At 43.9% G+C, this 71,384-nt stretch overlaps 2 protein-coding genes across 3 annotated transcripts in view; both read left to right on the top strand.

Moving 5' to 3' along the window:
• The first annotated feature begins 21,088 nt into the window (after positions 1–21,088).
• Positions 21,089–50,229, top strand: KCNJ16 (potassium inwardly rectifying channel subfamily J member 16). Of its 2 annotated transcripts, none has more exons than XM_030462056.1 (2): positions 21,089–21,151; positions 47,930–50,229. In XM_030462056.1, the coding sequence occupies exon 2, from the start codon at positions 48,006–48,008 to the stop codon at positions 49,293–49,295; it is 1,290 nt and encodes a 429-aa protein (XP_030317916.1). In that variant the 5' UTR covers positions 21,089–21,151; positions 47,930–48,005; the 3' UTR covers positions 49,296–50,229. The 2 variants fall into 2 exon arrangements, with proteins under 2 accessions (XP_030317916.1, XP_008492763.2); XM_008494541.2 differs by lacking the exon at positions 21,089–21,151 and adding an exon at positions 31,968–32,054.
• A 14,993-nt stretch (positions 50,230–65,222) lies between these two features.
• Positions 65,223–71,384, top strand: part of KCNJ2 (potassium inwardly rectifying channel subfamily J member 2) — a 7,354-nt gene continuing 1,192 nt past the window's right edge. Inside the window, exons 1-2 of the mRNA XM_008494542.2 lie at positions 65,223–65,367; positions 70,161–71,384. The exon at positions 70,161–71,384 is cut by the window's right edge and continues 1,192 nt beyond it. Of these exons, the coding sequence (XP_008492764.1) occupies positions 70,377–71,384 (1,008 nt within the window). The 5' untranslated portion in view covers positions 65,223–65,367; positions 70,161–70,376. The remainder of the gene's footprint in view (positions 65,368–70,160) is intronic.

Here is a 71,384-nt window from a genome sequence, read left to right as displayed (position 1 = left end):
CACCAAACCCCATCATTATCTCATTTTGCTGCACTCTACATTTTTTCCTAAACAAGTTCCATGGAAAACTCGTGTAGGAAACTTGCTACAAATGAGAACCCACAGATCTGATTTTTTTTTTCTCAATATGTGAATGTAAGGTTAAGACTGAGAAATACATGGCATGGAAAAGAACAGAGGTAGAAAAGAAACAACTTTTACCACACCTATCAATGTCTAAACCATTTTTTTCTGGGGGAAAAGTAAAAATCAGCTATCTCCTATGCCACAGTGTCTGCAAAGATTCTTGAAATGCATGTGCTGAGCCCCCTGTTCATACCAGTGAGCAATTATTTATTGTGGCTCTTTCCATTATTTTACCTGGTCCCAGTGATGATGCTTCCTCAAACTGAATATATTTGATAATCATGAATTTACAAGCAACCTGGAAAATATACCAGTAGGATAAGCAAAGGAACCATTAAGCTGATCTCCAATACCCCCGGTCAAAGCAAAAAGCCTGAGGTTTTAATGAAACCTTTTTTCTCCAAATCAAGTTCAACTCAGGACCTAGAAATGCCTGAAGCTCAGCTTAAAAGCCTCAGGGTTCCTGTAATGCTTGGGTCAGTATATTTAATAATGGGACTTGAGTGGGACTCAAGCTCACTCCTCTATCTCTCTGTTGGTCTTCTTGTTGATGTGCACTGATTCCCTTCTCCAGTGAACTCTTCACCCCTAGCCTGAGCCAAGCCTAACAGCATGGTGTTGGACACTGTGGAAACATGGACAAGCTACAAGCCAACAACCACCACGATGCTGGCCTTACTTCAGTGGAGGGTAACAAATATAGGTCTGTTTTCTGAAGCAAATCAAGGCTTTGTCATTTTTTTGGTCTGCTCTTGTATAGGATGTCAATCGAGTTGGAAATTGCTGTATGGAAACTGTCTGAAAATGCCAATTTTCCATGTTATAATTTCCTGATTGACATCGTGCTGAAATGGGTCTGAAGTTCAAGATGACAAGTGTGGGTAGCAAGAGAAGATACACACTCCAAAACTAACCAGTTACTGGCTCCTCTCTCAGCATTCAAAATGCCACTTTTAGGCTCCTGCCATGGTCTACCCAGCTCCCACCAAGGTAGAACTGGGCTTAGGCTCAGGTTGGAGTCTTCCCAAGGTGGGTAATTCCTTGCCAGCTGTATCTCATTGAAATGGGATCAAAAAAGCATCACTATATCCCTCTCATAGAGGATCAGCAGAGGTTTCAGAGACATGGGATGCTGATTTGGTGTGTCACAGCCCTTTCCAGTGACTCCTGTGGCCTTCTGTCAGCTGCAAGCTGTATTAGAAAAGGAATTGGTTATCATTAAAAGCAGCTGAGCAAGAAAAGCAAAATGCAGAGGAGCAAGAGGTCCCTTATGAAGCTATTTGGAAAAAATATCCTCTTGTCTCAAAGTATTACCTGGCTTATTGAAACATTAATAATCACTTATTGACTGCCCAGCTCCTGTAATTTTTTTTTATATTTACAAAGGATGTTTCTTGTTCTCCCTTCTTAGGTCAAGACTGCTCCAGCTGCTGTTACTGGCATCTGCTGAGCCTGGAGTTCTGCACCAAGGTAAGAGTAAGCAATACTCCTTTGTGGCTTCTCTCTTCACCTCCCCATTTACAAACACTCACAGAGGGTTCCAGATGTTACTTCAGCCCTACCACAAAATGGCAAATCCTTGGAAACAAAAGTTTCCAGCAGAGCAGCTGGAGGCAGAAAGTCAATAGTGAGTGGAGCACCTGGATATACAGTGGAGTTTCCTGTGTGGCCACCAACATGTGGTGCTGGGGGTTGCAAACAACTTCCTCTCCTCACTTCTAATATGAATTCTTGATATGGGGTCAGAAAGAAAACAGCTTTACCAGATTTCATTCTTTGTTGTGGCTCAGGAGTTGCTTCAGGAGTGGCAATGAGCAAAATCCCACTCCCTAATGCAGTGTAAATCCATGTCTAGAAGCAGGCTAAGTCCACACACCACCTCCTTGCTGAAGTTCAGACCAGAAATCAGGGTTGATGTGGTTGTTATAAAAGGTTGGGAGCTTCAACAGCAGCTCCAGGCTCCTTCTCCCGTGCTCCTCATCAGTTCTGAGCTGTGCACAGGCTGTGATTTGCCATGGAGAGGGCAAGGATGGAGCAGGGGCTGTCTCAGTTGTCATCAAACATTGAAATCTCGTGGTGTCATTTCTATTCTATGAATCTTTTTGTCAAGCATTGTCCTTCAGCTCTGCCATGTTCATGGGAGGCAAACTCAAATATTTCTTGTTTTCTATTTAATATTTACTTAAAGAAAAGTCATCAAGAAAAGTATTTACTTAAAGAAAAGAAAAGCCTAAACTGGTTTTGGTGAGCAAACAGGTTTTTAACTTTTTTTTCTTTTTCTTGTTGATGTAAAATCAAGTGTCTGTCTCTCTGAAAAATTGGGAATTTTTATTGGAGACTTTGGGCACAAGGCAAAACTATTTTGGCCCCAAACCAAAAACTTTAAGCTTAAAATGGCAAACCTCTCATTTTCAGCCAAACATTGAAAACGTTGGTTTTGGCTGGACATCCTTGGTTTTTCAACAGAAGTGATCTTTTTCTCAGTCAAAAATTTTCCATGAGGTGAGGGATAAACATTACTGGTAAAAGGCTGGTGTGACTGGAAGGAAGGAGTAAAGAGAAAGATAAGGGATAAAAACAGCTTATCATGACCATCATGGAGCTACTGTTACCAAGGTCTGTGACAAGCTACTGCATCAACCTGGCAAAGAAACCCTGAAACCTATAGCCTGGTATATTTATAGCATGATTCATGGTCACTAAATGTTCTATAAACAAATTTACAGCACTGTTTTTCTCTTGGTTGTTTCTTTTTTTAGAATACTATCACCAGAAAAAATCCTTGCAGAATATTTCTACCTGGACAGAGTTTTCATAGCTGTCCTGATGAGCTCAGTTACTACACAGGCAATAAAAAGTCTCCAACCTTATTAATCCCTGAAAATCAGGAGTCCCATGCAGGCACCTGGCAGGCAGAGGAGATGCCTTGTGACCTCCCTCCATACACAGTCTGCAGGGATAAAGCTGGCAGGATAAACCAAACCCCCCTCTCGTGACATGGTGTGTTTCAACAGGCAGCAGATTGAGTGAGCACTGCAAAAAGGGCCAAAATGGGCAAAACTGGAGGGGGGGAGGAGATGGAATCTCCAGGTTAGGTGAGGGAGACAGCAAAGGATGCTCTACAGCCAAGAGCTCTTGGCTCTGCAGCCAAGAGGCTCTCACTGGGGTGCATACTTGGTTTATTTAATTACTTTTTAATTTTCTGCCTAATACTTGGCTGTAAAGAGCTTGTTTCAGCACAGCACAGTGTGAGTAAGCTGGGCAGTGTCCAGGGAAGAGCATTTCCCTGAGTTTCTTGTGCATGCCCTGGTACTTTCCTTTCCTTTCTCTGCGTCTACAGGAAATAATCTGTAATTCACGGGGGTGCTGCTGTCTGCATCACACATCTAAGTCTGGCTTCTTGAGAAGACAGAGGTGAATAACACTGTCAAGAATTGACAACTTCTTTCACCTGGTAGTTTTTGTGCAGAATCCATGATCAGAGACAATTTTTTAATCACTGTTATAATGTTCTCCAACCAGTCCATAAAGCAGCTTTGGGGACGTGACGCAAACCAGCAGTTTAAAGCCACAGATCTTTCCAGTTAATCTAAAAGATTAAGCACCTCAGAGCCACTGGAGAGTCCTCCTTGGAACTGCAGTATTATGGCCCTGGATAAATCTGGTTTTATAATCCTGCTTAGTCTACACTGATCTGGATAAATGGAAACCCATCGGTGGAGAATGAGGCTCAGAAAAGCCCGATTTAGGCAAAGGGAGGAAAAGAGGAGCACATATTTTTGACAGGGACAGGAAGGTGGCAGCGGGTGTTAGATCATGTTAGGGAACAAAACATAATCCTCAGTTGCCCTTTACAATGATGCTTCACTGAGAGTCACCTTATTCCTGAAGTCCCTGCAGAGAGAAAGAGCCCTTCAGCCCGGGGAGGAAGGCTGAGGAGGATGAGGAGCAGGGGATGCTCCAAGGGACCCTGGGGACAGATCCCACTTGGGATGCAGCCTGGATGCAGGGATGTGCACAAATGCTGCTGTTCTGGGAGCCTTCAGCAACCAGCAGCAGAGACTTTTGTCCTGGGGCAAAAGGCTGCCTCCTCCTTCACTCAGCACTTGTACAGGGAACAATTACAAATGTCTGTGAACACAATGAAATAACTTATTATTGAATATATCTTTAAATCCAGTCTTTCCTGTGTTTCTGAAGATGTGCACCTGAAACAGAAGTCACTAACCTGGTATGCAAACCACTGGGCAGACCCCACATGTCTGTGTTTGCAGATCATCAGAGCAGAGGGTCACAATGGCTTTTGGTTCTGCAGAAGCTGTGAACAAACAAGTTGGGTACTGGATCTGCACATTCACACAAAACATTTTGCAGTTATCCCATAGAGAAAACAGAATCTGAGTTACAGATCTCCCCAACATATATATATATATATATATATCTATGTAGCTTTTGTCTAACTTGAATCAATGCAAAATTTTTGGCATTGGAGACAGAGATGCTGGAAGTGCTGAATGCACAAGAGTTAATTCCTACCCACTTTAAGTGATAGTGTTAAAATAAGTCTCCCACAACCTTTAGGGCAGCAAAATTTAGGAACAAGGAAAGGGAGATTTTAGAAAACAAAGCATCTCATGAAACTCATTTCTCTGAGTCTGGGATACTACTGTGGTTTTTATTATCTAGTGCCTATAAGCTGCTAGGATGACTAAAGATCTTGTGCCTTGTACAAGTAAAAGGATAAGAAATCATGGACATCACAAGTTTAGTGGATTAAGAATATGGTATGTGCATCATGGGTTTCTTTAAATAGAATATTGGCACAATTTTTTTAAAGCTAGCTAGAAACCATGGTATCACACATGGCTTGTGCTGACACTAATTAGTTTATAACTGAAAAAATTATCTCCCTTACATTACTTTTTAAAAAATGTTTTTTTAAAGATGCTAATAGGGTTTGTTTTGAAAAACTGGAATGGTTCTCTAGGAGCAGCACTTCAAGCTGATCCCAGTGATACAGCAGGAGCAGTGTTGGGGTACATCAGAGGAGAGAGAAGAGGAAAAGCTCCCAGACATGCTGGAGCTTGAAGGAGAATAACACTGAGCAAGTTCCCGGCTTTCCTAGAAGCACTTTCTATAATGAACATGTGTCAATTACAAGTATAAGATCATCCCGTTGTTTTGAAAAAGATGAGATTTAAATAAACAAAGCACTATTTTTACCAGTAGAGAACTTGGCTCCCTCTCCCAAAGGAAGAAGCTATTTTCCCATTTATGTTTAGCAGAAAACAAAAAACCCCAAACCCTTACAGGCCAATAGATACTAAACCAAACAAAAGCATAAGGCCTGACTTGAAGGCAAAATGAATGTCCTGGGATTTGTTTTCCCCCAAGGTCCTGGCTACCCTTCTGGTGCCAATAACTCAACACAGGCAAGTGTTCTTCTGCATTTTACTCTTCCTAGTAAGATGCTGGATATAAAGGACACTTATCCATGGTAATGTGTTTCTGGCAATTAGCAGCATCTTGGTGCTTTTGGCTGGCACCCCAGATTGCTGTCTGTATCGTGATCACTTGAGTCTCTTTTTGGCTCACACAAACTACCCTGGGACCATGATAAAGAAAGAAAGATCCAATTCTGAGCACACTTGGCTGAAACTTGGCTGCCATGGGAAACCTGGAGGAAATTTCTGCACTGATATCTGTGCTGAAAACTTTGGGATGCAGTTTTTTTCTTTTCTTCCTTTCATTCTACAGTTTGTATCAACTGTCCAACAAAAAGTGTCCCACTAGCTCAGCAGACACCTTCCTGCCCTGACACACTTCACATTGCCTTAGAGGAGAACTGGGTCACCCTTGGTGTTAAAGGAGTGTGATCCAACTTAAGCAAAGGTTACACAAGCTAGTACAATTAGTAGGATCTCCATATTTTCCCAATAAGGAACCTCACTCTAATTCAGAAGATATGCCCTGCCTGGGAAACAATGCGAGGTTGAATGAGGACAGAGCAAAGAATGAGATGTCATAAAAGCCTGATGGTCCTGAGTGCCAGCAGAACCATTCCCTTCTGATGGGTGCTCTTGGGTAGCTAATTTGAGGCATTTGGAGCATTTGGTAGACAGCTGTTGTGCTCAGAGTGCAATGGCAAGAGTTTTCAAGCTGAAACCACAAGAATGAACCAATGATGCCATTTGGAAGCCATGTTCAGAGATCTTACCTCCTCTGACTACATCGCTGGTTTTTAGGAAACAGAAAGCAGTTTTTTTTACCCTCTCCCTTCCCTGCTGCTTTCCCTTTTGTAATTCTCCAAGCAACCAAATCTTGCCAGAGCTGCAGACACCAGAGGAGATGCAGGCTGGCTCTGAAGGAAGCCAAGAAGCAAAGCAGCTTCACCCATCTTGGGTGGTGCTACTGGTGGGGACACATGGAGGAAACAGAGATTCCATTTTGTGGGCACCTCCTTCTTTGTTTGAGAATCTGCCCCTAGGAGCAGATACAAAGGATCTTTTTTTTCTTTCCTAAGGAAAAGTTTTGTTGGCATCTCAGAGTGCCAGGCACTGGCTCCCCTGAGAATTGTCCAGCAGAAGGAACGAGTCAGCAAAGGTTCTTCCCTGGTCGATTGCTCTGGTTAACTGGTAACCTCTTTACTCCTAACTGTTCACCCACCTTCTCCTGGCAGCAGATGAAAATCTACATGAACTGCCACAAAAATAATCATGAAACTCAAAATCAAGTTTAATAGAGATGGAAGGGGAGGCTGTTTCATCCAAAGGGCAACACATGAGACAGGAATGCAGAGATGAGGCTCCTTGGGACCAGTCTTTGCACTAATCTGACTTTTAAATTTTCATCAATGATCTTGAGCATGTTAGAAAGCTGGGGTTAAAACATAGATGCTGGAGGAGGGAAATACCAAAGGGAAGAGCCAAGCTCTCCCAAGGGATGAGTAATGACAGAGGGATGGAAATTTAGTAACACAGAGTGTCAAAGTATAATTGGTAATAGGAAGAATTTTTGCTACACATGCAGAATATATTATGAAGGGAAAAAAAAAAAAAAGAAGATGTGGTTATGAACAGAGGAAAAAGATGAATCCACCCCTAAAATATATCAGGAAATATTTGCAGACAGGAAAGTATTCCTGTTGTACTACTGTAGTGGAAGACAATGTCTTTTGTTTGTTTGTTTTAGACTTTTTTGTTGGGGTTTTTTGTTTGTTTGATTTTGTTTGGTTTTTTAAACTATAATAATTATATTTAGCAATAATAATTTCTTCAATATTTTGCACATTTCTCTTTATTTGGGGAAATGGAAAAATCAAACATGAAATCTGCACCAAAAAGAGAAAAAGCCATTAGTTCATTAACTAACTCTGGGAAGTAATAACTATTGGGAAGTTTAAGGATGCACAGCTGACCTCCAAAGAAGAAACCAGGTTTTTTCCTCTCCTCTTTTTTCCTGGTATCTCTAGAATACCTTACGATTGAGCTTTATATCATTAGGTTGACGAAACCCATTTTGCATCTTTGCTTTCTTCATTTTTGTCTCTGAATATTTCTGCTGGCTTTCTCTTGTCATCCTCAGTAATTAAACTGCTTTTAGAAGTATACTGAGTTCTTCCAAAAATTATCAGGTTTTGAAGACACAAAGGGGAGACAAATTCATAAGAACTATCTGAATTTGTTGCAGACTTACTACATTTGGTCTCTTTACTGTTTGAAAAGCTGCACCTTGCTTACTCCTTGATATGTGGTACTACTGCAGCTCTTTGGAGCTCATTCTGCAGATTTTTCACTCCCTTCTTAAAAAGAAAACAAACATAAAGTGTGACCTGTCATTCAACAACAGTGCCTGAATATTGTGCTTGATGTTCTAAGTGACTCTACATGCAAACACTCAGAGAGTTGAGCATGGCCACAGCCTCCATGCAATGGGACCATTGGTCTTCTTCCTCCCCCAGATATACATTCAGTGCCCATTATTCTGTTTAATTCCCTCTGAAAGCTCACAAACCTAATTCCAATATGACCATTGTGTTTCTTTATGCTGTCAGTGTCACCATCCATGCCTGTATTTGAGGCTGAAACCCCACGACAATGATGCTCAGCATGTTCATGCTGTGTGTAGCACACTTGCTTGCCTGTTCTCCACTTCCTTTTCACATCACTCTGAATGGGCCTTTAAGGATATATCTGTATTCCTGTGGTGTTATTTATGGTTCTGACATCATCCCTCAAGGTGAAGGGGACTCTGCTGTAGAGTATTTACTCTTTTATAGTCAATCTGCCTGCTGCTTTCTATAAAAACAGGAAAACAGCTGCAACTTTTATAGGTGAGAATGAAGGCTTCTCCCTCTTCTTAACGCGCATTTCGTCACGGGGAAGTTACAAGTGATCTTGGGAGGAGAAACACAAAGCATAAGTGTGGGCTTTCACGGTTGGATTTTATCTCTATTCCTTCAGCTGACGTTAAACAAGATGCATAAAGCCACAGCAGATGGCTTTTTTATTATCAGTCACTACATACACGAATGCAAGGTGGGCAAGAAGGGAACAGAATACAGAAGAAAAACGTGTCCCTGGCTCAGGGGACCAGACCCATCTCTACAAACATCTTGTTGAATTGCTAAGTGCATGCACAATGTCTCTGGATTAATCAGTGTTGAGTGAAACCAAATCTATAAAGAAATACAGTCCAATGAAGAAATAGGCAAGTGGCTGCTCTTATTTGAAGTCCAGGAATATCCATTCTCATTTGTACTGATACCAACTTGCCTAACGAGCACTAAACTGTATTTAACTCGGGTGAAATGTAGGGACCAATATTTTGAAGTGCAAACCAGGTCCCTAACAGGTTCTTATTTTGCAAGGATGCATTCAGCTTCCTTTGAGAAATCTTGAATATGTCTTGATAGGAGAAAAAGGCCAAGGAACCTCAGCTACAGCTCTACCACTTGGGTTAAAGCTCTCTTAACTGAGATCAGTGTTTGCAGACACCAAGTGGCAGGTTCCAGAGCTCTAATGAGCATGAGAAAACTGAAGCATTTTGTAGCAAGTGCCACTACACCACACATGGGAAGTTTGGCAATATTCCAGTTGAACCAGAGCAGGGCTGAACTCTGGGTCTGAAAGTAGCTTTTCCTCTGAGCATTCTCCATCAAGCTCATGAGGATGTGTGAGCACAAATCTCTTGAAATAAAGGCAACTGGTGGAAAACTTTCCTAAGGACAATGCTGCCTCTCTGGATGAGTGGATCTTGCTGATGTGTGCAGACTGGATATTGCCACCACAGCTTCCTAAGAACTTTAGAATTTGCTCTCTCCTTTTTTCCACTGTCAACTGGCCAAATATTTCAGACATTTTCCTTTAACAAATGTGTCCTTGTGGGGGAAAGTCCATTAGTAACAGAGCAGTTGCATCTTGTCAGGACCAGACTTTAATGGCTGTTTGAATTTTAACTATTATTTGCTAACTATTCCTGTTCAAGCCAACTAAGACCATAATAAAAAGCCATTAAATACCAAGTAAGTGGCCTCAGTGTAGCTGCAGGGTATAACACTGAGTACGATCTGAATTTATCCATAGCAAGGCAAAGACTTTGACCCTTGCAGACTTTTTGGAAATGGAAACTTTTGTTTTGTTTGCAGAGGATACTGCCTACAAGAATAAAAGTACTCTTCTTTGCTCCAGGGAAGGCCACGCATACTCTGAAGGTAACACGACCCATTCCAATCCATTTTCCTATTTACAGGCTGAATGAAGACACTGTAAAATATCTGGCTCTGATTTGCTAAAATGGACGGCACAATGCACCCTGGTGTTTGAACCAGTGGAAAAGTACACTGAGTAGAAGGACAGAAAATACAAAGCATTGCCCCACTGCAAGCAGGGGAACTGCCAGAGCTCCTGGATCACCAGGGTAGGTGAACCAGGCTGAACTCTGCATCCTTTCATCCTTCTCCTCTGATTGCTGCCCTGAGCACCAGACAGCCCTCCTGGCACAGAAAGCACCACGCTGGGAACTGCTGCTTACTGAAAAAGCAGGGAACAGGCAGAGCAACAGGCAGGAGGGAGAGAAATGAAGTGGTGAAGCACTGGCTGTCAAAGAACACACAGCAAAAGGCCTCCAGAACTTCTTCCATGGGTAGAAGGAGATGGCTGCTGTCTCTGATCTCAGTAAGGAGAGCACAGACCCTTCCCAGCTGCAGCCTTGTCCTGCTGTAACCAGAGCCAGGAGGTAAGAAGGGGACATGTCACCCATCTCCTGAGCCAGTGCATCACAAACCCAGGGAAACCACAAGACAACCCCTCAAGAGATCTGTCCCCGACGTTCTTAATGGGTTTTCTGCATAGACCTGGAGACAAAAATTAATCCTGGCAACGTTTTCACTTACAAAATGTATCTGATTCTAAGCCATTTGTGGTGGTTAGAGCTAATAAAATCTGTAAAAGCTAAAGAGAGGAAAGTTAAAGGCATGAACCTTAATCTGAAGGATTCGAGTATTTAAATATAGATGTGAGGTAATCAATGCAAGTAAAATAGTCAGTGCAAGAAAGAACAGTCGAGCAAAGGTTAAAATAATTAAAATTTCCTGGTTATTTACTTATAACCCAATTAAAAAGCTATTGAAGGAAACAGAAAACCTCAGTGGGCTTTGGAATGGGCTGTTAAGACATTTGCACATCTTCGACGATCGCTGGATGTAACCAGTGTGCTGAGACTGGAGTAGAGAATGGAGAAATAAAAATAAGCAACACACTACCTCAAATGGGAGCATAGCAGGGATCTCACAAAGCAATTTTCCATGCAAAGCCCGTAACTCACAAAAACAACAACAAAAAAAGACCAGTCCAAAACAAAACCCAGCCCTCACAAGTGATGTTCAAAACAATGGCTGGCTAGAAAGAAGAGCTTTGCACCATGTTCCAAATGTGAGCAAGCTCCACAGCTGGAGACACTAATCTGAAAATGTTCCCTGCCTGGACCCATCGCTGCAGGGATCAGGAAGAAATGTATTTCCCTGAAGAACACTAAGATATTGGCAAGGTGTACCACAGAAATGGTTCACCTTTTTGAACCAGGGAGTGCTGCTGGTGGCTGGAGAGCAGAGCTGACAGACCATGAGGTATCGTCTGCCGAGGCAGAGTCACTGCAATACTGAAGGTGGCCCAGGAAAAATGTTATTTAGTTGAAAGGGATTCATCATCCTGCAGAAATAGCTTGCTGGGGCTTCACCAACCAGAAGCCCAAAGCTGAGATTTTCACTCGCTCTGTTTTGCTCACTGCCATTAAGAAAATCACAGCACAGGCTTTGTATTTAAGGTGCTTAATTAAAAGCTATCAGGGCACGGAGGAGCCAGGAAGAGTTCCCTTCCCTGAACTGGCTTGCTTGTACAGCATTAGCTCTCCCTTTCATTAAAAAGCACAATTCTGTGTAATTTCACAGGGCTGGGAAGCCCACACCAACATAGGTTAAGACTTGGATCACCTCTGTGTCTGAGTGAAATGTGGCATTTGTCACTCAGGGCTGAGAAAGCATTTAGAAAGCAGCTAATCACAGCTGTCCAGCAGTGGTTTCACAGAATGGTATTACAGTTACAAGACTAATTTGCTTCTAAATAACGTTCTTTTTTTTTATTATTATTATTATTAGAATCAGCTCAAGGGTTTGCGTGGTTTCAGTGATGTTTAATGGGGATTAGTTTGAAGTGAAAATGTGTTTTCCATTTGTCTGAGAAAGGCACAACAGGGAGCAGAGCCCTGGAGATTATTGAGAGCTTTGGGTGGTTCTGGGAGGCCAAAGGCCGAGTGACTTCAGATTTCAGTGGAGTGTAATAATCTCCTGGAAACACAGGACCTGGTTTGTCTTCTTGTGCAATTATGGGATGGAAGCTGCAAGTGCATTTCTGACCTGTGGATTAATCAGTGTGTATCAGCTATGACACGATGGTTCAGCAGCCAGGAGGGACCAGCTGGACCTGGAGGTACCTCCAGAACCATCCCCACACCCATTTCCCCTGCTCCATTAATTAGGGTGCAGTGCCTCTTACTCAGTTTAACAAGAGTTGAACTCCAGAGCAGCAAATAATGGAGCTGGTAAAGCTTATTCCCTGCTTTATGGGTAATGGTTACTCATTCTGCCCACCCCTGGGGACTTCCACAGTTAATTAGTGGCAGAAGGAATTGCTATTTCAGGGCTGGAAGAGGCTACACTGGGTATTGTTTTTCTGTTCTGTGGTGTCTGTGACATATGGTAGACTTAAATCCTTGTCCTTACTAAACGACTTGCCAACATAGGGACATGCTGGCTTGTTTCATATTACTTATTTTATTTATTCACTTAGGTTTGGTTGCTAAAACAAACATTTGCCTTGGCTCCAGAGCACTGCACTCTGTGTTGTTGGGGGTAGGTAGAGGATGCTGAGCAGCCCTGTGTTTCTGCCTGCATCCATCCTCACCACCAGCTCCAGAGTCAGCATCCAGAGTGACATCCTGGATGTCACAGAGGTGTTGGTGCATGGCAGACTTGAATTTTTCTGGAAAAACCTTCTCACTGTGACTGCCTAACACGTGGAGGTCCTGAGAGAAAGGTTTTGTGCCTACTGGGAATGCAGCATTCCTGTGATCCTTAAGCACCCCTTGACATATTGTATTTGGAGAGCCAGGTTACTTTATCTGTGGTGAGACATACACAATAATATTGTTTCTATTGATTTTTTTTTTTTCCTTCATCCCAACTATTTGCTAGCTGTTTTTCTTGAGAGAGATTTGAATGCTGTTAGTGACCTTGTGAAAACACCATCTTCATTATTAAAACCAGGTCATGAATCCCCCAGGGCACAATGAAATGCCTCACCTGCAATTCTTCAAATAGTTTCCACTGCTATTAATTCTTTGAGGTGTCTGAGGTCTCTCACATGTCTGTTCACTAAATACATATCATCTGGAGGGAGCTGAATGTAACATTTTGGCATCAAATAGCCTGTACATAGAACACCTAGAGGTATTATTCGTGGATTTATCAATGTACCAGATTCTTGATTTCCTTGGGATAGCTCATCTGGAGGGAGGAAATCCAGCATCCAAGAGGAAACTGAACTTTTCCAAAGTTCATTGGTGCTGGAGGTCAAGCTTTAGTTCAGCTCATTACTCAGACAGATGTTACATACAGATTAGGAGTTACATTTTGGGAAAGTTTAAGAGGTTTTGGGATCTGTGGTTTTGGCCTAACCCACTCTTTAATCAAAAACGACATCCCTGGGCACGAATCTTCAGCTCTCTCCTACCTCTCAGAAATCCACAAGCAAAATGCACAGAAGCCATTTCAGCCTCAGTGAGTAAACTCAGGTCAGGCTTCCTCCCATATCTCCTTCAGTTCTCAAGCAAACTTTTCCCCACCCACACTTCATTTTTTCCCTCTGACTCTTTACAGCCTTGTGGGTGTGTTATCTTTTGATAAGAAAAACAGTTTGATTCTGGTTGTCTAGCCAAACACGTTTGGTTCCAAATTAAAACTGCATTGGATGTTTCTAGTTTGTCATCTATGACTTCTTCTGAAGTGGCAGTTGCTATAAATGATGTGTTATAAATACGTTCTTTTAGACAGGATTTTTTTTTTTTTGAGGAGGGGTGTTGTTTTTAATTACTTTTATTACAAAGACAATGACTAAAGTCATGTTAAATTTAGAAAACAGCTTCTTCATGTCTCTGGAAGAAATTCTTGCCCACTAGCTCAGTGACACACAGTTTGGGTTTTATATCCCCCTCATCAAGGTCTGAAAAGTCCCTTTCTGTGCCTGACCTCCTGGCACAGAGAGCCAGGAATTCACTACAGAAAAAGGCACCCAAAAGGGGAATACTGCAGGAGGAGAATCTTGTGAAGGGATGGAAGCACTGCCTCAGGGCTGTGCTGCCCTCCAGCCACCTGCCAGTCAGAGAAAAGTTACTGAGCTGTGCTGTATCTTTGTTTAAAATAAAAACAAAACCTCTAGATAACAGTCAAGTTACAAGACCATGTTACAAGCACAGCTAAAAATCTGATTATCATAGTCTATTATGTATACAGGATTTATGAATGCTTATAAAAAGGAATTTTGCTACTAAATGTTACCTCTTCAAAGCAGGGAAATATAATTTGCATTTTTATATGTAGGTGAACACCACAGTTGGCTACAGTCACGGGAAACCTGGAACTAACCCCAGGCTTCAGGCCTGCTTGTTCAGTCTAACATTACCCTGTACAGAAAAGGATTTTACTAATATATAGCATTTTCCACCCACTGCACGTGCCAAAGAATTAGAAAAACAAGTTCAAAGAATGCAGGTTAAAGGAAAAGGAAAGAACCACTATTTGTAAAGAGATGAGAGTGCTTAGCTCTTGGTAATCTAATATAAAAATAGTATCATCAGCTTGGACAGCATTCAGAAGTGATCAACAATAATGATTTTTAGCTGGAGAAACAGATTCATACAAGTAAAAGGGTGTGTTTACATGCCATGCTTTACCAGATGTAGTATCAGCATTGAAAAGGGATGGATTAGTGGGGTATATAAAAGCCAGAGATAAATAATGAAGTCATGGAAAGTAATGCCCTTGATAGCAGGGAAAAACTTCTAAAACTGCTACTTCTTAGGCTGCAGCAGTCTGTAAAGAGAAATGATAGAGGCCACATCTCTCAGAATATTTGAAACTAACTTAGCATATCACCAGAAACTGCAGCAGGGAGAACAGTCCTGGCTTGGCAGAGGAGCCAATGGGATTAGCAAAGAGGTCTCTCCTAGGGCTGCCGAGGGGCTGCTGTAGGGGTTCAGAGCTATTTTTGTCTTTCATGACAACTGTTTGATGAACAACTCTATTATTTCCCAGTTGTCAGTGAATAAAAGGAAAGAGTTTCCTGCAGAGTAGAATCTTTCCTCCAAGGTGAAGAATCAATCGGAGACAAATACCAATGTCACATTCCAGTGCTTCGCTCCTTATTGTGCTTGGCATGTCACTTCCCCTGTCCTACACTGCAATTGGTCCATACCAGGCCAGAACCAGCCTGTTCTGTCTAATAAAATTTTATTGCATTGCTTTTCAAAATAACAATTCCTATACTGGCACTTTGAAAGCCAGGAAGGCACACAAGGCAAGACAGAAACAAGTCTACGACTCATTCAGGCTACGGGAATAGCTGCATAAAAGGATCTGACAATGCAGCTCAGTTTTATTCCCCTAATTGTTCTTTTTTTTATTTTTTATTATTTTTAATGAAGAAGTATCACCCCAAAATAGACTCTTTCCATAAGAAAGCACGAAGATCAATCTGGAAATAAAAGTAATTGAGTCTTATTATCTGTACAGTCATGCCAACTTTATTTTTCCTTCCAGTGACTTTCTCAAATTCTTTTTTTCTGTCAGCTGTGCTCTCTTGAATCCTACTGGAAAGGAAGGGAAGGGCTGAAGAAAAGTGGTCAAACCACCATGGTCCCTGGCATTGCAGTAACAGCAGGATAACCACGTTTGGAGTTATCAGAAAGTCCTGCTCAGGTTCAACCCCAGCAAAAACCATTCAGGAACTGATGGATGCTGCTTGCATTAGACCCCTTCACTCTTTGACTTCCAAAAAACCTAAAGAAAATCTGTCAGAACCTGGGCAGGAATTGGCTTTGTCTTATGATGCCAGAGCTTCCTACAGCTGCTTCAGTCTGGTGAGGGACACGGTTTCTGAAGGGAACCATCAGCCTCACATGGCTCCTTTACCACTCAGGCACCTGCCTGCGTTTGTTGTTCATTTTTCCTTGGGTTTTTTTGTTTGGTTTTTTCCTTAACGCGCATCCCCTGCCATAGGCAAAGCTAAACTTTGAATTCAGACCCAAAACCTCTTCACTTTGAGCCTGAGCTTCACACAGGGGACGGAGGTGACGCTGAGTCCTTCGCACCGACTGCGGCTCCGTGCTGAGGGGGCTCCCGGCTGCTACCTCAGGCTGCCTGGGGACCCTGCACACCCTTTACCTCCAACTTTTCTGTCAAATCTTCCCCTGCATTTCCCCTCATTGCTTCCAGAGACCCCTAGGACCCTCCTAGGACCCCACCGCCCTCAGAGGGACCCCCAGGTCCTGCCATTGTCACCACTCGTCACGTCATGGCGGGGGTGAGGTAGGGATGGGAGGACCTGGGTGGGATGGCAGCAGGGAACAGGGAATAAGGAGCCTGAGGTGAGGGTTAAGGACATGGGTGGAACGCGTGTTGTCATGGCAGAGAAGAACAAGGTGGAAAAGGTGAGGAGACTCCGTCCCTCTTATGGCGGCCGGGGTGGATCTGAAGCATTCCTCCAGTAGTATGTGAAAAGCCATTCCCTGGTAAATCCTGTGCCCATAGGCCAGCTCCTGCTCAGCCTTCAGGGCTCTGGCTGCCTTTCAGAAAGGGTTTACTGAGAGCAATCGCATTTCCCCTTGTGGGGTTTTGGTTCTGGTGGTTTTTTGTTTGTCTGCCGGGGCTGCCATGGCAGTGGGCAGAGCCCCAGTGCAGATACCGAGCGGCTGAGGGGAGAGGAGGCTCCAAAACCACAGAGGGCTTGGTAAGGTCCCATGGACACCATGGACAGTGGGAATGTCCATCAGAAGGCTCTGGGGTTTTACCTTCATGGTTTAATGCTGGCCTGGCAATTAAACCCAATAACAGGTGCTTTATATTAATCCCCCTCCCTGATAAAGGAAGGAGAGAGAATATGGGAGAATTGTGGGTTGGAAACTAAGCTACACAGCTTTAATGAAACAGTAATGGTAAGTAGGAAAAATTGCTAAATATATACAAATGTACAGGGAAATTAATACCCTGTTCTTCCCCTTTTCCCCCAATAACTCTCACGTCAGCACTGAGGCAGCAGGGCAGCCCTGGGAAAGTCCAGGCTGGAATCCTGGGGTCAGCAGTAGTTGGGAGCTGGAGGCAGAACACAGGGATTCAGGCTGGGATGGATGGAAGGGATGGAATCCTCCCAGGATGCTGAAGCAAACAGGGACAAGTGAAGAAGGGGAAGCAGGAAGGGGTTTGGCTCTTGTGATCCCTCAAATTCATCCTGAGGATGAGGTGGATGGGATGGAATACTCTGGTCAATTCTGTTCATTTCTGTTGTCTGCTCCTCCCCAGAGGAGGGTTCCAGGTGTGACCTCTTCACTCCTTTTCTCCTTTTGGAGGGCAAAATGTTCCTCAGAGCTGAGCAGTGTCCCTGGTTCTGCACACCAGTCTCCAGCTGGAACTATAACCATGGAGTTATCACTCCCAGAGCAGACACTGACTGAGAAACTTGCTGTTAAGTTCAGCAAGAGCAGCTCCTTACAAGAGGCCCAGCTGAAAGCAAAATTACAAGAAAGAAAATTACCTCTATGCTGGCCCAAACCAGGACATTACCCTAGAAGTGCTGCAAAGCAAAGGAAATTATATTTTCCAGGCTTATGAATTCACTTAAAAATAATGGAGAAATGACACCTCTTCTTTCTGATCTCCTCACTCACAACCTGCAAAGCTCAAGCAGAGATCTCTGTTTAAGAATGGGAGAAAAGGTTTCTAAGCTGCTTTCAAATTAACTCAATACAGAAAAAAGGGGGGAGGGAAGGAGAGAAAAAGGGATAGCATCTCCATTTAATTTCCTCTGTTTGCAGCAAGGTAAGTCCATCCTTCTCTTGTTACATCCTTCAACAATAAAAGTCCCAGTCTATAATTTCTTCCGTCCTTCTGCTAGGAAAGGAGGAATGAGCCTGACATGTCCTTGGCTCTTGCACAGGTTGATGAGGTGGAGTCACCCACATCAAGTTAAGAGCAATTCCAGCCCTATAAATCCCTTTAGCAATCACCACCCCAGAAGGGCTTGAAATAAAGGTGGGTCATTGCCAGGCACAGCCCATTACACACACTTAAAGGTTGGTGCACATTGATCCTCCAGGCACAAGCTCCTATTGAAGCCCCACAGCATCTGTGGTGGCAGGCAGTGACAAAGAGGGACCATCAGGCTGGTGGTATTGACTGACTGTGTAATCTCTAATTCTGTGTGCACACTTTGTTTGCCTGTCCTGTTCTGCTAATGCTGAAGAGAATTCAATTTGAAAAGGGAAAAAATGGAAAAGTGTAGTGCCATTGAGTCCTAAGAGTGCCATTGAGTCCCTAACTCGTTCCCCAGCTGTTTGCTCTGAGGCACTGGGGAGTTATAAATAGCTGGAAGCAGGAGTGCAGAACAGTGGTATATACATTGTGTAAATGGAGCTCTGAGAAATGTCCTTGTTTCAGGACCAGTGAAGTCAATAATGGCCTAGAATCTACTTCCACGTGCAGGTTATTACAACGTGGAACAATAATAAAAGTGTTCCTGGATTTTCACAAGTTCAAGCCATGAAGAGGAGGGAGATTATATATTTAATCAGCCTCACAGTCACTTTGTAATGTTTATTGTAGCTTTTTTTGAGAGAAGGAAGGAGCAATGTTGGCCATCTCTGGGTAAAGAAGAAAAGATGAAGGGGGAAAACAGAGACATGAAACTAACTTCTAACTTCAGCTCTGTTGGCATCTTTCAGGCTTAACTGTGCTGCAGACTGCAGTAAAAATCATATCAGCAAGTCAGTATCTGTTTCAGTGGCTTCCAATTAGAGGCAGCTTTGCAAATAAGGGAATCAGTGACAAAATCACCATTGATTATCGTGCTTTATTTTCCAGTGCAAGCAATGTTTCTTCATTGTTAGCAAGGAGAATTATTGTTACTCATTTTATCAGAAAACTGGAAGCATGCACAACAGCTGGTAGTAAATGTTGGGTATATTGTGGTCTAGAAATAATAATAATAATAATAATAATAATAATAATAAAAATAATAAAATCACAGTGGGGCTGCTTTATGTAGTATGGGGCAGGGTACAAGGATTCCTGGCCTGAGCAGACTGATGCTTTATCATGGCTGCAGCTAACCTTGTCACTGCCCCTGCCAAGTGTATTTGAGCAGCTGACAGTAAGCAGAAAAAGAAGGACCATCTGAACAGATCAAAGCAAAAAAGAAATGCATCATGCTACATGTTTCCTTGTCAAAATCTTGCCCACACAAGCTGCAGTCTCACATTCCACGTAGAACTGAAATAAGGGTCAACACGTTCCTTCAGAACCCCAAATATTAAACAATTTGTTTTGAACTTTGCCCATTTCAGATGAGCATAAATCAATATGTATGAAGGGGGGAAAAAAATTCCTCCCCATGCTTGAAAGTTGAAGTGGGATGCTAACTCTAAGGGACCAAAGTGGTGGCTGCAACAGAAAATGATGAAATTATTTGTTTAGCATTTATGTAATGTATAAGTGCAGCTTGTCTGTGTTAAAGCAAAGTAATAATTGGTTTTTCACCAGCAAGGGCTGTGAATTTCAGCTGTATTCCCTTCTGGGATTCTGAAGTTCTCATGTTCCGGCTTACACAACAGCAAAGCCTAAATGCAGACCAGTTTTTCATCTATGAATTTGAAGTTAAATAAGGTTTGACCAAAGTAGACAAAACAAGAAGATACCTAGACTAACTGGAAACATCAAGATTTGAAAATTACCTGATAGGAAAAGGGAGGGGAGGGGGATCAAAGAAGTCCCAAGGAATGAAAAATTCCTTCACAGCGCTTCCTGTTCTCTCTGTTATGCTAACCAAGGTAGGATTAGGTTTCAGCTGCCAAAAGAAATAACATTTGTAGATTTTTTTTTGGTCTGGGGAAGTGGGATAGAAAGATTCAAGACAGCTTTTTCCAAACTATTTGCTTTTTGACAAGCAGTCAAGTCTAGTTATTATTATTAATTTGTATTACAGAGCTACCAAACTGAGACTGGATTTCCATTGTATTAGGTGCTGTACAAATACCCAGGCAGAGGCTGCTCTTACCTCAAAGGGCCCAGAGTTTAAATAGAGCAGACAGACAAAGGGCATTTTGCCCTGAGTTGTAGAGCTGCTCAGCAGTGGAGTTAGGAATTAAACTCATCTCTCCTGAGCACCTCAGCTACTGGAGCACAGCCCTGGAGAACAGAGCTGTCATTAGAAGAAGTGGGCTTGCTGTCTTGCATCCAAACATAAGATAAGGGTGAGATTGATTCAGCATAACTGTGTGAGCTGGAGAAAACTCATACCTTGCACCAAGTAATTGTATGTTTACTCCTGGTTTGCTCTGGGTTTGGTTTTGTTACTGGGTGATTTCAAATGGAAGGTTCAGAAATGGACAGGGTCTCTGCTCAGCCTCTTCTGCTCCTGACTTTGCAAGCTACAGAACCATCCTTAGAAATTCAGTTGGCCTGAATTAAGAACCTGAACATATTGTTGTGAAAAGTGAAAAGCAGTAGCTAATAGACTTTCTGAAAGGACCCAAAGCAGCTGAGTAGGGCCCAGGGTTTCTTTCTTGCCTCCCCTTCTTCCAGGCACTGCCCAGCAGGATTGGGCAGGTAATGCTGCCTACTCTGTGACTCCCAGAGAAATGGAGATTGCCCTTCTTTTGTAAACTGGAAGTCTTTACCTTAACCTCATGCTAACAAAGAAAGAAAGACTTTCTAAACTAAACAATAGTCTGAATAAATAAAATGGAATATAAGGATAAACTTGAGCCTGTTTATTCTGAGGTGCTTTATCAGTGAGTAATTCCAACTCCAATCCCATGTGTCAATATTTGAAGTACCATTTGAATTGTGAAGGGCTTTTCTAACATGGGAGAATTTCCTGCTTCTTGTGTTTCCAACCCCAGCCTAGATGTGTACAGGTGATTTCTGCTCTCTGTGTCTGAGCTACAGGCAGGGAATTAGCTGGGCAAGCAGCAGATTGGCTCTCAGCTCTTTCTCAAGATGCCAGCAGTCAGCAAAGCAGACACTGAGTTTGCTCACAAGAACAAACTGGAGTAAATGTTTAACTTGAGTCTTTGGAGTCTAGGGTTTGTACCTTTCTTTATTATTAACCCAAGCCCTGTTTTTCTTTACAGTTGCACAGCTGCTGGCACACGAGAAACAAAGGACTCTTGAAATAACTTCCTCATGGAGGCATGAGCAAAGGTAAAGTACCTTTTGTATTGTTTCCATACCTAAACATGGGGAAAGCAGTAGCACGTTGCTGTGTTCTGCATTTCTGTCAGGGCAGAACAACCTGTCAATAAGGAGTTGTTTAATTGTGTCTTTTTAAAACTAAATCACTAGACACACCCAGATAATTTCATCCTAATTTGACACAAACTGAAAAAGTACATAGCATAGGAGGCTGCCAGGTGTAATTTGTTGAGACATTGATGCACTCACCTGTGTACACACACTGCTTTCCAGCTTTTTATGTTTGTATCCAGTGTTTTCCTCTTAACTGTTTTCTGTACTGCTCAAGTCTGGAAAGTTCTTCCTCTCCTCCCTGTGGAGAGGCATGACTGCACTGGGAAGATCTGAATTCACATCAGTCCTTTCACTAAGCTTTGCCTCCATCCTGCACCCTTGATTTGTTTCTTTGTTCTTGAGTAAGCTGTGAGTTCTAGGAGAAAGCTGCTTGGTTGAGCAGGCACCCATCAGCACAGGACAGAAATTACCAGGACACTTGTCCCACAGTTGTTCCATTTACTGTGTCAATATGGTGTAAGTTTTTCTTTTAAAACAATGGTAAATATTTGTGTGTGCTCTGTTGTGGCTCAGAATTGGTTGCAGAGAGGAGGAATCTTTTATTTTTTATTGTTTTTTTTAATTGCTGTGACATAGATTAAGTAGAAAACAATATTCCTGAACTGTAACAATAGTTATGCCTTGAAGGAAATCTGAATGAGTAAAACCAGTCCCTGTGCATTATCTTTGAGCTATATTGGCAATGAAATTATTTGGGCTGTAGATCCTTAGGAACTTGTGAGCAGAGGTTTGGGGGCACAATATGAGATGTGAGAGTGGCCTGATCACTGAAATGCTGTGAACACACTATCTCCATACTTCCTGAAGTAATAAACTACAATCAGTTGCCTGGGAGTAGTTCACACATCTCTGATTATTGTAAGCCTGTTAGATTAGAGAAAAGATCCTGGAATTCCCTTCTTTGATCAGATCCTGCTGGATTTTAAGCCCTGAAGGCCACTGTCACCATAAGGAAGAGCTAAGGAAGGGATGAAAATGTAGCTAGCAGGTATTATCTACCAAATACATCTAGATTCTGTCACCTCACTCCCACTGAAGAATATTGAAATGAATGAGAGCATTGATGGAATAAATTAGTGTGGATTGGGAGGATGTCAGGATACGGGCCCAAGTGACTACGATAATCTGAATCAAAAGGTAGAAAAAGTTATTTAAGGAGTTGCACAGACTGACAGCTTGGTTGTGAAGTAAGCAGAAAGTCAGTTGTGAAGCCTCAAACCTGTTTCTACAATGGCCAGATTCATGTTTTGCAATTTACTCAAAGATTAAGAGCTAGCCAAGGAGGAAAAAAAAAAATACCCACAACAAAAAACCAAACCTGTTCTCTAAAGAATGGGAGAACTGGCAAGATGATAAAGAACCTTGTGTCTGTTCAAAGATGACCTAGGTCAGCAGAGGATGAATTTGCCTTCATTTTTGCCAGGAGTTTAATGTTCATTAAAGGTCCATGGATTTCTTAATTTCCTGAGCATTTTTTTTTTCCAATCTGGCAATTCTACAAAGCTTATGCTGGACTTTAAACATATTTACCTAGCTTGTTCTGGGTGCTACAAAGTGCAAATAAAGACAGTGTTATCAGAAGGGGATGGAGTGCTTTGAAGATGAAGGGCTTGACAAGGAGCCAAGGAGCCAATGGACCAGTGAGAACTGGAATTCTCATAGGATTTAAGGACACTGTGCCTGTTGGTGAAAGCAAACACACATCAGAAAGGAACCAGGGGGAGATCTTCCTTGTTTTCTCTGGCTGTTTGTGTAGGCCTGTAGATCTGCCACAACTCAGCTCCAGAACTGAAGTAGTTAAAGAAAAAAGTGGATAAGGAACTTGAGGGCTGTTCCAGAGGAGAAGAGGCACATGAGAAGTGGCTAAATTCCACATTGCCCCTGTTAGAAGCAGACAAGATGCTTCTCCTTCAGTTAACTTGGCTGTTAGTGGGGTTTTTTTGTTTGGTTGGGGTTTTTTTTGCTTTTTCATACAGTTCCAAAACCATAAAAACATTCTGGTGTTATTCAGGAATACCAGGATTCTGCCTTCTCATGCTTCAGAGACCTACAACCAGAAAGCAGGAAAGCAACCTGCTTTTAAACTGTCTGGGAGAAAAAAAGTGCAGAGCAATAACTACATTTTGTGCCTCACTCCAGCTCCTCACATGCTTCTCATCTCCTCTGGCTCACCACAGCTCAAAACTCAACTGGCCAGCAGCAATGTGCCCTATCAAGTGTTAAAATGGGATGGGAATCACAGAAATAACAATAACACCATCCCGTGATATGATCAGGATTTCTTTCCAGAATCTAATGATGTTAAAATAAATGGAATTATGGTGCTTTTCAATTTTTTTTTTTTGACTCAGTAAATTCCAAAAGAGGATTTGCCCCATTTCTACAATGTGCTTAAGGTTTTAGAGCTCACGATCAAATGCAGATTTATTAGGGGCATGATGGGTTGGCATAAGGAATTCTCTGCTTAAAGCTGCTCAGTGCCTTTTCATTCTGGGCAGGGAGGATTTTTTTTCATCTTAATCATTCATGAGACCATATGTGGCTTTTTCAGAGCTTTTTTTTTTATTATTTTATTTTTTTTGTAGCACAAAAAATTAATGAACACTTAACTATAAATAGCAAGGAAAACTGGTGTTAGGGAGAGGACTGAGAAGACTGAGTGAATTGCAGAAAATATCACACAAACATGGAAAGTTTTTCCTACTTTTTATTGAGAAAGTCAGTGAGAATACTTCCCCTGACTTCAGTGGATATTAGATCAAATCCTAACCTCTCTCTAACTCCCCCTCTGCTGGTAATTCAGTTCTTGCTGTGCTGCCAGAGCTGCATAGGATCTCTGAGCCTTGAAAATATCTTTTAAAGAATCATAAAATAACATTTCAATTTGAGTGGAATCATGAAGCACCTAAGAAAACGCTGAGGAGGTGGAAAGCAGGAAAACTGCTGGATGGTAGGGAAGGAGAGGGAGATTCTGCAATCTGAATTGTATTTACTTTTGGTAGCGTTTGAAACCAAGCACCCAGACTGTGATTGCTGACACCCAGTCAAGGAGATAGTGTGTGTCTGGCTGAAACACCAGGAGCAAACCTTTAGCAAGGGTAATTTAGGCTCTCACAACACATCAGGTGATAACCCAAATCAATTTCCGTCACTAAGCCAACAAAGCATTATATGATTCTGATATTTTGAAACACAAAATGAACAGGGAATCACATTTGCTCTATTTTTTTTTAGCATTGCTGAAAGGTAAGGCAACAACAGGCAGAAAAAGAATGTTCTACTCTGGGCCTTTGGCAGGTTTTCAAAATTCAGGCACTTTCACCTTGTTTTTTCTTCTCAGCTCAAATTCAGAAAATCCTCTTAGGTTAATTTCTTTTCCAGTACAAAACCCTCAGAAACCTAAAACGAGGGGAGGGTCTGGTCTTCTTTTCTTTCCTCTCTGCCGCGGAAGGATGAGCTTAATCCCGAGCAGCAGCTCCCGGCTCCAGGAGCTGCTCTCAGGTTGGATGTTTGGGAGAAGAGCGGGAATGCCGGGAGCCAACAGCGCCGGGAAGTTTGCGGCATCCCTTCCCCTGCCTCCGCATCCCTCCCGATCCCGATCCCGATCCCGATCCCGCTCCCCCCAGGGCCGCCGTGGTGCTGAAGGGACAGCGCACGATCCCGAACCGCTCCCGGCACCGCTCCGCACCCCTCCGCACCCCTCCGCACCCCTCCGCGGGTCCCTGAGTCCTTTGGGAAAAAAAAAATAAAATAAAATAAAAAAAAAGAGAGAGAGAAGAGAAGAGAAGAGAAGAGAAGAGAAGAGAAGAGAAGAGAAGAGAAGAGAAGAGAAGAGAAGAGAAGAGAAGAGAAGAGAAGAGAAGAGAAGAGAAGAGAAGAGAAAGGAAAGGAAAGGAAAGGAAAGGAAAGGAAAGGAAAGGAAAGGAAAGGAAAGGAAAGGAAAGGAAAGGAAAGGAAAGGAAAGGAAAGGAAAGGAAAGGAAAGGAAAGGAAAGGAAAGGAAAGGAAAGGAAAGGAAAGGAAAGGAAAGGAAAGGAAAGGAAAGGAAAGGAAAGGAAAGGAAAGGAAATGTGTTGTCAAAGTGCTTCTACAGCATTTTCTGAGAGTTCTGAAAGCAGAGGTCCTGCCCCAAGGCTTGTGCTACTGGAGAACCACAGAATCATTTTGGTTGGAGAAGACCTTGATGATCAGTGAGTCCAGCATAAACTTAACACTGCCAAGTCCATCACTGACCATGTCCCTCAGCACCACATCTACTTCTCCTTTAAATCCTTCCAGGGGTGGTGACTCCAGCACTTCCCTGAGCAGCCTGTTCCAATGCTTGACAACCCTTTCAGTGAGGAGATTCTTGCTCATGTCCAATTTAAACCTCCCCTGGTGCAGCTAGATCCATCTCCTCTCATCCTGTCACTTGTTATTTGGGAATAGAGTCTGCCACCCCCTTTGCTACAACCTTCTTTCAGGTAGTTGCAGAGAGTTATTTCCCCTCATCCTTTTCTCCAAACTAAGCAACCCCTGTTTCTTCAGGGTGCTCCTCCAAAGACTTGTTCTCTAGACTCTTCACCAGCTTCATTGCTCTTCTTCTTTGAGCACACCTCAGTCTCTATGAACAACATCCACTATGCTCCATAGAAGTTAATTTCTCCTCCTCAGTAATAATTACTGACATTTGGATGATTCCAGCAGTACTGAGTGCCCCCAGCCATGGTCTGTTGTGCTGCTTTGCCAACACACAGCAAAGACTTGGTCTCCAGCCTGAACTGCCTGCAGCTTAATTAGCTATGAAACACATTACTCCTGGTGCTAAACTGCTGCAGGGGGGTGTTGGGTGTTGTTAAACAGCTGCTGGATTCTCCCTGAGAGGGAAATCTATTTATGGGTTGTATTTTGAGTTGTAAAGTTTGCAACTCTGCTCAGGAAACAGCAAGGCTGTAGAACTGGGCTGAATTAAAGAATGTTCAGTCACACAGAACGATAACCATAAAACAAGGGGTCAGACACTGCCTGGCCCCAGGTGGGTGGTGCAAGGGCCACTGCTGAGCACCCATGTCTAAGCAGTCAGAGACCATTAGCCATTACCCTCTGGCCTCTGGAACTGGTTGGATCCAGACAGCTCAAAAAATAATGTAGCCCCACTGGAGAGGTTGTGCTTGTGCAGTGGGAAGTTCTGGAAGGGATTTCCTGACTCACTAATTAATCCAGAATCTGGAAGTACAAAACTGAGTGAAAATTAAGATTTTTAAGTTGTAACTTGGAAAAAAAAATAACAACCCTACTTCTTGGTTCTCTGTAACATCTTAAGACCAAGGGGTTAGTTATGTGGCTGGCAAGGGTTGGGCTATTTCTATTTATCTGGTATCCCATTTGAATTCCCCTGCTGAGAGCTGAATATTTAGGATTTCCGTGGCAACACTTTTCTGAACCCATGTAACAATCAGACTGACACGTGTCAACTGATACAGGGATGCAGAAGGTAATGTCTGAATTTATTCAAGCAATCACATTCTCCTTTCCAAGCCTAATGCACATGAATACTGAGTTAGGAAGCTGAATTGACAGGGATTCCATCTCAATGAACATGTATAATGTTCCAGACCAGGAGAGTAGCATTTAATTGATGAGTGGGATTATATTTACATAGCAATTGTAACAAAGACAAGGTTGGCTTTAGAGGAAAGACTATTTCCTAGTGTCTTCCTGCTGGCTTGTCCAGGAAAGCTATTCTTTTATGGGCAAAGAATAAAAAATCAGAACAGATGCACTCAGCTTTTACATGTGCTTCTTTTCATCTGCTGCAAATGATGAAAGCACCTCAATAGTCACATTGTGGTTGCCTTAGATACATGCATTAATTTACTCCATTATAACTTAGATGCTGGCTGTTCAGTTGCACAAGTATTAATAGTTATTCAGTGCTGTCCTCAAATGGCTGTTCAGTGACTAATGTCAAATGAATAAGGGCTCATCCTAAATCCCACATAAGTCAATGGGCATCCTTCTCCTCATTTCATTCAGAGCTGGAATTAGCTCTCCCTGTTGCAGTGCCCTCAGATATTCATTTTTTGTGTCCTCAGGACACCTCTGCAAGGTCAGGTAATGCTGCTGACTGAGTTTCACAGGTAGGAAGCTGGGACAGAAAGGTTACTTTTCAATCATCCTGCAAATACACAGAGGCCAAACCATCTCTTCTGTGCCATGGCAAGGAGTACCAGGCACGTCACCTCCACTGAGAGGTCTGAATACCTCCAGAAAATGAAGGAAGGACTCAGGAGCCTCACACCAATGCCATACTCACATTTCTTCGCTGAATTATACAGGGAGCCAGGCCCTGGCATCCTTGAATTCCCAAAGGGTCAGAAGTGCTTCTCCTTCTCTTGAACTTTGACAACAGACAGTGTGGTTTAGGTCCATCTTTGTCACTCCAGTAGGAGCACATTCCCAGTAAGTTTACCTTAGAATATACTGTGCTAGAGACAGGAAAATAAACTGAGGTGACTTTTACTACAAAAAGTGCTCTCTTCTCTGAACCTAGACTTCCCCTGCTCTGTGTCTTATTGCCATAGGAATTGTCTCCATGGCTGGTATCAGAATTGCCTTGTTGACATCATTATTAAAGCACATAACAGATTGCTGAACTGCTCTGATATTTATCTTTAGGTCAACAGCTATTGAGGCCCCAGAGGCAAATCAGAAAAAACACAGACTCTTTATTAGCAGAACTTAATTCAACTGTATTTAAACTAAATTAAGGAGTAACAACAACAACAAAAAAATAATATGACCTTTCTTAATGCACTCTTTCTTTATGAAGTATGAAATAAGGATATTAGATTAGTTTGATCCTGGTTCTTATTATGAACACACAGTAGATGAGAATGCAAAAATTCCCTCATTCAGTTAGGTGCTCTTGGATGTCAAATCAAAGACCAGGTGCTCCACAAGCCCATTTCCTTTCTTCAGTGTTTTATGTTTCCTAGCTCTGTAATTCCCCCCAGGAAACCAAGAGAAATCTTAATTTCTTACCCCCCGCCCCCTTGCCCCCACCCCATTAAAGTCACAGCTCTGGACATTTAAACAATCAAGCACATGTTCTTACACTGTCTGCACCTCATGCTACCCATAAATGGTGATGTGGTAAGAAAAACCATGGAGGAAAGGAAATGACATTAACCTTTTCCATCTGATAAATAAGGGCTCTATTCAGCTGAAATAATCCACATCCTTCCCTAGAGATCCAGTTAATGTAATACCTAAGGGCTCAGTTCATTTAAAATTATTTCCACACTGACCAGCTGATTTTTTGGTGAGTTATATAGTCCCCAGACTGAAATATTCTCCCATAGCATAGAGCTGGAGCCCTTCTGTAGCTCCCAAGAGTCTGTATGTCCCCCCAGAGGGTCTGTGACATCCACATGGATGATCTCTGCCCCCTAAACTAACAGCAACTTTTGTGTTCCTTTTTCTGGGACCACCAATCTGTAAACACTGAAGATCTCACACCTTGCCCCATCTGCTGCTTTTCTCTGCAAAGGGCTTCTCACCTCCCTGGCAGACTTTAAGCACCTACAGTTTATAGGTAATAAAAAGAGAGTCTGAACTTTGGATGGGTGGAAATTTAGAGCAACAGGCTCAGCCAGTTCAACAAAAAAGGCAGCCTGGATTATGCACATCCTTGCTGGGGTTTGAGGCAATGGCTGTGGGTCAGTGACCACTGCAAGGGTGCTTGTGTCAGTCAGACTGCCAAAGGTCAGAAGAAATGCAGGCAACTGAATTTGGGGTTTTTTGAGGTTTTTTTTTTCCACTTTGCAATACATAGATGGCTCCAGTGTGATTGGTATCTGCCCAGCTATACCTGCCTGAGAAACCTGCACTGACAAAGGACTCTTTGTAGCACTGAGGCAGATGTTTTCCAAGCAGGACAAGGGATCAAGGCACTCACAAATCAGTGGGAAACAGTAGTCCAGTTCCAGCAGCAACATGGGAAAATCCCAGATTTCTTACAGATATTGTATTGATCTGTAGCTGATTGAAAGCCATGGGAATCTTGTCTTTGGCATCAAGATATTTTGGATGAAGTTGCTACACTATGAGACATGTTCTTTTTTTTTTTTTTTTTAAGGGAGTGTAACTAATTGAGTATCATAAACCAAAGTTGCATGCAGTTTTGCAACCATTCTGATGCTGTAACAAGCCATGCTCTGAGGGTTCATTATTAGATTGTCTTGAAACTTGCTAGTTAAACAGGAAAAACAAGAACTCTGACCTCACTGCAGAACTTAATTGAAGTGCCTTTACTGACTGATTTTAAGCTCTTGTAACAACACTTCTTGCTGATATTGGGTCAGCTCTTGGCTTGTATGGACTATAGGCTCCTAGAGTGAACATCCTAGCCGCACAAACACATTACCCTGCAGGCTTGCATCCCAGGGTTGGGCTGGGATTAAGTAGGAAGCTAGAGCTGGAGACTGGTCCCTTCTCCCTTGGTCCCTCTCTTTTGGTCCCTTCTCAGCTCCCCTCCTCCTGGATGCCACGGGCTGGCCAACCCCTGTGGCACCAACACACCAGAGATGAAGCAGGAGTGTTGGACTGAGCATGTTCTAGTGTCTGGCTCTTTGGGGTTTGGGCAGCAGCAGAGGGAATAAAACCCCTTTGGAGCTGCTGTACCTCCTTAAGGACTCTGCAAGCTACAAACCTTTAGGAGGATCTGGATCTCCAGCCTCATGATGCTGAGGAGGGAGGCGTGAGAAGGTTTAGATATCTGTGCCAAAGCAAGTTAGAGCTGGAGCTCTCTGCTAGTAAATCTACTCCCTGCTAGTACCTACTAGTACCTGTGCTGAGCCTGGTGTGGACTCACTGCTAATGCATCCTTATCCCTTCCCACCTGTGTTAGAAATGAAGGCAGAACCACAAGGATTGTTACCATGCTGTAACTTTAACACCAGTTTCTCACTTCCCAGAGGCACTCAGCAGGCTCTGGAATGATTTGTTCTCACTGAACCTGGGTGCTGGCCTTGGCCAGTTTGGGCTGGACTCAGTTAGGTTGTTCCACTGGCAGGAGAGGGTTCTGAGCACTTGGGTTATCTAACTGGAAATCTTACACGGGGAGCTGAGCACACCTGAGAACAGTGGCCTGAGGGAAGAGACAGAAAGTGCTTTCTGCAGAAGGTGAGTGAAGCTTGGAAGTTGGTCCTGGAATATGGACATGGCCCTTCCCCTGGCATAAGAGAAACTGCAGCAGCTCAGCTGGCAAGAGGTGGAACTGGACATTATTTTATATGGCATCACAGTGAATTTGTGTGTTATCCCCTGAATTCACCACTAACCATACTGTTCAACTAAAATGGATGGGTTTTTTTCTAAAACTTTGGCACACTCGTGGCTTTGCTTCTCAGATTTCTGACTGCTGTGATGCCAGCCCTGGTGACACAGGTAAAAGAAGTCTCTGAAACTTCATTGCTATAAACCACCTGCAAAGCTGACCCAGAGGAGACATGGATTCCATTCAAGGATGTAAATTTGTGCAGGTGTCTGTCATTTACTGTATGTTTGCTTGAAACAGCAGAATAAGGAGAGAATAGAGCACAGAAACTGCAGCTTTATGCCCAAACTGCCATCTTAGGAGAAATATTAGAACAGAAGAGACTTGCCTCTCAATTCTTTTACTAGATTGCAAGCAAGTGGCTATTTCATCACCAGCCATCAACCCCTTGCCTTGTATTTCTTGGCATTTCTTCACTAATAAATATGAATAAACATTCCTGCCCGTGGCTCCCCAGCAGCAAAGCTCTGTGACCAAGTGCCCAGCAGCACAAGCAGGAGCCGTGCACAGAGGGAGGAGAAGGCAGAGCTGATGTGGCACAGCTCAGGGTAGGAGCATTGCCTGCATCTTGTGTGTAACAGCCTCACATGGGCTGAGTTCAACCTCTTCATAGTAGCAAAAATTTCCAGGGAAATATTGTGCCTCCAGGAGCCAGGACACTGGAGAAGGGCTGGGGGAGCCCACAGCTGGGAGTGTTTGGTAGGATTGCTCTGTACTGCATCTGCCTTATTTAAATCTGAGCTCATTGTTGTGGGGAGCTCTGCTAAAGCTCTCTCCTAGCTTTCTGGGATTACTATCATATTTCATGTGACAGTGACAGAAGGGCTGCTGCAACCCTGCCAGAGAATGGGGTAGGAGTTGAAAATAACCTGATTTTTGCTACAAGTTCAGGCAGGTTAACAGCAGCAGAGGATTCTGGGGGGGAATTAGGACTTCAGGCAGCTCCTGGTGGCTTTTATTACACAGTGGTGGTGGGATGCAAGGATAAAATCCAAGGCCAAGGGATATTTGTGTTGTGTGCAAAAAGCCCTTTCCACTTTTACAAAAATCCCCTTGTCAAGGCTGCCTTAAAGGAGCTATAATTATCTGTTAGATTTGTTATCAGTTAAATGAGAAAGGTTTGGGTCAAATTAGTTCCTGGTGTAAATCCTCTGATTGCTTCATGCCTATTGTAAAGTCGTCCTTGAACCTTTCTGAGGAAAAAACCTCAGCAAAGTGCTGGTGTCCCAAATGGAGCCAATTTCTCATTAGTTCTGGTGTGCTGTAAGGATGGGATTTTCTGTGAACTTTTCCTAAACAGTCTTGCAGGTTTTTTTCTCTCTTTGAGAGGGGGAGGAGTTGTGCCTAAAAAAACAAACCCAACCTGTCGTTCTCAGCTGCCAACCTGTCAGTCCAGCCATGCAAGAGAGAGGGAGAGAGACAGAGAAAAAGAAAGGAGGGAGTGAAGCAGAGATTCTTTCCTATCTCAGCAGCCACAAAGGTAAAGCCCATTTCTCCTTTTTATAGTTCTGCTTCTCTCTTGCTGTGTACATGTAAACAGCAATTGTTACCTTAGAGAGTTTTAAACTGACCAAACAACCTGTATGGGAATAAACTGCTTTAGTTTGTTCAGCTCTAAGTGTGTTTTGCATTGTAACCTGGCAGCTTGCTGGTTGTTGTTTGGAAACACAATTTCTCTCTCTGAAACCCAGAAGGAGAATTCATGTTGGAATATTAGAAAGAAGCACAGCTCTAGTGCTTGTATGAAGAAATGTTTGGGAAGGATATTAAGCTGTGTAATTTCAGGGCTGAAGTCAGCCTCTAATTACTGCAGATCAGGATAAGAACTTGTTAGAGAAGGGAAATTGTTCCAAAGCTGCAAGGCTCTTACACCTTCTCCTGGAGCATTTGCTAATAGCCACTGGTGGAGACAATGATACAAGACCAGACAGACTGTGGGGCTGATCCAGTTTGGCAGTTCCTCCATTCCTCTCTGTCCATTTTTGATGGGACTTCTCCAGCTTCTCATTACCAGAGGAAGAACAAAGCTGAGGTGCAGCAGAACTGCCCGCATGCATTCTTGAGTTAGGGCAGAGCAACAGAGGCACTTTCAGCTCATACCAGAGGAAATTGAAGGTTACAGACTGTGAGAAATGCTGGCTGAAAGGAGTCTGAGTCAGAAGAATCATTATTATCAGAGCTTCCCTTCTGAGTCTGCTCTGGGCAACCACTTGGTTGGAAAGGGCCCGGTTGTGAAGGTCTGAAAGACAAGAATTGACACAATTTTGTCTGTATAAATGTGTGCTTGTGCAGAAATATGAGTAGGTGAGGAGTCTGCTGAGGGGCTGTGACCCCTGATAGGCCCTAAAGTTCTGCAGACAAAGGTAAGAAAGGAGGAATTATGTTCATCTATCCTAGAGATGTCTCTAGTTCTGTATTTCTAAACCCTAAACAAACACTTGATACAGTACTGAAAACTCTGTAATATTTTTCTAGGTAGGTTGAGGCTCTGGCAAGGTCACATAAAAGACAAACTTGTGGACAGCATTTCCTTTCCTTACTGTATTCTTAAGGCTAACACTCACAGTGCTAAGGTGTGCCTGCTGGGCAATATTAGCCCAACATACAGAACAAATGGAAAGATGGCAGAGAAAACCAACCCAATCTTGTTGCTCACTTTATGGGTTGCAGTGCCCTTGCCAAGGGTCTGGTTACACAGTCCTGGCTACTGCATCCTCCTTGTCATCAGATCCCCTCAGATCCTTGGGGCTGTGCTGTAGTTTGGGGTTGGAGCTCTCCTGGGGCACTGAGGAAGAGCTGTGAGCTTGGGATGAAGGCAAAGGTGATGCAGAGGGGAGAGGAGGCAGGTGGGCTGTCCCTTGGCTGCTATCAGACTGTCCCTGCATTGCATCACTTTCCTTTCTGCTGGTATCATGGTCTCCTGGGAGCTCTGTGCTGGTGTTTCTTATTACCCCTGACTCATTCCCCGTGGGGATGGTGATACAGAGTGAGATTGTGAGCTTTTAATACACAAAAGAAGTTCTATTATAGATAGTGGTTTTTTATTATTTTGTGCTTTTTTTTTTTTTTTTTTAGCATTATTATAAGCTTTCCTGCCAGAACCAGAATGGAGAGGGAAGTGCTTTTTCAAGTGGCCATAGGAGATGCAGAAGAGGAAGTGAATGTTTCAGTTTTGGTGGGGGATAAACATTCCTCCTGCAAGTTACAGTAACAGAAATTAGTCACTGAAAGAAGGAAAGGAAAATTCTTTGGCTTTCATGATTTGCAAGAACTTCACTAACTAGCCTTGCAACACGTCTGTCCTCTTCTCTTCTCTTCTCTTCTCTTCTCTTCTCTTCTCTTCTCTTCTCTTCTTCTTTCTCTTCTCTTCTCTTCTCTTCTCTCTTCTCTCTCTTCTCCTCTCTTCTCCTCTCTTCTCCTCTCTTCTCCTCTCTTCTCCTCTCTTCTCCTCTCTTCTCCTCTCTTCTCCTCTCCTCTCCTCTCCTCTCCTCTCCTCTCCTCTCCTCTCCTCTCCTCTCCTCTCCTCTCCTCTCCTCTCCTCTCTCTCCTCTCCTCTCCTCTCCTCTCCTCTCCTCTCCTCTCCTCTCCTCTCCTCTCCTCTCCTCTCCTCTCCTCTCCTCTCCTCTCCTCTCCTCTCTCCTCTCCTCTCCTCTCCTCTCCTCTCCTCTCCTCTCCTCTCCTCTCCTCTCCTCTCTCTCCTCTCCTCTCCTCTCCTCTCCTCTCCTCTCCTCTCCTCTCCTCTCCTCTCCTCTCCTCTCCTCTCCTCTCCTCTCCCTCCTCTCCTCTCCTCTCCTCTCCTCTCCTCTCCTCTCCTCTCCTCTCCTCTCCTCTCCTCTCCTCTCCTCTCCTCTCCTCTCCTCTCCTCTCCTCTCCTCTCTCTCCTCTCCTCTCCTCTCCTCTCCTCTCCTCTCCTCTCCTCTCCTCTCCTCTCCTCTCCTCTCCTCTCCTCCCTCTCCTCTCCTCTCCTCTCCTCTCTTCTCCTCTCTTCTCCTCTCTTCTCCTCTCTTCTCCTCTCTTCTCCTCTCTTCTCCTCTCTTCTCCTCTCTCTTTTGTTTACATGATTTAAAGCAATGCAAAGAAGGTTTGGGGCATTTCCATGTCCCACTCTACAACACTGACAGGCAAATGAGGGCAAATATTCTGATGCACTTGTTTCATTACTGCTTTTGAAAGGTTGTGAATGTACAGATGGAACAAGATTGGTGCTACTGAGTCAGCCAAGCTCCCTCAAGATCAGGCAATTGATCTATGTGCTGTCAAACACAAGATTATAGTGCATGTTGATTAATGGCTCAGCACTGCTTAGCAAATGTCAGTTGATCAATCAGAGTTAACCAGCTGCAAACTTGCTAAATTCAGGCAATGTCCAGGCAATCCATATTTTTAGATGGGCTTCATTTCTGTAGCTGTTACAACTCAGCACTGAAGCAGAGGGAAAGAAATGTCAGAAATAGAGGTCAAATTCTTACCAAGATTTCTCCAGCTGTCATCCTGGAGGCAGAAGGAGCAGGGACTGATGTATCAGGGTAATTTGTTCAGGAAACTGTTTGGAAAGAAACAAAATTCTGCAAAAGAGGCAGTATCAGACTGAAAGGCTGAAATCTGAGAAACCCCTCTGCCAGAAGGGGTTCTGAGAAGTTCTTGGAAAGACCAGTTGGAAAACACTTCATCCTGAGAAAGTTTCTGCCTTTCAGCAGACCACTGCTCGCTGACCTCGCTCGATATCCTCCAGTGAGACTTGGAATACCTAGGCTGGCTGATGCCTTGTCATTCTTTCTTCTCTTAGTTAACTTTCTCACACAATATTCTCACCAGAAGCTTTTGGTGACAATGTTTGGTAGCAGAACATCCATTTCCAGGAACCTATGATGCAGTTAAATGCCAGGTGATAAATACAAACAAGGCAAACAAACTAAAAAAAGCCTCAGATTTCTTTTCTGTGTGCTTGGGAATCAGAGAATGATTCAAGTCTTCATCTTTTCATCTCATATTGTAAAAGCAGACTGGTTGTCTGTCCTGTCTGGCAGGAAGCAATGCTGTAACTCAAGAAGCCACTGTGCTGCTTTTCACAAGGAACTGTTTATTTTTCTGTAGTCTGTAGTCATGATAGTAGCCCTGGTTCCTCTTTCTAAAGCAGTTAAATTCGTGTTTTGAGAGTGCAGACAGGGGAGAATATGCTTCAGCTCCTCAGATGTTATTTGTGGTGACATGCTGGATTGGAGAATTGGAAGACTGAAGAGTGTTTCAGTCCTTAATTTCCTGTGGAAAGATTCAGAAGATTCAGCTGAGGAAGCATTGAATTTTTGGTTTCTCTTTGCTGTCAACATAGTAGAGGATAGTAGGTCAGTACTAGCCTGAGAAGTTCTTAGAACTGACATTTGATAAAAATGAGCAGTTTGGGAGACAAACTGAACAGAGGAGATTTCCATGAACAACAGTTTTCCAGAAGAAGTTTTCCTGTGCTCCCAAGCAAAACCAAGAAAGGGATTCACTCGATGTTAGGAAATGAAAACTCATCTGGATAAAAGAGTAAAACTAGCTGTAAATGTTCCATGTGTAAGAACTAGAGGCACCTCCATTCCTGAGGCATCTCCAAACAGTGAGGATTTATAGTTCTTTTTAAAATATTCTCAAACTGGTTTTAAATTGGCACCTAATTTGGTGGCTTTGACATCAGGGAGTTGCCTCTGTGTTGCAGTACCAGCAAGAAACCAAACAAAGCTCCTTGTTTCTTTGCAAGCATCCTGGCAGTGATCAGACCTGAAGGAGCTTCCTGACCTGGCTCCTGACCTGGTCTGCTGGCCCATTTTGCTCTCCAGTTAGGAGAGAACATGCACATTTTCTAAGTGGCATTCTGCAACTCAAAGATAGATCAAATTAAAAGAAATCTGAACAACTGAGGTGCTATTCCCTTAATACATATAAAAATAAGTGCTCTAAAGCAAAGCCTACTTTCCACCAGAAGTCTCACCAGAAAAATCAAATAGTTCTATTTCCACTCACAAGCTTTATCCAGCTGTTTGACTGTTAATGAAAATCCTTCTACTTTTCCACAACTAAGTGAGAACTCTTTCCAGGAGTGGCCTGTGGTGAGATTTGTAGTGCACTTTTGCTTTGGATAGACTGAGAATATTAATTTTTTTTCATGGCATTTTGTCACCACAACTGGCTATTCCCCAAAGAAATGAGGCAACTGGTGCCTAGTGGAAAAAAAAAAGAAAAAAAAAAAGAAACTTTAAACAACTTCTGCAAGTTTCTGCTGCTATTCAGGTCTCAGAAAGATTTGATTTAGAGCTTTTCTATGGGAATAACTAATTAGTGCTTTGCTTTATCTCCACGAGTCTATTCAAATGGAGTTAGAGGATTGGTGCAGCAGAGTTTTGGACTGAGGTGCAGTTTCCTTGGTAACAATCAAGAGTGAAATCAGAACCTTTTGAGCAGCCAGTGGAATGTGGTTCTACTTGGATGACAATAGGTCAAAGCATTTTAATGGGTATAAACCTAACCCAGTACAATAGGATTTATTGCCACTGTGTCATCAGATTGACACTATTCCTGCAAATTCTTTAGCTTTTGACAGACTTCAACTGAAATCTGTTTAGTGGAAAAACTTGTAAAGTGCCATTAATCATTTTGTTTTCCAAATCAACCAAAGAGTCCGTGTGTCTCAAGGGGGTTAGAAAGAATATCTTCCAAGTGAGTGAAATTCAACCTCTCTGCACAAAGCCTTAATGAATGGCTGTTCTGGACACAATAAATGGTTCTAAGAACTGAAGGCTCATTTCTGCAGGGTGCTGAGTACTGTGGTCCAAGTCAGCTGGAGAACTTCCGCACTTGCTTAATTTTACACTAACAAAATAGTTTCCAGTGATTTATAGGATGGCTATTCATGCTCTTAAACCTGATTGTGTTTGCTGACAGACAAGACCTTGCAGGATTAAGTCCTAAACCAACACTGGAAGAAAAGATTCCCTGTTCAGTATGGCAAGGGCACGGGGCAATATTTCATCCCTTCTGCTGACATCTTTCCAACTTCTGCAAAACCCATCTTTTTATTCTGAAGGATCCCAGAGCACTGTCTAAAGTAATAAAATGCAACCACAGCTAGGAGCAACAATGCATAAGATCAGGACAGGAGGAGATGTTGGCTGCAGCTTTAAGGAAATGTCAGGGTAGGGTGCCAAAGTTTGCCCCTCTGCCCTGGAGCTGAAAGCATGAAAGGTTTTTCTCCCTGTCCATTTTTAATGTCACCAGGGGACCTCTGTCACACAGAGGTGTCTACAGCTATCTATTTTGGTGCCACAAGAACAAAAATGGACCTTAATATTCATTGTAGGTGGGTGCCCTATTGAACCTTGTCCCAATTTTCCTTTCAAATAGATTGATGTCATTCTCATTAATTTTCTTTTAATATGAAAAGCAGGTTCTCCTCCATCATCTGTCGGGTACAACGCGTATCCTTCCATTGTTGATATTTACAACAATAAAACTTCAAACCAGTAAGAATTCCTGTCTTTGGAGTTGTGGTGTAGCTCTGCAGAACGACCGAGCCAGACAATGACACAACCTGTTTCTTGTCTTCCTCAATGGGAAATGGGCTTTGAGTGTTGTGAGGATGTTCATAAACAGCCAAGGGTGTGTGAGGCGAGGAATGACCTCAAAGCTGAGTTTTACACAGGAGAACAAAGAGATTTCAAGCCCTGATTTGAAAAACACCAGAAAACCAAATCAATGGCATAATATCATAATTATCAACACGCGTCATAGTGGTGCTGGAACCCACTCGCTGCTCCTGCCTTCAAACACAAGTAAACACAAGCTTCACAAGCTCCCCTCCTAATTGCTCTGCAGCTGTCAGGCTTTGTCAGTGATGTTTGTGCTGGCATCAGCTGGGAGATAACTTCATCTATCTAACATTCCTATGGACTGGAGAGCCATCCTTGCTTCTTTCTGCGGGAAGTTTGGTGACATTATTGTTTTCAAATTGCCTTCCCTTTGTTACAGGACTTCTGGCTTCCATCCAGAACCTTTTAGGCTACTTTTTGGTCTCCTTAAGCTGAACTTTCTCTCCTGAGCATAATCAGCATTGCAGTTGCTTCCAGACTAAGACACCCAAGTAGTGTGACTTGCTTTTTCTGTGGGAAACACCACTTTATGTTTTTCACAGACTTCGCTCTCTGAAAACCTTTTTGGTATGAATAGCTTAGCACTATACAAAATGTTCCTGAGGAAGAATGCCACCAATCCAAGCTCATGTGATTTGGAGCTTGTCAGGTCTTGATAGTGATTTGAGGTTTAATTCAAAACCTACGGATTTGTGTGACTTTGTGGCAGGAGACAGTGATGTTTTTTTATTCAATATTACACAGTGCAAACAGGAATAAAATCAACCCGGGTAGAATATAGGATAAAACATCTCCCCCTTAGGCTGGGTATATCACTTTTGAATTTAATTTTGCTGATCTTTGACCCACTCTGAATTAGTTGAGGCACTGTAAAACTAAATTTCAAGGCAGAGGGGGACATTCTCTCAGCCATGCTGCACCCCTGACGTTTCTTTCCCAGCTCCATAGCACCCAAGACGGAACCCAGAAAAGTTGTTTCTCCAACCAGTCTTTGGGAATTGCTTTGGCAATAAAATCAACTCCACTGTAGTTCAGGTATCTTTTTCCATGAGTGTTGACATTTGTAATGTAAGAAAGTTTTATTTGATGTATTTTTGTTAACACCACCTTGATAAGATCTGCTTGCTTGTTCGTAGTGTTTGCCTTTGAGGAGCAGAACAGGCGAAGCACATGGGCCGCTGAACAGGTTCATGGCAAACAGCTTGAAATGAGCTGAACCTCCCATGAGTAGCTCAGTCAGTCAGTAGAGCTGCTGAGTCAAAGTCTTCCACTCAAAGGACAACCATTAAGGCATAGATCATGGGCAATGATTTATTTTATTTTATTTTTTTTAATGAGCCTTTCCACTCTTGGAAACAGTTTGATACAGTTGAACAGCAAATGTGTTGACTTTCCCTGATTGCTGTCTGACTAAATTCATTATGATAGGGCTGAGAAAGCAGTTCCTTGCAGGATGAACGTTCCCATCTTTAGAGAAATGAGCAACTTCATGATATTTTAAAGCTGGGAGAGAAGAGACAACTTTAAGAGGTGATTCTGCTTTTCTTCATATTTCTTAAAATATCAATCACTACATACAGCAAATCACTGAGGTGATCAGGAATAAGCTGGGGGACATCTTCAAGAGACCAAAAAGGAAGTTATGCAACCTGTGCACTGAGGTAAAACTGAAAATCATAACTGTACAGTTCAGACTCTCATCCATGTGGTTTTTCCTGTTCCACATTATTTTAATTATCTGCCTTGCAAAACACCAGCATGCTGGAAATGGCACTGCTGAGCTTGGGAAGAGCATGACAGTTGAAAATAAGAGTGGCCAACATCATGCTGAGTATAAGCCTTGAAAAAACAACTACTGAGTTTCAGAGAAAGCTCCCTGTCCAGCTCCCATGCAGCCATGCTGAGACAGAGGCTCCTGAGGATGTGTACACAGAGCTTCAGCCATCTGCTATGCAAGGTGTTGAAAGTCATCCCTGAAAGAAGCATTCCCAGACTTCCTACAGACCCCAGTGGAGTTAAGTAACAGTATGGAAAGTCAACATTTTGCCAAAGATTCTGAACCAAAGAAAACGAAGATTTAAAGAAGTTTTTTTTTTTTGGTTTTGTTTTTTTTTTTTTGTCCCTAGAAAGTGTTGCTGTAATTCCAGCAATCCAAGCCAATTCTGAAAAAAGATGGATACTGCCTGGGGTGATACTAAGAAACCCAACAGCTAGGTCTGCTCCAAAACAAGAAATCAAAGACAACCCCTTTGCTGACTTCAGTAGGATTTGGAGCAGGCTTCTGATCTGTGAAACCAGTTGATATATTTCACAGGCTTTTAAAAAGGGGTGACATCTACAAGCTGATAAATGGGAATATGTGTTTGGTTTGGATGAAGAGCCTGAAACTTGGGATGCAATCAGACTATGGGCTGACCAACTCCTGCCATAGGAGCTACCCCATATCCTCCAACAGGCTGGAGAGAAAATCAGATTTAGGTCATATCAGAGGTGGAGTTGTGCAGTGTGCATATTCATAGGTTAGAGTTATACAAAGCTGCTCAGAAAAGCAAGTACTCATTCTTGACCTTTGTATTGATTGATAAATTGACTTCTTGAAGCACAGGATTCAATAGCCTGCTTTATCTGACTGCAGGTATTAATTTCAGTCACAGGATTTTCTGGTGCTTTACCTAAAGAACCAAAAAACACCCAAAACCACCCCAAACCAAAAAGCAACAACAACCACAAAAAACCCACCAAAAACCCCAAACCCCCAACAACAAAAAAGCCAGCACTGATGCATTGTTTGACTTGAACCTTAGCTAATACTTATCTCAGCCTCTGATTTGTTGACCAGTCTGCAGAGCTGAGACAGCAAGGTTTTTTTAGTAGTATTTCCTAAAAAACTGGACCACAGTGGATGTGATTAATTTTATTACAAGTTTGATTGTTTTCCCCTTCTCCTATTTCCTCAAAGTGGCAATGCAAAATGATTTTTTCACTGCTAGACCTTGCTTTACTTTTGAAAAGCTAAAAGCTTTGGTGATTTAATTGGCATTTGAGATATTTTATTAAATGGGATGAGACAGGTTCTGGGTATCCCAGTGGAATTCCTGCTGGGGTCAGTATCCCAAAGTTGAGATAAGCAGGAACTTAGAAGTGTTCCTGTCTGCCCTGGAGAGCTCTTGGAATTTAGTTACTGGGGTCAAGATAAATCCTAGGGAACTTTCTACTAGGGTTGAAGGGAAAAAAAAGAACAATAGAGACCCTCAGGCTTCCTGCTCACATCTTGCTTTGTTTCATCTGTTGAACAGAGCTCACTTATGCTGTTAGCTTGGGATTCTGTTTTATTCTGTTCCTTATATGAAATACAAGAGCACAGCACCTGATCCAAACTCCATCAACACCAGCACCAGGCTTTCAGTTGTCAAACCTGCAGCCTTTTGATTCAAACTTGCACAGGAGGTACCAGGGATTCTCTGATTTTCACATATCCCTTTGGTTAAATCCACACAACCTTTCTTTAGCTGTTTTTGCTACATGTGAACATCCAGAGAGCTGCAGGAGCAGGGAGCACAAAAGTTCACAGGGCTGCAGGAACCAACTGCTGTGCCCCGAGGACTACAGCCCTGTATCACCTCACCTTTCTTATTTTAGAGATGTAATTAAATAAAGAGCACAACTGGGATGACAGTGACTCTGTGTCCCTATGTCACGGTGCCCTTCCCTGGATATTTGGTTTACAATGCTTTCCAGAAAACAGGAAAATAAGGAGTATGCTTTCTGCCTCAGGAAGCAGAACTGCACAATGTGACGTAAAGGAAACAGCCCCTGAGACTGGAAGAACCCTATTAGAATATCAGTTCTTGCCTGCCCCCAAAATCCTATTTTATTAATAACCTGTGCTCTTTTGATATAAGAGCAGCAAATCACAGAGCTGAGGGAGTTGGCCCTGCTAAACAAAAGTGGTCAGCATTATCTAATCTGATTCTACCCTTGCTCATGACCAGCCAATTACCTATTGTTGAACACGTTATTATATTACATCATGTCTATTAAGAGCTCCAACAAACTCCTTTACTGGTCCTTGCCAACAAGATCTGGTGGAAAAGTTCCTCGAATAATATTTCTGTGCTTCTGTAGGCTGAATATCATCTGTAAGGAGTGAAGAAATCCCACTGCAGAACTATGGAATTCGCCTTCACTGGGCATCAATGCAGGCATCAGGGTGGTAGGGGAGGAGGGAATCTTAATTAGCACTAATTGAAAACTTGGGTTCTATTGCTTTACAGCTAACAGGCATTAAAACCCAGGGGATTCTGCCTGCTGGAATAAAGAAGTTGGCTATTGATTTCCAAAGGAAGATATAAAACATCTTTACAGCTGTGCTATGTCTGCACGTCTGGTAAATTTTCAGGTGTAGGATGTGTATCAGCTATGCTGCTTTTAGGAACAGAGGTTCCAGGAGCTGGACCAGAAAATGGGGACTCTTTGGTCCTCTCAGCTCAAAACCAAAAGTCAAATGGCTCATTGCTGATGGGAAGAGAACCAGAAGGAGGAATTGTCAGGCAGGAACACTGCTGGAGATGCCCTTGGGCTGCCCAGAGGTGCCACATCCACCCACGCACATCTGCAGGGGGGGACCTGATGTGGGTCTCATCCTGCTAAAGGCACCTTGTGTCCAGGCACCTTGGTACAGGAGCTGCTGGAGGCTGGGGGTTAAAAAGCAGAAGAGAATCCGAAGAGTTGACAATTTTAGGTTTTCAACCCTGCCAAATGGTCTGAGACAAAGAATGGCAGGGAGGCCCCAAATCAAGAGTTTCATGTTGCCAGCACTTTCCATTTCTCATGGTATTTCAGTGTTTCCACTGCCTGTTCCTGGCTAAAAGCAGTGCATACAGTGCAAATAAATTAAAATAGACATTTTCAGCTTTCTACAGGTTTTAAGAAGTGCTCTGAGTAGTAAGCAGGGGCTGGTTCTCTTTTACCCTGTCTCGTGTCTCTGAAATAACTTTACCTCATCAAGGAGCAAGTTAAAGAGTCTGTCTACTCAAACTTAAAGGTTCAAAACTTCTTTCTTTTTGCTTTGTTTTGTTTCAAGGAGATCTGGTTTCACTTAGATGAATTAAGAAGGAAGAGTCTCAATGCTGTCTTATAATTTAGATTTTGGGGGTGGGTGTTTTTTTGGGGTTTTGTTTGTTTGTTTGCTTTTTAAAGGAACAAGTATTTGAGTCAGTTCCAAAGCAACTCAAAAGATTTCTACTTGTCCCAGTTCTGGTCTCTAAGGTAAAGTCTTCCAGGGTGACACAACAATGACTAAAGCTGGAAACCTTCCAAACCATTTCCAAAATGAAGCAGGGAACTGAGGTGGTTACTGAACCAACAGCAGAGAGGAGGAGGTCCTCTTAGGTCCTCTTCTGTGTTTGTGGGGTTAGAGGGAGAATACCCAACTTCATTTGGAGGTTTTGAGTTTTCTTTTTGGTTTAGCCTCAGAAGAGAATTATTCTGGAACCAAGACATTCACATTGTTTTGCTTAATGTTTTACAAAGAGGCTGTTGACTGAAGTTGTCACTGCACAAAAATTCCCCCCTGCTTGTTTACATGAGGGGAAAATACAGCTAGAAAAGGGGGGTAGCAACAACTCAGGTGCAACAGAGGGGTGATCCTCATCAAACCCTCAAAATATCAAGATGAAATTAACAACTGCATTTAGTGGAATTCTTTAAAAGGCTAAACTCAGTGCTTAAGGCTTTTAAGTTACTGCTGTTCTGAGCAAGCTGATGGAAATCAAGAGTTCAGATTTCCTGATACAGCTGCTCTGTTCCACTGGAAGTAGGTGAGGATGAGAAACACAATAAAAGGGCTTGCTCCTGCTAGTGTTTGCTTTGTGGTAACTCTTCACTGGATGCAAGGAGGTGCTGAGTGGAAGCCCCACTGCACTGCTTTCTGACCTTTGAAATGCAGGAATTTACTGACATTTCTCCCATATGTTACTGAGGGGAAAATTTTCCAAGGTACCAGTTTGGGGGGGTCAGTATGCAGACTCCATGCACACAGGTCTCTAGAGCAGTTCTGTATCTCCCTATTTTGGTAAGATTCCAGCCTTGGCTTAGATAATTCAGAATACACAGTGATTTTCTGAACCCTGAGTCTTAGACTTTTGTGCTTTAGAAGAACTTCTGAGCCTGCTCTGCCATCTACCCCAATGAAATCTTTGTGATTTCTCTATATTTGTCTTCCTGCTCTCCTGCCAACCTTCACTGCTCCATTTTTATCTCTGATAATTTTTTTTATTTGGGTGGAAAGTGCATTTAGGAGAAGGGTTAGCAAAAGTACTGCCAATTTCATTACACTTCCTCCTCTGAACAACAGAACTGTATGCAAGAGGAGGCTGAGGATGTGTACAAACATGCCCAGAAATAAAGGGAAAGAAAACATAGAAAGTAAAAGCAAGACAAAAAAGGGACAGGGTTTGTGTGTTAGTGTTAGAGGAGGGTGAAAAGGCTTCCTGGCAACATCTGACAGTCATTTGCAGCAATGTATCCATGAGCTTTAGTGAGTACAGAATGTTTTAAAATCCTCCCCCACCCCCTTTGTTAATCTTTACCAGGTAGCAGGGCCTTTAATGTCATTCGTATGGCTTGCTTAAGGGGGTGTAAATTATTTCCATTTTGAAAAATAAGATTTTGGAAGATCATGTGTCTGGTTGTAAGGCTGTGATCTTCTCCTCTTTAAATTTTGGTGATACTAAAAGTCTTCAGCCTGCCCTGCAAAAGGCAGAATGTCTCAGTAGAGTGAGCAGTGAATATTTGGCTTCACAGCCTCACTGCCTCTCATTTGGAATAGGAAAATCACCTGCCTGCTTAAAAGTGTCCCCTTGAATGAAGTGAGGATCTTAAGACAGACTTCAATAATTCAGAAACACTGAAGGATGTTTTTTTAGGCTTAAATATTCTGAGCAACAGCAGAGAAGGCAAAAGACTTATTAATTATGATGCATGATTACTATTGCACTCGAGAGACTTCAAGAGGTAGCCTGGAAAAGTTTGGATTTGGCTTACCTTTAAGCACACCCAAAATTCTGGGCAACATTTTCGATGTTTCTGAGTGGCTGAGGAGGCTGTTTCCTCAGACTTCCAAGCACATTTGGGATTTTAGGTCAGCTGGGGCATGTCTCCACTCAGCAATGCCAAATGGCTCTGAGCGATCCAATTTTCAGCATTACAGAGAAAGAAGAACTCAGACCCTGAGAGCAAAATGTGCCTGGTAGTGTAGCTCTGCACTGATCCTTTTTTACTCCAGCCAGCTTCAGGGGTAGATTATTTGGTTCTGGTTTAGGAAGCTCTGTGTCACCTTTCCTTTCTTGTTGCAGACACTTTTGATTGTTTAGCAAACTCCAATCCTCCTAATAAATACATGGCTTCAGTTATACCAGTCAACAACGCACCCCAGACATCCATGATATTTGTATATTTGTTCCTAAAATACAAGATGCCTCAGAAGCAGAGCTGTCTCCTGTGTCTGATGGGCTACTGTAAAATCAGAGTGGACTTTGCCACATAGCTGCATGCGTGTGACTCTTGCCAGCACCAGGAAAATCTAATGATGGTGCCAGCAAAACACCATTTTTAAACTATGATGATTTGCTGATGGCAACAGCAGAGAGTGGAATCAGCCCAGGAGTCTTTGATTCATGAACTGTTTAGTCCCTTTCTGAGAGCCAGGATGATTGTGAGTATTTTCAAGGAATTGTAGCTTGAATCAATCAGAAAGCCAGTATCAGCCTGAGTATGGGTTTTATTTAGGATTATGTTGGCTCCTGATTACAATTTGTTTCATTTTCACACCTCACATTATGAGGTTCTTAAAAAAATAAGTCAACAGTTTCCAGTTTTTGTTTGTTGTTAAATATGACTTAGAAAATGTTAGGTCAAGAGTCTTCAATAGACTGGGCTGCACTGTTTGTTTAAAGCTATGAGTAAAGCAAGTCAGATGAATGTTTCCAAAGACTGTATTCCAGGGAGTATTTTTGGAAACATTAATGTTGTGTTTTTTAATGAAGGCCACATTCTGAGGCTACAACACCATATGTCACATTCATTTCTGCACTGAAAAAAAAAAAAAAAAGGAAAAAAAAAAAAAGAAAAATAGAAATGGAAACTATGTTTGGCTTTTAAGTGCTTTTGGATTAGTGTCTATGCATGCTTGTCATTGTTCTTTGGATGGGAGAAGAGTTTTTGTCTGTTAATCTAGTCCATCCAATATATATTCCACTCTATGGCCCTGACTCTGCTGCCTTGAAGTGTGTGCAGTCATTTCTGCTCAGGCAAAGTGAATGAAGAGCTGAGGAAAAAGACTACCACTCAACCTTTTTCTGTTTAAATTCATTTTCCATGAATATGTTGGCTTCGTTGTAAACCTACATCTGAACTTTTGTCAGCTGAAACCAGCTGAGAACTGGGAAAAGTACTTGTCATTTTTCCATTGAAAACTTCGTTTTTGGAAGGCAGTTTCCCCTCAAAAATATGAACTTTTTTCCTTCAGAAACATCAGTCAGAAGCATGACATTTGGCAGAAACGTGGACCTGTTCTAGCTGTGTAGCCCATCACTCCTGACTTGTCAGTGTGTTGCATGTCAGCACTTGGCAGAAGGAGCTGGGGACCCAGAGGAAAAGGCATTTGCCTTCTTCTGGGCTTTATCCTACAAGGAATCCATAAGCATCCAGTAACTGATGACTTCAGCTAAGTCTTTCCTTTTCCATTGGATTCCTGTTGGTGAGGTCTCAGTTTCTAACAGAAGTTTTTATTACTCACTAAACATATAGCCCAGCACTTCCTACTGCTGAGGTTCATATGGTTGCAATCTGCAAAGTCTTCCATTTTTTTCTCTGATCTGACAGAGGAATCTCCTAATTCACATCACTTCCTAAATTTGTGTCATCCACACATTTCATTAGCATACTGCAGGCTTGTTTCCTACTCATTAATAAAAATTGAAATATTTTTTTGGCAGGTGGATTTTTTTTTTGTTTGTTTTAAGGAATGGTTTGAGAAGGTTTCCAGGACCTCAGAGAGGTTTCTTTTTCATTTGAAATGTAAATACTTTTCTACAAATTGAACAAATATGTCTCTCTAACACTTGCCCAGTAAAGTTCAGTTCCATGAGCAGGTTTTTTCTGGGCAATACTGAAACACAAATAATGATGAATGATTGTGTGGTTGATACATTTTCTGGTTAAAACACATTAGCACTGAACTTGCCTGCCCATGCTACTGAAGTCTTATGTCTAAATGAGAGTGTTTTCCTGGGCATTTCTTCTAATAGAGAAAACCAACCAAACATGCAGCAAACAAATAATTAAGTACCTCAAATATCTGGCTAACTTGAAGAGGGTTCATGCCATTCCTGTGACTGTTCAGAAGATTCTGTCATGATTTGAATGTTGCTTCACCAGACCATTAGAGGAGAGACTCCCAGTGGGGTTGCCACAAAAGGTTTTTTGTTTCTGTTTTCATCTACATACTAAATTTTAGAATTGATCTGGACATTTCTAACCAGTTGAATTTCTAGCTGCCTCATATTTCCAGGCCTACATTTTTGAGCTATGTTGTGTAATGAATGTCAGAGTCCATACTCTTCAGAAGATTGCTCATGATGGCCACAGATTGAACGTATTTAAATTTGGCATTATAGAGTTCTGGTATAGGCAATTAAATCAAAAATAACCTTTTTCTTTTATTTCATAGATTGCCAATGAAAAAAGAAAACAAATAGCCCCTGGAACCACAAGTGTGTTCTGTAAACTGATGCCCCAAGGCAGATATGAGAAAGATGACTGAACAGAGTGGTTGCTACAGGGCTGTGGATGTCCAGGGGAATAAGATCAGTTATAAAGGTTCTGGTCAAGAAAGCCCTGAGATGGGGATGAAAAGATTGCAGAAACGATTTCTCCACAAAGATGGCAGCTGCAATGTGTACTTCAAACACATCTTTGGAGAATGGGAGAGCTACGTAGTGGACATCTTCACCACCTTGGTGGACATCAAGTGGCGCCATATGTTCGTGATATTCTCGTTGTCCTACGTCCTTTCATGGTTGTTCTTTGGACTGGTCTTCTGGCTGATAGCAATCCAGCACGGAGATTTATTCAATGATGAAGAAATAACCCCTTGTGTTGCAAATGTCCACAGCTTCACGGGAGCATTCCTCTTCTCCCTGGAAACCCAAACCACCATCGGCTACGGTTCGCGCTGCGTTACGGAAGAGTGCTCGGCTGCCATCCTCATGGTCATCCTGCAGTCAGTGCTAAGCTGCATTATTGACACCTTCATCATTGGGGCAGCTTTGGCTAAAATGGCCACGGCTCGCAAAAGAGCTCAAACCATTCGATTCAGCTACTATGCTGTTGTAGGTTTAAGGGATGATAAATTCTGCCTGATGTGGCGCATCGGGGATTTCCGGCCAAACCACATGGTTGAGGGCTCTGTACGGGCTCAGCTGCTGCGCTACAAGGAAGACAAAGAAGGGAGAATGACAATGGAATACAAGGACTTGAAGCTCCTAAATGACCAGATCATCCTCGTTACACCCGTGACAGTCGTGCATGAAATTGATAGTGAGAGCCCCTTGTACGGCCTGGACAGGAAAGCTCTGGCCAAGGACAACTTTGAAATCTTGGTCACTTTTGTCTATACGGGGGATTCAACAGGGACTTCACATCAGTCAAGGAGCTCCTATGTCCCCAGAGAGATTCTTTGGGGCCATAGGTTTAATGATGTCTTACACGTGAAGAAAAAGTACTATAAGGTGGATTGCTTGCAGTTTGAAGAGACCACAGAAGTTTATGCTCCTCACTGCAGTGCCATGCAGCTGGATCGGAAGGAGCAAGAGTGGAACCGAACTGAGAAGACCCGGGACAAAGAGGCAGAGACATCAGCAGTGGAGATCAAGTCACTGGCTACTAACCAAAAGTCAATTAGTGCAGTTGCCCTCATCACCAGTTGTGAGGATCCAGAAGACCCAGTGACAGCTGTCAATCAACCTTCTGAAGAGGTTTCTTATAAGAAAGCAGCTGTGACCTTAAGCAGGCTATCAATAGAGTCCCAAATCTAGATTTCACTGCAATTAAAATCACTTCCAACACGTTGTCCCAGCACAGCTTTTAGGATATAAAAAAATGAACTGATGTGCACAAGTATTTATGTTATAAACCTTGGTGACAGCACACCCACACCATAATGCATTGCTAAGCTGCTAGAAGGAGCTTCATACTGGTTAGGGTGGGTAAGAGATTAACACTGCCACAAGAGAAATGCTTACATTTGGGTTGACTGGACAGCTAGTGCACTTGAGCAACTTACTGTAAACTTTATTAGCCTGCAGAGACCAGTGTTGGATGTGTCCAGAGACAGATAATGATCCAGGTAGGGACAAAAGCTATGCAGTATGCCCTCTTGTTCAGATTTTTCAAAGCTGCCTAATTTATTTGCAAGGTCAGTTCCCAGTCCCTCCAGAAGGCTCTAAAACTCCCTCACAATCACAACAAACAGTTGTGCTTTGGTTAAAATTGCCCCTTTCTAACAGTTCAAATGAAGTCTCCATCCTGAGGTTACATTGGTGGATTTATGCGTCTGGTCTTTGGAGGAGAACTGGCAGGAATAACTGAATACAGGATTGCTGGGTAGCTTTGGGATCCTGCTTACACCTTGCCTTGTCTTGTGGGATGCACAGTGGGATCCTGAGGAGCTTTTCCCATTTCCTAGTCGTGAGCCATTCCCAGAAGTGCTGCTTGAGGTCTGTCAGCTGCATGGGAGCTGCATGAAATGTCCATGAGCTGCATCTGGGGGCTTGAAGAGCTGGGCAGAATGGTTCCTTTCCACTCTGAGAAATCAAGATGAAGTTTGAAATCAAAATCAGCAAAATCAGGTTGAGCCACAGAGAGGAGATCAAGTTCCTAGGGGGAGCCATGCAATATTTTAAATCAAAATGTCTTTAGTTGCAGAATGTCAGCCTTGCTTTGCTTTTCAGGATATTATATTTCTTTCGAAAGACAGAGATCAATCTGGAGACCAAACAGCATGATTTTGTCAAAAATAAATAATTTTAGGCATCTGAAATAACTGCATAAAAACCCTCCACAGAGAAATCCAACACACTCAGCTGTCAGCTTGATTTGGAATAAAGTCAGATGTTAATCTTTTGAAGTTGTCTGTGACATGGAAGCTCCACGCTCTGCACAGCTCTGCAATTATTCTGTAAGCAATATCTCATCATGCTTTTCCCCTCTGGTGATTACAGTGAATTTGCATTGTGTTTAATTCTCATGCTAATGTGCAAATAACCACCTCTACATTTGTTGCTGCCTAAAGTGGGATTTATCTCACCTGACCTCAGCTATCAAGGAGCTCAGAGTTTGCCTACAGGTTGAGGCTCTCTGTGGTTACTGGAACTTCTTCTTCTGCCTTCACAGCAGAGTTCATCCCATCATATTCTGGGTTTTTAGGGAGCTGACTGCAATAGGATGTGTTTATCCTGGAAATGTTCATTCTTCCCTGTTTACTGTTGAAGGAGTTGAGATAACTGTTGTGGAAATGCTGCCTAACTTTAGGCTGCTAAAATTAAGTCTGACGAGTCATTCACATCATCCTGACTAACCAGAAGTTTTTATGAGCTCATCACATCAAATGAAGAAAAACAGCATGCTGAATCTCTCTCTTTTTTTTTTTCCACCTGAAATTAACTCCATCTAATAGTATTGCTGCTTTATTTTTAAGTATCTTGCATTTCTCTTTTCCTTGCACTTCTCTTTGCATATATATGATCCCTGTAGGTAAAGCCAAGCATACTAAGGAGCCTGGAGGAGGTGGTTATTCCAAAGCTCATTAATTAGCCTGTTTTATATGCTGAATCATCAGCAGAATCCACCTATAATTGCAGTAGAAAACATCTTATTATATCCTGGATTTGAGCACTGGCAGGCACTGGGGAAATAAGCTAAAGAAATAGGAAGGAATGTAGGAAAACAGATAAATGTCTCAGTACTTCTGTGGTGTTGGAAAAAAGACCATCCAGAAGGTGTAGAAGAGATTATAACCTTCAGGACATGTGAAGGTGACATCCTTCCCCACTCCTCTGCCTTTGAAAGATCCTGACTGGGTGGGCATGTTGGGCACTGCACTTTGAGAAAGACATGGATCAAGAGAATCCAGACCTGGAAGACTTATTAGTGAGGATGTAAAGAAATAAATGAAGGTGTTTTGGTCCAAAGAGGGGTAAGAAAGCAAAGAAATAGTGCTCAAACACAAGAATTGCAAGAAAGAAAGAAAGAAAGATAAGCTGTTGTCTGTGTCTGGTGGGTAGGACAGGGAAAGATGGGTTTAAACTGAAGCCAAAATGACTGAAATTAATTAGGAAACAGAATCACAAAGGCAGCCAAGCCCTGACAGATCTGTGGGGTGTGTTATCTCTCAAACACCTGCTGGAGAAAAGGGGTGTCAGGAGTGATGCCGAATGCTCAGCTTTGCCTTCACCTTCCCAGCCCTGTTTTTCTGTGGCCCTGTGATTTTCAGAAAAAAGGGAATGTCTCACTCCAAATCTGTTTAACAGGTCCCTGTACAAGCACTTACACATCCGTGAGTATTTGCTTCATTACGTGCGTAAAGCTCCTCGGAGAGATGATTGAGGGATGCAATCAAAATCCCCAAAATACCTTGAAAAGGCAGATATTTCAGGTGCTGTTTGCAAAAGCACTTTCCCTTCTTGAGCTGCACATCCCAGCTGCCTTTCCCAGCTCAGAACTCTCGGAGCCTCTTGCGGGGAAGAAAATTCTTTCCTCGGAATGACTTTGCTGTAAGTGAATGTACCAGGAGTCTGATTTAGGTTTTTGTCAGATGCTTTTGGGTATAGATAGAGAGAAATACAGGAGCATGTATAGCAATGTATGCTTTGGCATATAAGTCAACCACTAACTGATGAGGGTCAGGAAGAAACCTCTCTCCTGGGCATGTTAATTCGTAACAGGCTACTCTACAGTTTCTCCTACTTTTATCTCCAGCATCTGATACCAGCCAATGCTGGAGACAGGATACTGGTTGAACCACTGGTCTCAAGCAGTCTGGCTTTTTCTGGGTTTTCTTGTTTGATATTTTAATTCTGTTTATCAGAGTATAAAAATGATGTATAATGATGTATAGGAAAGCACGCATTGCATCCTCCTGAATAAAGACACAGAAATAAAGGACATGCCTCTACCACACACCTTCTGAGAGCACATTTTACTTTTCTTCCCTCTATTCATGCTTTTAAGCTTCCATCTCTCATGCACTAAGAGATCATAGGGAGATTTATAAGGTGCAGAGTGGTCTTCTGACTTTAAAAGGTGCCAGACCACAAGCAAACCCCCAAAGTTATAAACACATTCTTGTGGAAGCTTCTTAGATGAACTCTGTTTGGAGGAATGAGCCAACGTGTGTGCTCACAGACACACACACGTGCTTCTCCATGGTGGTGGCATCCAGAGCTTTGATAGAATTTCTTTGATAAAATCTTTGATAGCTCCAGGTGGATGAGACAGGAATGGTCAGAGGTGTAGAAGGGACACAAAATGTCCATAATTATCAATTAGCTGGGGCCTGACAACACTCTTGGTAGAGTTGGGCTTTCCATCTTCCTTGCCTAGGAGAGGACCTAGGAAAGACTCTTCCAGTGCACTGGTGTACAGCAGCTTTGGGTAAGCAGGAGGAAAAAAAATCTTCCTCACTCATCTGCTCTTTTTGATATTTTCCAAGGATTTCCATTTGGCTTTTTTACATTTATTTTGATTTATTTATTTATCCCCATTGCAGAGCTGAGCAATGCAAAGGGAAGCAAGCTACTCAGAAACCCAACAAAAATGTAACACGTGCATCCTCCCAGCAGAAACAGAACCCTAACCCTTAAGTCATCTGTCAGGAATGGATGAAAGTGCCCACCAGTCCAAAAGTAAGTGCCTGGCTTTGTTTTGGGCTTGTGCAGTGAGTTGGGGGCTGAAGTGAAACACAAGGACCCTCCTGTTCTCCCAGAGCTTTGCACATCTCCCTGGGGTCTTCAGAAAGTCAGAATATTGAGCTGAAGTTCAGGAGCTTCTTCCCAGCCACCACGAGGCAGCATTCAGCATTTTTTTCTGCCTCAGCTGGAAATTGCTCACCCTGTTCCCATGTTTTCCACAAAATTTACCAGATGAAGCAAAATTTTAACAACAAAAATACCAAGCACTTTGCGTTGGACTCCTGTATCATAAGTCTAACCACATCTTGGTTATTTTCTCTTGGAAAGTAGCACTGCTGTGGGTCAGGATTAGTTTATGTGAAAGGGAATATAATAAGAGATTATTATATAATTTATTTTTCCAGCTTTGCCTAGCACCACTCATTAAGGCTGCTGGCATTTCCTTCCCCATTATCATCTATCATTTCGTGCATATTTTCTGTGAAGTTGATTTTCAGATGTGGGACATAATATTTATCCCTTGTTTCTAACACACTGTGCAGGAGGTCTGACTCCAGCTGCCTAACATGAAGCACTAGGATTACAGTTCCTCTCACTTCAGGAAACAACAGGTACCTTCCCAGGCTATCAGAAGGGTTTGTGTGGGAAGAAAAAAAAAGGGATTGTAAGCTTTAGCTCTTAAATCCTTGCTGGGTTTGAGCTGGGAACCTTCAAAGAGTTGGTGTCTCTGTGGTGGGCCTAAGAGGGTCACTTAGGGAAAAATCTGACAACAAATTCACTTCCAGGAAGGTGACAGGAGTGACTTGAAGTGTGACAGAAATGAAAACAGAACGAAACAAGGAGTAGTTGGAGTTTTAGCCTGGTCTGAAATACAGAGATCAATGTTTTTGTGGGGCTTAAAATCCCAACAGAGCTGCTTCCAGAATTTAAAGGTTTTCTTGGGGTCAGGCCCCTTGGGTCTGAGAAGGTGATGGGGGAATGAGGGAAACATCAGGTGAAAACTGAAAAAAATTGGGTGATTCTGGTTCGAGTCCACGTTTCTCCCTGGAAAGCTGGGATTTCCTGAAGCCACCTGTCAGTCGATATTCACATCGTGCTCCAAAGTTACCTGGAAGTGTCCTGGACCCAGATGTGTCCCCCACATCCTGTTACCTTTCAGTCTGTGCAAACACCAGCGGGGCTGCAGCTTTCCCTGGCATTACCCACCCGCAGCCCCTCTCCAAACACTCACACACACACACACTCACACACACACACACACTCACGCACACACTCACACACACACACACTCACGCACACACACGCTCGCACAAACACGCTCACACACACACTCACACACACACACAGTACCGCAGCCCTCTATACCCCCGCACTGCTCCTGTATTCCCCGCAGCACCCTCCAGCCCCTTCCCGGCTCCCGCAGCTCCTCAGCCTCACACTCCCGCACCTCTCCCGAAGCCTTTGCAACCCCGGCACTTCTCCTGCAGCCCCCGCACCTTTCCAGCAGCCCCTTCACCTCCTGCGGCCCCTTCACCTTCCGCACCCCCGCACCTCTCCCGCAACCCCCACATCTCCCGCAGCCTCTCACCTCCCGCACCCCCCTCACCTACCGCACCCCCGCACCCTCGCCCCGGTGTCCGGCAGCTCCTCCGCGGGCTCTCGGGTACCACCTGGTGGCCCCGCACGGTACTGCCGCTTCCCCCTCCCCTATCCCGGCTCCCCCCGGCCCCTTCCCCGCTTGTGCCGGCGGAGCTTGTCCCGCTCTCACTCTCAGGGTTTACCAGGAGCCTCTGGGAGGAGAAGAACTCCTTACAGCCAAACGAATCCCTCCTGTTAAGCCCCCAGCTCGGTTTCCGAGTTTCAAGCACCCCTCCGGGTGGCTACTTTGCGGGGCATCACCGCAATTTGGGAGGCAAGGCAGGCCACCCCTCCCGTGGTTTCCAGAGCCAGTCTTAAATGGCACGGACAAAAAGTGCGCTTAGAACCACGGCAGAGGCAAAGAACCTGTTGTCAGCAAATTCCTGGTATTGCCAGACCATCCTAGGCAAACTTGGGAGCAGAGTTTAGGGCTTCCTCAGGCTCGGCAGAATAAATCAAACTCAGAAAATGTTGGGATAAAGATTGATTTGACATGTGCTCTGCCCAGCTGATTTATTCTATATCGTTCCTTTTTATATATAGCAGCAAAAGCTGAGAGGTTGCTTGGTTTGCCAGCTTAGGTATATATAGCCAGTCAAAACTGGCTACTTTCCACTAGCAACTTTTCAAATAGGGCAATGATCTATTTGTGGCCAAAGATCCTCACTTCAAGAGGTATCAGTGACAAGGAGCAAAAAAGCTGCTTGTTTGTTTGGACCAGGGAACGTGTGTGCGTGTAGAAAGGCAATGCTAACATTTATTATGTAAAAACTCCACAGAGAAGAGCTCCAAAAGAGAAATGCCTTAATAATTATCTCATATTCAGTGCCATGTCCACTTCTGAACGCACATTTTCCATTGAACAGCTTCGTGCGTTCTCTCACGCATGGGAGTAGCTCCAATTAAACATCTGCTGAACCATCTATATCATCCTCCTCCTTCACATCCTTTCTTCAGCCTCTCCTTCCCAGCAGCGTGTGTAGGAAGCTCCACAAGTGTCAGGCAGCTGCTCTGCTCTGACTACTGGGCATTGTGTTTGTTCCTCGTGTTCCCCCATCTTTGATCAGGCTGTCTCTCAGACTTGCCTGACAGGGCAGGGACTATTTTTGGTCTGATGTTCATTTGGCACCATTTCTGCTCAGTCCAGGTGCCAAAACGAGCTGATGGCCTTTATGTGACTGTTGTACAGAACAGCAGTAAAGAGGAGACTGTTCCAAAGCCTCCCTGATACCACAGCCTTGTACTGTCACTCAGCAGAACAGATGTATTGGGTGTCTCTAGCACAAATTTGTGACTGATCTGTGCTGTGTTGTGACAGGCGTGCACTAAATAGGGCATAAAAAGAGGAATTCTGTGTAAATGGGTAGGTGTCATTTCAGATCTCCAAAGTGGAAACCAAAAAACCTCTGCCTGGTGAGTGTACCCCAAGGGAAAGCTTCCTTGCCCAGCCAGGCCAAGGGCCTTACTCATGTTAAACAAATCTCAATAGGACAGTTTCCAGTCTGACCTGGGGTAGGATGTGAGTCAGGAAACAAAATTGGGTAAGTTCTTTATGGCAGTTGTTGGAATAACTCACTGTCTATACTGATTAAAGCCTCTTCCCTTCACTGCTTGCTTTTTTCCATAGGCAAAAATTCCACCTTTCTTTTGTCACACGTTTCACCTGCCAGGGTACAGCTGAGTGCCACTCCTGAACTAGAGAGCCCGTGCTTCACCTCACCGGGTCCTCTTTCTCTTTCCTCCCATTTTATCATTCTGCATGGAGAAGTTCCAAGTAAAGCTATCAAATATAGTCCTTCAAAATCACACTTTAGTTGTCAGACTACTCCACAGAACATCAGCCCTGCACAACTCTACACACAACCGGCCACAAGCTGTTGCCCAACACCTTCCAACAAACCTATGGCTGACAGACCAAAACCACAGACTTCCCTTGATGCAGTCTGTCCCAGAGATGTGAGGGATGAGTTGGAAAACCTTAAGCTGGCATCCTCAGGGAGCTGGGTTCAAAGCTCCAACAGGGAAAATCACAACAGACTGGAAGCATCACACGGGAGGGTTTGTCTGCACGTGTGGGTGTGGGACTAAAATAGCTCCCATCACTTTCCATACATTAGCCTTAATAAAAGGGGACAGGGCCTGCCAATTCCATCTCAAATTTCATCCCTCTGAAATATGTGCACTTTCACCAGCTGTATGTTTGGCCCGGGGTAATTACTATAGTGCTAATTTTACCTGAGATGATGAAAGCGATGGAACAGCCCAACCATATAAAGGGAGAGGATACATACAGCTGATCCAGTCTTCTGGGGGCCTTTTTTAAGAAAAGAAAGTCATGACTTTGACTTGCTCCTTAGGGAAGCTTCTTCTTACAAGACTTAGCCAAAACAACTGAGGGTAGAGAAGAGCAAGGTCAAGGATACTTGTGTGCTGGAAAATAAAAGCACCAAGGACTGAAGTGCTGCCCTGTAGTAAATTACCTTGTAGAGATTAAATTACTCAAATAGATCTGCTTCTTTTCTTTATTCTCCTGTGAGAGAAGCCACTTCCAGACACCAAACGCACAGAGATGCTTGAAAGTTTTCTATTTCTTTAGGACCTTCCAAAAAGATTCAAAGTTAATTGACATTTCTAATGAAGATTCAGAACAGACTTTTGTTCTATCCAAACCAGTTCAGCTTGAAAAAATTATAGTGAAGTATGGTCAGAGGAAAAGCAATTTGCCAGAGCTTGAAGAGTGTGAATAATGCAAAGCAAACAGCTCTGTGCAGCATTCACTTGTGCTTTCAGATCTGCTCATCTTAATTGTGCACGCATCTTGGCTTCACTGGTGGCTCTGGTGACCAGCACCACAGATGGTGACTAAGGAAAGAGGAGCTGGTTGGTGATTTCTAACTTCTGGAAACTTGGAGGATTTGGCTTTTTAACTTAACACCCAGAAATGATTGGCACTCAATCCTAAGTCACTCCATCAGGAAAGATGAACACAACCAGCCTGTTATGCTCTGCTCTGCTAAGGTTTTTTCTGGTCACCTTTGCTGTCTGAGAGCACAGGAAACTTCCAGTACTGTCACAAGTGACACAACAAACCTTTGTTCATTCTCTTTATCTCTTTCTCTCTCATTCTTTGCCACTGATTGCCTCTACAGGTGATCTCTTGCCTTTGTCAAACCAAGAGAACCAGAAGATGAGTGTGAATGTTCCCTCTGCCCAAGCCCCTTTCCAGTGGCCTCAGTAGGTGTGTGGCTCCCAAGTTAAGTGTGTGCTTAGATGAATGTGAAATATCTATCAAAGTGCTGCTCTGAATAAAAGTTTTCTGATCTGAGGCCTCCAAGGAGGAATGTGATCTTCTTGTCACCACCCTGGCTTCTTCCTCAGCTGCAGCCCAGCAGCACGTTTCTGAAAATCACTTTATGCCAACAACAAGCTGCTAAAAATGCAAAAATGTGCCAGCCCAGGCTGCAGGCAGGGAGGGAACCAGCAGCAAGCCTTGTGTCCTCCCAGACAACCTGGAAACCTCCAGGATCCCAGGACCTGAGATGCCAGCAGTGAGCCAGGATGTCACCGGGTCTGACACTCACCATGGGTTGCAGGAACTTTGACATTTGATGACTTTCCATAATTATATTTTAATACTTGATGGGAAATGGCACAATCCTTTCTCCTCCTGTCTCTGTCTCGAGGTTGCTTAATGAGGTTTGGGCATCAGCTCAAGTGATATCAGAGGATCAAATCCAACTTTTGAAGTGTCAGTGAGATTACAAAGGAACACACGGCTCATGTCTTTGGAGTTGTAACATTTCCTAGTACAAAACAGGGGAGAGCCTCCTTCTGTGGCCACCCTTTCCCTTTGATATGCATCCTGATCAGACCGAAACAGAGCACAGAACATGCAGTTCAGGCCAAACTTTAATGCAGGATGCCCAGGGGTGGGTGAGGAATCCTCCTTCTCCTGTGCGTCTGCATATAAATAGAAGGCAGAATTTAGCCTGGAGGCATAAAATGGCATCAGCAAAGCAAATAAGCAGCACAAGACCACGATAGCAGAAGAAAGGAAGCTGTGGCATTTACTTGCTGAAGATTATTTCCTCTCTGACAACAGATTTTTCAAACGACAGAGGTGTTCTAGTGGGTGGGCCTTGGAGGGCTGGTCCAAATAATCAGTCAGAGACAATATCAGGAAGTTTAACCAACGACTTGAGCTTGGTTTGGTTTTACTCATCTGTTCAATTTTAGTTTTGAGGGAAATTTAGAAAGGTGCCAGCTAGTTTAATTTGTTTGCCTTCTTCCCAGCCATGCAGGAGTTACCAGCAGAGCTGGACAGACTGCTTGCATGCCAGAAATCTCCTCTGCTTGCCCAGGCAACGTGTCCTCTGGCCAGGCTCAGCTTGGCTTCCTGAGTGGGGAAGTGCAGGCACGGGGGAGAAAAGATGATGTGATGGCCATGAAAGGTCTTGAGTTTCTCTTGGTCAAGGTGGAACTGCTCCAGCAGCTCAAGAACCCTCTTTGATTCATCTGCAAACCTAGTACAGGAACTGCAGTGTTCCCTCTGAGCTGGCAGGGCTTTCAAAGAGCCAGCACAAACACATCCAGTCAGCCAGGCCCCTATCAGGGAGTGGTCTCCACCACTGCCATCAGGATGGAAGTTCACATCTGATGTAAATGGGTACAGTGCTGGCTTGTTTTCTACTGTGTTTTCCCTTCCACAATGGCCAATGATGTAACTCTCTGGTTCTAGCAAAGTTTATTTGATTTCCAGGAGAGAAAATAAACTCTGATATTGTCATTTATGTTGTGGTCCCACAGACTCCAGGCAAATTCTTAGGGTCTGGTGCAAAGTGATGGAAAACACTGAGGACATTTGTACCTTAGCTCATGTACTAAAGTGTGAGAAAGAAAGGAGAGCAGGAGCTCATGTGATGTTAACACAGATAAGATGCTCCACAGTTTATAAATGCCATTTTCACTGGAGTGGATGCACTGAGAAATAACAAAATGCAGTGATAAGAAATTACTATCAGCAGAAATTCAATATGCACATTGTAATGCAGGAAAAACAGGTTGGGTTTTAAGAGAGGTTCTCTGGGTTTAGTGTTGTTCTGCTGGCAGCAGGTCTCATTGTGTACAAAAGCAGATCCCTGCTTCATCCCTTCTCTTCCAGCCATGGTGAGAGCAGAGAAAACACAGCTCTGTAATCATTGCCCCTTCCTCACCCTGCACTGAACCCCAGCAGGGAGCTTACCCATTATTTTTGCTAACCAGAATGGTGGTGAGAGGCAGGTTGGTGGTAAGATGCTGTGGAAGCAGGGAAGCAGAGCAGGAACAAATGTGGACATAGCTGGCAGCCATTTCTAAGGATCAACTCATCAAAATCTGGTCACCCCCAAGGAAAGAGGTTGAGGTTTCATTCCTGCCCTCAGGGAAGGGACACAGTTACTGTGTCTGAGCACAGTGGACTCTGCAGATGAAAAGCTGGCTGAGCATCACGTGGGCTTTGGGGCAAGTTGGTGACTTGACTAATTTAAAAACCAATGAATATTGGAGAACCCTCCTGCTTACATACAGCCCTTACGTAGCCAAAAGTTTGCAATCCAAAGAAATTCAAAGATATTCTTACCCTGTTCTGCTCAACTGAGTGTGAGCCTATCCTGACTGTAGAAAATCTGGCAAACAGTACCAGCAGCAACAGAAGCTGTAAGGAAGAGAATGAAAGTGTAGTCACACACTTTTGTATGTGTAACATGCTGGCTCTTAACCCTTTTCCTTCCAGGAATTGTCAAGTTCCCTAAGTCAGCTCCATGGGCATGTTCTCACCACTCTGACAGCTTTTCTTAACCATTAACTCCCTTTCCCTGGAGGTACCCAGAGAGTGGGGACTATGGGTGGTCATGAGATAACTCTGAGAGCAACAGGGAAATATTAACATTAGTAAAACATAATTGCTTGGTCAGTTTTATCACTGATAAATCTGAAAATACATTCCTCATGGCTGGGCTTCAAGGACAAGTTGCAGCAGGTGACTGAGGGCTGGACAAGTCAAAATAAAGAATAGTGCCTTGTCAGAAAGGATGCTACATGGCCCTGAAGGTTACTGCATTTCTGATCCTAAGTTGTGAAGAAATGAATAAATCTGATCTAATGCAGCTGTCTGGCTACAGCAAAGCTTCTAGAAAATAAAGAATGGGCAAAATGTACATGAAATATCAGATGAACATTGCTTATTCATTTGAAGGCCTTTGACCCTGCAGAAGGAAGCATCTGCTGAGAGCTCACTCTATAGCAACAGATATTTATCACATTTTGTTGGGTCTGAAAGTTTAGCTGGAAATGAAAGATCCTTTAAATTGGTCATCTTAATTTACTGAGAATTCCACCACAGGTAATACAGAGGTGGAAAGAAGTTTTCCTTGGTGGAACTTCCTGGGTTGCTGTTGAATTGCTGCTTATATACAGTTACTCTGAGCTATAGTTTGCTGTTTCTAATCCATTATTTCAGGATTTCTTCACCTTGCTTCCCACATCCCCCATCTGCATTAGCAGACTGAAAGCATATACTTAATTTTTTTTTCAAAATACAGTTGCTGGCTGGTGATTTGACTTTAGAATAAGACTAAATAAGACAGTCTTAAATCTTGAGCAAAGGTTTTGGACACAGAATATCTGGGAAAGCAAAAAAGAGAGAGAAAAAATTGAATGGGGTGTGAGTTCCACTGTTCTCAGATATATAAAATAATTCAATTTCCCATGTCATATTTCACTCCCTCTATGAACAAACACATTATTACCCAATATAACTGTGTCACTGGCTGCACATCTGTGTATCCTATTTGCTTGCAAAGCACAAAATGCATTTATTTGCTCTCTCAAGTCTTATCAAACATGTAACCATCTCTCTGTGGAATTTTCATTTGATTTACCCATTTCTTTTATTATAAACGTGCCTTCATTTTTCCTTGGAGATCCCAGCATTAGACCTATAAAGATCCAGTTAATGCCTAAACCCCAGGGGTTTGCTGTGAATGGGAAAACCACCTTTTCCTGATGAATTTTTTCCAGTTGACTTAATGGTTAGAGAAGAAAGGCTAACATGCCAGTTTACATGCATGGAAATGGTGAGACCAGAAAAAAAAAAAGCCCAATGCTTTATTTATGGCATTTCTTCTCATCTTGTGGAAACTGCCTGCTTTGATTCTACCAGACCATGTTTTCTTTGCAAGCACAATACAATTAAGCTATTTTCAGCTGGCAATAAAATCCTTGAGAACCAAAGCAGATTTGGCCACTTTAAGAGAAGAGGACTAATGCAATCTGATAATTAGGGCATTTCACCGCCAAGACAGAAAAAGCAATTTAATAACTTCTCCTGTGCAGTCAGACAGGGGTAGAGCCTCTGGGCCCAGCTGGCAAGGACCATCCCTGCAATAGAGCTCTCAAATTTGCTTCCACATGGCATCTGCAGATCTGCAAAACTGAGGGACAAGGTGCCTGGGATGGGCGAAAGTGAGAATGATGCCAGAAAATATGGGGGAAAAAAAAACAATAATAATAAAAACAAAAAAACAACAATAACCCTTTCTTTCACTGATCTAACCTGGCTGAAATTTATCTCAGAAAAAGCATCCTGCTTTGTTGAGTTGGCTGGCTCCTGTTCTGACATCTCCTGCCCTCAGACTGTGACCAGATCTTGTGGCTCTTCCAGTGTTTCCATCAGGAGGCTCCATAGTAATGAGGCAGTAAGAGATTTCTGTAGCTGAACTCCTTCAAATTAGAAAACCATTTGTAGAGAGAAGGAAAACACACTCACTCTTGAGGGTTAAGTTTTCAGCTGTCTCTCACCCTCTTTGTCCTGGCTTGTTGCAACAGGAAAGGGTTTTTTAAGAAACTTTTCTTGTAACTTCAACTTCCCTGTTCAGGGGGCTTGGAAGAACTTCTCTTGCTGAAGTCCACACAGCTGTGAGACAGCTTCCTTGTGGTTCCCATTCTCTGTTTTATAGATCGGAATCAATATTTCATCCTAAGAAGAGCTTTCTGGGCCAAGCTGCTCTGACTTTAAGCTATAAAATAGTCCTGATGTGTATTCTCTCCCCTTTCTCACCATGAGGTGCCCGATGGCTTGACCTGCCAGTCCATACTACTGTGAGTAAGTCTTACTCATAACCCTGGATCTGGGATTTCTGGGCTAGTAGGTCTGTAGTTGGTTTTCGTGAGTAAAGGCTGAGTAAGAGCCTACAAGGTCAGGCTGCAATCTGTCACAGTTTGAGGATATTTTGCAGACATTTTTGGAACCCACCTCCCAGCAAACTGTGTGTGTTCTCAGCAGAGCATCTCTTAGCAATAGCTGATCACAGCTCTGCTTTATTTCACTTACATATAGATGAACACACACTTCTTCAAGGTGGATCATAGCTGCTCACAGGAAGAATAAGGGATTTTTTTCTCTGATACAAGCACATGGACTGTGCAGCGTTTGTGCCTATGGCTCCAAAGTCCTGGGGACTGTTACTCCCACTTGCAACTCTTTTTTTTCCAGATTTGTCATTGATGAGAAAATTAACCTGTGTTAAAGTTTCTTCCACTTCAAAATGAACAGAATGACCCAAGAATAACACACAGACAATATGATTGCCCCACCTGCTGATTGCTCAATATACACAACACTTGTCCTTTCTTTCTCTCTCCCCTTCAGGTCAATCTTGCATGTCCTGCACACAGAATGCTGAGGACTTTTATAACCAGTTGCATTTGGCCATTGCATTTATTGCTGCAACAACGTGGTGCTTCCTCATTTGGATTATGAGGAACTCAGCAAATACTGTAAAGGAAGTCAGGCAGTAGAAATCATTCAGCAGCAACATGAGGAGTCTGTTCCTAAAGCTTTTGCTCCATCAGAAAACATTTAGGTGAAGGATTTTAAGAGAGGTAAAGTCAGAGCTGTAAACTTGTGAAACAACTGAGGAGGAGGACAGGTTAAGTGACTGCAGGCTCTGGCATTGCCGTGGAAAGAAGGGAATTGTATTTAAAGCCTGTTCTGGACATTGTAAGGAAGCTCCCTGGAGGTGAGTGGCTGATCCATTTGGGCCAGTCTATCCCTCAGGATCTCCAGGCAGATCTGACTGCTGTTTATGGCTGTCTTGTCCCAGCAGCATCCCCAGCACCCGTTCTCTGGGTGCTGCAGAAGTTACCATCGCGCTCCCGGGTTACAATTCAAGGTCTTGAGGCCGATTTCTAAAGCCTTGGGTGACTCCAACCCTTCCATTTAGCGGTCCCTTTTCTCACTGAGGTTTCCAGCACACCACGCAGGGCTCTGAGCAGCATTTCAGCTGTTAGCACTGGGGAACTGGGCTTTCTGAGGGCAGGAGGAGAGCATTGCAGCAGCCCACACCTGCCTCGGAAACTCACACCCCTGCACTGTCCATCAGAGCCAGAGCTTGGCAAATTTCAGAGTCTGCTTACAAGGCTGTTTTTGTTCCTGCAAGGCTCCCGGCCAGACATTTCATCCTTGTTTTCTTTGTCTTAGGCCACATCCACCATAGGGAGGACAAGCTCTTAAAAATCATTTTGATTTCTGCCTGTTCCAGCAGTGGCCGGGCAGCCTGCAGGTGATCTGTGAAACAAAGGGAAGGATCCTACCAACTGCAGCCAGGCAAATACTTCTTTTGCTTCCAGCCTGGCTTTGAAAGAGTCATAGCTCAGAGATCAAAGCTCTTGTTTTGGAAGGGATTGTTGATTTCAGTGAAAGAGAAGGACGTTGAGTTTGATAGCTGCGGTGTGCTTGACTCGCTGTTATTGTGTGTTAGGGTCGGATGGTTGTGATGAGGCAGATATCTTGCATCTTGGCGTCTTTTTTTTCACTGAAATAAAGGAAAGATAGGGACAAACGTACTCTGCTATTTTCCTTACTACACGGGGCTCCGGCCACTACCCCGAGACAAGAAACCTGGAGCGAGTCGGCATCCAGATCCCACACGGGACCTTTCCGTGTTTCCCGGAAAGTCTTGCAAAAGCCTTTCTCGTCGGAGCAGGGCGGGAAGGGGACAGATACACCCGTAGCAGGTGCTGGGCACCAGCGGGCACAACCGGGGGGTCCCGGCCGGACCGGAGCCCGGGGAACGCCGCAGCGCTGCCGGCACGGACACAGCGGGCTCCGGGGGCTGCATCCCTGCGACCCCCGGCTCCCCGCATTGGGTCCCCACCGCAGAACACCCCTACAGCGCCCGGCACTGGGTACCCACCGCCCTCCATCCCCGGCAGGAACCCCCGCACCCCTCGTCCGCCGCCGTTCTGCTGCTCTCCCCCTGCCCCGCAGCCCGCCCGGTTCGGCCCGGCCCAACCTCCCTCCTGCCATTGGTGCGGGGCAGCGGCGGGGGCGGAGACGTCGGAGCCGCTATTAAACATCACATGGCAGCCCGCAAAAAAGGGGCAGCGGCTCATTGAGTGGCTCAGTTGCAAGCGGTGCGGCGGCGGCCCGCGGGCACCCAGGGATTGGCTCGGTGCCTCCCCACAGCCGCTGGATCTTACGGCCCTTTAACTCTCTAAGCTTCCCCGGCCAAGCCACCGGCAGGTAAGCAGCGTCTTCTCGCTAGATTTATTCTCCAAGCCCACCCAGCAAGTGGTTGCCAGGGGTAAGGGAGATGCGCGGGTTGCGGTTCGGGTGCGGGCACCGTGCAGCGGAAAATGGGGCTGAAGTTTTTCCCCTGCTCCGTGAATCTGTTGCACTCTCCTCGGGCACAGGCGTTTGGAGGGGAACTCCTGCATGTTTCATGCACCATCCCCGAGCTATTCTCAGTGCCTAAAATAATTAGATAGGTATGCTGGGAACACTCGAGCATCTGCTTGCAGCATCTGTTTATGTTCATAACTTTCCGTGCACCAGCTGCTCCCTCCCCTCCACCCCCGGGTTATTTTATTCTGGGGAAGGGCTGGAAGTTTGCATGACAACTCCGTGTGGCAGGAGTAGCACCGCTCCATCCCTTCCCCTTCTTCTCGCCTGTTGTTTCCTGGACAAGAGAGGGGTCAGAAGTAGCAAGAGATCAGATGGTTTTTTTTCTTGCTTGTGATGTTTTTAAAGGTGCGTCCGAAATGTCTTAGAGGGGTGTGAAAGGAACCTGTAGCTTCACTCAGTGACATTATGGAAACGGGAGATTTTCTTCAATCATCCTGCCAAAAAAATAGGAAGAGAGGGAAAAGAAAAAAAAAAAAAATCTCCACACCAAACGCATTGCAGCTGGGGAGCCTGTGCAGAGGTTGTATTGTTTCAACTGAGTTCATGGCAGTGAAAGGAAAAAATACTGATAAGGAAGAGCAGATTGACCCGCGGGGATGCGGGGCTGCTTTGCCACCTTCCCGGTGGCCGAGGCTGAGCCGGGACTCCCATCTCTTTCCCCTCCCAGCCTTCCCACCTCGCAGGCAGCCGGCACTTGTTCTGTGCTCCAGCCTTACCTTTACACTTGTTTGCTTTTCCATTCCCACAGCCGGTGCATCAAGTACACCCCCTGGTGATGGCTGCTTCACTTGTAGATGTTTTATCATCAGCTAGAAATAACGCGTCCCCTTTGCAGGACACCAGATGCACTTGTCCTTTCTTATCCTCCTATGTCATCTTACCAACACCATCTACTCCTTTTTAAAAAAACTATTTTTATTTATTTATTACTTTTTCCACCCCCTTGCCTGACGGCGAAGGACAGACCCTTTTGCAGGCAGCTCAGTGCTTTGTGTAACTCGAGTCCTACCCAAACCAGCCCCGGGAAATGACTTTGAACTCCAGGCTCTGGAGAAAGGTTCTGGGGATGGTTGTGCCCAGCAGCCGGGAGGGAGGGAAGAGGCAGCAGCTCCTTTGTGCCGGTTACCGAGTGCTCTGGGCGAAGGTGAGTGCTGGGGCTCCCTTAGCAACATGTGCCCGGCTCGCTGCAGGGCTGCCTGGCGTCAGCCTGGGAATATAACTGCTCCAGGAGCTCATTACTGCTCTTCTCTCCCTTCCCTGATTTGTTTTGATTTATTTTTTAAATTTTTTTTTCCCCCTTCCAAGTTTTTTCCTCGCTATTAAACCTTTTGCAGAGATTCCCATCGAGCTGCTGGCTGCAGGGTTTAGGTGTGGGATGAGAACGGCTTTCCTCAGGGGTGGTCTCAGAGGGGGGGGGATGCTTGCTAAGGGGAAAGTGGAGGGTCCAGGCTCCTCGTTGTGGGATTTGCACAGAAATCAGTTCCCAAGTGCTGCTCCCCGTTTTTCTCTGCTCCTCCAAGCATCTCCTTGCAGCAGGGTGAGCTCAGGACTCTCCCATCCCACCCGTGTCAGTGCCAGCGTCTTGCTCTGGTCTTGTAGCCTCTTTCAGGAGGAAAAGTAGCTGCATCCAGACTGCTAACACACCTGAGGGATGAGGGAGTTTGAAGCTGTGTCTGTGTTTGGCTGCAGCGCGTTGGGCCCAATTAGAGAAAGATTTGGGTTGGTTTGTGGGTTCTGGGTTGGTTTCTTTGTCTGGTGATGATTGCAGGGCTGGTGTCACAGTAGTTTGGCATCTTTGGTGCCACCAGCTGATAATGGTGTCTGTGTGTGTGTGAGTAAATTTGTTGTGTGGTGGAGCAGCAGGTGGATTAGCACTATAACAAGCACCATGAGATTTTTGTGCCAGTTGGATTGTTTGTAGGGTTTTTGAAGGCTCTTCTACTGAACTTAAGTGTGAAAGTCAGAGTGAACAAGGAGCCTGGTGTGTGAGAGGACAGCCAGTGGATCTCCTGGGCATTTTACAAGGGATGTGCTGCCATGAGCAGGAATAAGGTCAAACTCAGAGCCCGGTCCCATCCTATCATCCTCCCCACTCTGAGCACATTCAAGGAAGAGACAAACTGTGCTGTGAAAGAAAGAACTCAACTGTGCTGCAGTGGAGGGACTTGGTTGTGTGAACTTTAAGCTGCCTGTAAAGGTAGCACAGGATGCCCCCTGCCCACCTATCCCCCCACATTCGGGGATCATTAGAGCTCAGCTGGTGCAGAATCAGTCCCAAGGGCAGGGAGAAGGCAGGAGGCTGTGCAAGGTGCAGTAGGTAGGAGCTGCTCAGCTCCTCAGAGCAGCAATGTGACCCTTCATGCTACCTAATTCGGGTCTCAGACTTCTAAATGCAGCCAGCATGCCACGGGAAGCTGCTGTTATGATTTCAGTGATTTGTGGAATTCAGACAAACGTCCTTGGGTCAAGACTTCTGTGGGGGAAGTTGCATATTCAGACACTTGAGACTTTACAGCTTATCTTTCCCTCCACCACAAGTTTTCTTTTAAAAGCCAGGAGACAATGCAGGAAAAAAAAGAAAAAGAAAAAAAAAATTCAAAATGTAGTGTTTCCTGGGCTGTATATTTCCACTAGCTTGGACCAAAACAGATTTTGGATGTGGAAGTCAAACATGACTGTGATTATAGGATGTGGTTTATAAAAGTGATCAATTTGCAGCCCAGGGCAGTGGTTTTTCAGGGCTTTTCTGTGGAATGTATCAACAAGAAGTTCACTTTCCCTAGTGTTCAGGTTTCTAGTAAAAGTGTTTTTCAGAAAAAAAAAATTAAGTGAACATTAAAATAATTCCTTTCTGGTTTTGAGTATGGTATTTCGATGGGAACAAGAAAACCCCCTGATTAAAAAGGTGTGAGGGGGGGTTAAAAATGAATCTTTATGGAGTGCAGAGCAGTGAGAGGGCAGCTCCACCATCCTGTGAGGCTCTGCTGAGAGCTGAGCTCAAACCCGGGCATTAGCAAACCCATCAAAAGCTGCCAGAATGTCTTGTTAGGGCGCTGAAGTCACAGATGAGTAATCTCAGCAAGTAGGCGTGGGGATGCATTCTTGCACAACAAACAGAAGTAGAGGAGGGGAAAAGAAAAAAAAGAAGAGAAGAGAAGGTAAAAGTAAACCCTAGAGAGATTCTAGAAGGAAAAGCAGGCTGCATGCAGCTGAGAACACGATGTTGTTTTCTGTTTGTCACCTGCTCTTTTCTTAACAAGTGTTTGCTGACCTAAAGCCCTCGCAATGTGGTTGAAGGATGTGGGAGGGCTGAGGAACTGTTTGGAAATCCTTCAAGTTTTTGGAACCTTTCTGCAGGGAGCCACTTTTGAGAAAGGAGATAAATTCTTATCTGTAGCTGTTGTCAGATGTGACTAGGAGGAAGACCCTGAGAGTAGTGGAGCTGTTTTGTGGACAGAGACTGCTGCAGTTTTGTTGGGTTTTGGACCAGCTCAGAGGAGTTTTGATAATCTTGGTTTACGAGGAGCATCACAGTTCAGTCCCATTTTGCAGCAGTGGGGAATTAAAGTCTCCTCTTCTGTGACAAAGGTACAGCAGACAGTCCCCATGGCTTGGTTTTAGTTTTATTCCCTCCATGGGGTGCATTCATGCACCTCTTCTCCTCTGCAGTGTTTCAGTTGCATTTCCTGATATTCAGTCCATGACTGAATGGATGACGCACTTGTTAAAAGCTAAACCTGGGACTAAGCCAGACCTCCCTGAAACAAGTTTGGTGGCTTCTACCCTCGGGAAGAAAGTTTTGGAGCCTCTCTGCTGAGTCTTAATTGCTGACATTCAAGGCTTATGGGACACTCCAAAGTGTTACTGGTTGGAGATGGATGTGTCTGTGGGGAAGGAGCTGGTGCTTCCCAGCAGAGGTGTTAGGAGGACACTTAGATGGTCCTGCTCCATGGTAGCTTTTTGCTGGCTGCATTAGCAGGAGCAGATGGAAGGTTTAGTTTGCTTTGTACAACTTGAGCTGAATGTGAGTGTAAAAGCCACCCAGATCCCGACGAGTTTATGAGGCCATTTTGTTTCCCTGCCATTTTGCAGAGAATACACAGCTCCTTTTTGTAACCTAATTTAAAAATGAATTAGAAGCGAGGTGGTTTCATGGAAATCGCCAGCATTTCCAGTTTCCAAGATTCTGGCTTTTCTCAGTGAATGTTGTCTTCCCTTCTGCACACTCCCTTGTTTGCTGTAGGTAAAACAGTCCAGGAGACATGTGTGTCCCTAAAACCTGCTGCATTATTTATGTGTGAACAGGTGGCTGTGGAGGTTGATTGTTTGGTTCAAAATCAACTTTCTCTTGGAAATAGTAAGGAGTTTCTTCACATGTCCAGCTTGAAAGGGAAAATATGGCTTGTGTGGTGTGGTCACTCCAGTGCTCCTGCTCAGGAGGAGTGGTGCCATCTCTTCAGTAACGATGTCCTCCTGTTGGTGCACAACTGCACACCTCATGTGTTCCAGAAGATGCTGCCATTAAGAGTGGGGAAAAATTCCTGTGGGTCCACCAGAGTCATTTGACCGATTCTTGCAGGTTTTATCCTTTTCCTCCCCGATCTAACATGACCTTTCTCTTTCTCTTGCAGACCATGCCCTCTCTATGACGGTTACTTGTTCAGCTCACTCTGCATGCCAGAAGACTGTCCTTGGTTGACCCAAGGGCTTTTGGGGACTCCGGCCTCTCCCCGTTTTTTCTGCGTGTGTGTGTTCCTCTGGAACTTTCAAAACTGTTTCTCCAAAGGGTTTTGCAGAAACTCAGACTGTTTTCTAAAGCAGAAGCACCTCAGTCCACAGCAGTAGTGATGGGCAGCGTGCGAACCAACCGCTACAGCATCGTGTCTTCGGAAGAGGACGGCATGAAGTTGGCAACCATGGCTGTTGCCAACGGCTTTGGGAATGGGAAGGGCAAGGTACACACCAGGCAGCAGTGCAGGAGCCGCTTCGTCAAGAAAAATGGTCACTGCAACGTCCAGTTCATCAACGTGGGCGAGAAGGGGCAGCGCTACCTGGCAGACATCTTCACCACCTGCGTGGACATCCGCTGGAGGTGGATGCTGGTTATCTTCTGCCTGGCTTTCGTCCTCTCCTGGCTTTTTTTTGGCTGTGTGTTTTGGTTGATCGCCCTGTTGCACGGGGACCTGGAGGAGCAGGAGAACAACACCCCGTGCGTCTCGCAGGTCAGCAGCTTCACTGCAGCCTTCCTCTTCTCCATCGAGACCCAGACCACGATCGGCTACGGGTTCAGGTGCGTGACGGACGAGTGCCCCATCGCGGTTTTCATGGTGGTTTTCCAGTCTATAGTGGGCTGCATCATCGATGCCTTCATCATCGGCGCCGTCATGGCCAAGATGGCGAAGCCGAAAAAGAGAAACGAAACCCTGGTCTTCAGCCACAACGCCGTGGTGGCCATGAGAGATGGGAAACTCTGCCTGATGTGGCGAGTCGGGAACCTGAGGAAAAGCCACCTGGTGGAGGCACACGTGAGGGCGCAGCTCCTCAAATCCCGCATCACGTCGGAAGGGGAGTACATCCCTTTGGATCAAATAGACATCAACGTGGGGTTTGACAGCGGGATAGACCGCATCTTCCTGGTCTCCCCCATCACGATAGTGCATGAGATAGATGAGGACAGCCCTTTGTATGACCTGAGCAAACAGGACATGGACAACGCCGAGTTTGAAATCGTAGTGATCTTGGAGGGCATGGTGGAAGCCACGGCCATGACCACCCAGTGCCGCAGCTCGTACCTGGCAAATGAAATCCTCTGGGGCCACCGCTACGAGCCCGTGCTCTTCGAAGAGAAAAACTAC

This window comes from Calypte anna, chromosome 18 (assembly GCF_003957555.1).
Source record: "Calypte anna isolate BGI_N300 chromosome 18, bCalAnn1_v1.p, whole genome shotgun sequence".
Taxonomy (NCBI): domain Eukaryota; kingdom Metazoa; phylum Chordata; class Aves; order Apodiformes; family Trochilidae; genus Calypte; species Calypte anna.
The sequence above is the reverse complement of the archived record's forward strand: the minus strand, read 5'-3'. Positions and strand labels throughout refer to the sequence as shown.

Bases quoted from the DNA above. Each gene is read 5' to 3' on its own strand.
- KCNJ16 (XM_030462056.1), top strand. From the start codon at position 48,006: ATGAGAAAGATGACTGAACAGAGTGGTTGCTACAGGGCTGTGGATGTC.